At 37.2% G+C, this 72089-nt stretch overlaps 1 protein-coding gene and 1 pseudogene across 1 annotated transcript in view; both read right to left on the reverse strand.

Moving 5' to 3' along the window:
* Positions 1-10909: 10909 nt before the first annotated feature.
* On the reverse strand, positions 10910-21597 carry LOC122324353 (annotated as a pseudogene).
* A 36533-nt stretch (positions 21598-58130) lies between these two features.
* The window catches only part of tnk2b (tyrosine kinase, non-receptor, 2b), a 26981-nt gene continuing 13022 nt past the window's right edge, over positions 58131-72089 (reverse strand). Inside the window, 14 exon segments of the mRNA XM_043220529.1 lie at positions 58131-58731; positions 60983-61110; positions 61308-61403; positions 63064-64287; positions 64289-64455; positions 65232-65276; positions 65970-66061; positions 66882-66915; positions 66918-67075; positions 67819-68060; positions 68262-68388; positions 68699-68976; positions 69269-69421; positions 71687-71899. Coding sequence (XP_043076464.1) covers positions 58725-58731; positions 60983-61110; positions 61308-61403; positions 63064-64287; positions 64289-64455; positions 65232-65276; positions 65970-66061; positions 66882-66915; positions 66918-67075; positions 67819-68060; positions 68262-68388; positions 68699-68976; positions 69269-69421; positions 71687-71899 — 2964 coding nt within the window. The 3' untranslated portion in view covers positions 58131-58724.

The raw sequence follows: 72089 nt of genomic DNA on the forward strand, positions 1-72089 counted from the left end.
TAAAGGATCTCTCACAGGTGGATAATTTATCTTTGCCTCAGTGTGTCAGTCAAAGCAGCTCGCACAATATGGGAACACATGAGATTTTAATTAAATAAAATGACAGTGAATGAATAGGAAATATGCTTTCAAGAGAATAATTTCTTCGTAAGTGCTCAAAGATTGCATGGTGTTATTCCCCATGAACTTTAGTTATGATTAGTCCAGGTCTTATGATAATGAAATGCAAATTGCTGAGGTATTTGATAATGCCTGAAAGTAGCAAAAATGGGCTTTGGGTGTTATTACAGTCCTGCGTATCACTGCTCAAACACATATGCTTATATTGAACTTGAGCAAAGTTTTAATTGCAAGATAACTTTAATTCTCATGAATGCATTCACATTTTCAAATGTATCCAGACTACAACAACAAAACTTTTACAGTACTTTTTACCATACAAATAAACTTTTTCAACTGCAAAATGTATATTTTGTTTAAAAATCAACGAAAATTAAAAAGAAAACTAAAAATGTACTCAGAGCTGCACTCATAATATGACAATGAAATCGTAACATCAAAAAAGAAATATTTGTGCGTTCACTCATTAAGAAGTTATTGATCAGACAATACAAAATCAGCTGGTGTTGGTATTGATGCAGATAAGCCTGCACTTTTAGCTAAACTAGTGCAAAAGCTGGATGGTTCATGAGTGACAGATTTTTAGTGCACTAATGGTATCAGCTTTTAAACTTGTATCTGTATGTTGAAACGCATTATTATTATTATTATTCAGCATATGTAAGATGCGCGATATCACTGTCACCCACCATTACGTTATTCCAGAGACTTATACTGGACTTTTTCTGCACTTGCATTGATTTGTTTTTACTGTTGACATTGAAAATAATTTGACATGGAAATAGTTTGTTTGACATGGAAATAGAAAATTTTCACATTCTTTTGACAGTGAATTGGCGAGAAAACATGCCAGCTGTCTAAGCTTTCAGACACACCTTATAAACACTTCAAAACAAAAGACATGCCATAATTAACATGATTTGAAAACATGATTTTGAAATGTGAACAAATGCCTAACATGGCATGAGGGTTAAAAACCTTTGACAACCTTCTAAAAGTACTTTAATGATTAAGACGTAAACACAGAATTATTCAAGAGTAAGAAATGCTATTACTTTTTACTTGACAGCGTAGCATTTGAACCAATCAGACAGATTTTTCATTTTGCATTAGATTAAGTATCACAGACCCCTGACCTAATACACAAACTGCCAGTATGTCTGTGAATGACCCCAGGCCCCGATTACCATGGTAACCAGGACACCTCTGCCAGATCAGATAAACTTTATGACCTAAAAGTATGTAGAGAGAATCTCCTTCCCACTAATTCTCTCTAAAACAGACACAAACTGCAATGGGAAATTGCTCCTTTCATTATCTCCTAGACAACTTGTCCATGGATTTCCTATAATGCATATGCCCAGGTCATTGTGTATGTTGTTATTGTTCTTATGTAACTGTCTTTGGTATTGTGTTATCTTTTATGTTTGTTTCTGATAGAACACTAGTTAATATCACCTCATTTATGCCGTGTTTGGTCTTGAATGACTCGTTTTTACATGATCTAACTGAGAGTTTATAAGTGCTCTAAGAATCTTTACTACTTGACTATCAACGTCCAATCCAGTGCATATGCAAATTACTATGCTTAGAGACAAAGAGCCATAAAAATCTCCAAAAGTTGGCTTAACCCAAAAGAGGTCACAGATTTTAAAAGGCCTCACTCCAATGCCCCACCTCAGTTATCTTTTTTTTGGTCTCTTCCACATCTCACTACTTCTCACCTTCTGAAACGGCACCCCGGCTACTGCTGTTCTGTGGGACAAGGAAAAGATGTGAATTTGCGCCAGGTCTTGCAGCCTTGACTTTCCATTCAACCAAAGATCCTCGGATCTCAGCAGATCTCTCTTTTCAACTTCTTTTGTGCATACATTGTGCATACAGTTTATGGTTCTGCCTTGCAATTTACGAAATTGTAAATTGATAACATTAAGTGAAGAGTTCTCACTTTAAATCAGGTCACAGAAAATGGGAAGTGTTAGTAATTAGGTGCTTTAAACCAACCTTTATTGAACATTAATTTCATTCACATATAGTGTTAAATGTTAAAATGTTTACAAATACATTTTACAATATTTTATGATGATTTTATTATAGTGCATACCAAATTGCTGCGTGTTTATACATATCTACTATGCAGACTATTCAACAAGCTATGACATAATATACAGTGTAACACCTATGATAACATGCTTGTATGTGCTACAGTGCTATAGTCACAAGTTCTACTGAACGCTACATAACTTGTAACCCCAGTTGCATTTAGAAAACGCACTCCAGGACAGGAAAAAGGTGGGCCAGATATTCAAGGCTTACTAATGACTCCTGATTGCGCATTCTGCCTGGTACAATTAACAAGGAGAATATGTTCTTCAAGCATGAATAACACACACACATACTGCACTTCACTGCAAATAATTTTAGGCTCAATCTCACTCTACAATCCGAAAGGTGCTAAGTAATCATGAGAAGCAACGCATTGAGCTATGGAGGTGGCTAATTACATGTTTCTTTCACCAATCAGGGTTAACGTAAACTTATGCAGGGAAGCCTAAGAATGCCACTTACTGAGTTTACAAGCCTCTATTACACGGTCGTACTTAGAAATGCTGTAATATTAGCTGTAGTTCATACCTAATTAAATCCAATCAAAGCTACATAAAATCCACACAGAGTTTTGGTTCAGCACAGAGAATTACCAACAAGAGCACTTGTATCCTTTTCTCTTTATACACAGCTTTTTCTCTCCTGTAGGTTGGAGTGTTAGTCTTCAGGCTGTAAAAAGCATGTGTGGTTTTGTATCTGTGTGCAAGAAGTCTGCGCCCAAGGCAATGAGCTGCCCAGACTGTAACCTCCACACAGCTGCAGCAGGACTGATAATGTCCAAACTGGTCCATCCAATGTCTCTGTAGGCCCATGAACACATCCAGCACCTGAGGCCAAACTAAGAGTTCTGTCATGTCCTACACTGAGCTGTCTCTCAAAGTACTGCTGAATCACACCAATGCAGGCCCCGATGGCTGTGCTCACCAGACTGATGTGAAACATGCACCGGTACAATCGTTTTTTAATTAGAAATTATATCTACACATCCCCAGCCTCTTCTGACAAGCACGTTTCTCTAGACCCCCGTGTTCTGAAACATGCCTAGTCATTTTGGTAGCGTGACACAAGTGATATGAGATATTGGGTACACTGAGCATTTTTCTGCCACATTATGATAAGTAGAACGAACATTCTGTGGTTGCATTATAAATATCTTGCTATATAATACGGTGATTCATGTGAATCAACAATGATCAATGATCATTATGACAACTAGCAGACCATGACATTACTTCCATGTTAGTAGAAATCAAGTTACCTCATTTAAAATGTAATTGGTAGTGTCACTATTTCAATTACTTTAATGCAAATTAACGAGTTACATTTGATTACTTTTATAAATGTAAATTTCAGATTTTTAAATTTTTGAACATTTAATCATTAACACTGATTACTGTCAGACTTTTAAAATCCTTCATCATTTGAATTAAGATTATAATCATTTTATTGTAACGCACAGCAACCACAAAATCAGTGTCGCATTGTGGTTTAGGAAAGGAGCACTCAACGAGAAAATACCTTTAACAGTTTTAATCTTCCACTAATGAGCTAAACAAGAACACTGCAAGCAGGCACACTGACTATTACCACATGTAGTAAAGACAAGAACAGATGATTAAACAGAAGCAAACTAGAACTTATATACACACTGGAAATTGCTAAATAAACTAGACACACCTGAACACAATAAGACAATTAACAGCAAGTAAAAAAAATCCAAATATGTTACACCTCTATTTTAGTAATCATTCTAAAGTTAAACACAGATTTAAAAATAATATACCGAGATATAGCTTAGCATTTGATACTGTTTTGAAATCAAATCTTTGCATATAGCTATGGCAGGAAACGCTGTCATCTAATGCCTTTCACTAAAACAGTTAATTCAAGTAACTGTAATTAAATTACTTTTTTTGACTAACTGTAACAGATTACAGTTACCACATACTCTCCAACACGCTCTATCAAGAGCTTTTTGTTCATATTAAAAATGTTTTAGGTGATTTCAGCCATTTTTTCAGCTTTAAACACACTCTTTCTGCAAACCTCACTTTTCAAAAACAATCCACCGTCAGCAAATCCAAAGGCATTTCTATTTTTCTGTTTACAGGGCCATGTTAAAGAAAAAAAATATCACAGAAATTCACACCAATTTCAGCCAATATCACGAATATCTGCCAAGTGGTAGGGACATTTTTGTGCATTATTCAAAACAAAAATGCTTACAGCACCTTACAGCAGTTCCCATATTGTACAACTTTTTGGAGTTTTGTTTCAGAACTGACCATAGCCCTGGTTAAAATCTATAAAACGGGTGGACTGGACAGAATCGATCACCAAAAATGCTGGAGTTTGCTTTCTTCTTATCAGAAACAGTTCAATAAAGTATTGTCTTTTAATTAGTTTTTATTGTCTGTTGCTAAAGGTGCATCTAAAGTCTTATTTCTTCTCACGACTTATATACAATCATGTGTAACTGTGTATGCATTGCTGTGATTAATTGTATCTGAAATAATAACATAGCTGTAAAAAATAGCTGAAACTGAAATGTATAATACTAAATAATACATGACTAATAGGTAAGTTTGTCTTTAGTATACATGTTAGATTTGATTCACCTCATAGTAGCAATCATTACTATGATCGTAGTCAGATCGTCCATGCTAGGAGTGAGCGTGTAATGTTTCAGGTCAGTCAATCTAATTATGTGTGTAGTTAATTAAAGGTAACCTTTTCAACATGTGTCTGTGTTGTTGTTGCTCAGTAATGTCGTGGATGGAGGGTGGTGTTTGGGTGATAACTAAAAGCAAGTAGATCGGACGTCATACTTTTACAGCAGTCTCAGCAGCTCGTGAAAATCACAGCTACATTATGCAGGGTATGTGCAGTTTACTGTGGATTGAGCATTTTGAGACTTATATGGTAGTTACATAGCCCCTAGACCTCACTTATCATAAAAAAGGTAATTTCAGATTTGACAATATGGGACCTTTAAACAATTGCACATAATAAAGGAATTATCTTTATATTGTACTTTCTATTTGGAATGCAGCACATTAGGCATTAGACAGCTGTACTGCCCACACAAGCATTGAAGATTATTTTAAAAGCTGCTGAAAATGTCAAGTTGATGGTTTAGAAAGCATGCTTAAACAGCTACTAGATCTCTGTGGTTATAATCAAACTAAAATATTCATGTAAACAGTGATTGAGGTGATGTCAAAACAAGAGTCAACGCAGAGAACATAAATCAGAACTAAAATAAGATGTAAATATTATACAGTACAAGATGCAAAATTATATTAATCATAGACATCTCCAGGAAACACATTAATAAAAATATTTTTTCCTGATCCTGATGTTTACCATAAAAAAGATTTGTACATCTGATCTCAAAAATAACACTTCTGCCAAACTTAATGTATGGAGAACTTAATATCAGACATCAAGAACAATATTATGATGTAAAATACTAGCCACTTTATTTACCAGACCTTCCACTGGTACTACATAATAGGAAAATATGTCATTTCGAGGGGGATGTTTTGGATTAATTATTACATGAATTAAAATATATGTGTACATACACATACAATAAATATGCACACATACAATGTGTACATACGGTCCAAAAAAGAAACGCTGGGTTAAATACGGACAAGCAGTTTGTCCATATTTTTCCCAGCACTAAGTCGCATTTAACCCAACATTTTTGCATCACCAAAAACTGCTAAGAATCTGATGCACATGAATATTTTTAAATGTGAAAAGCTGGAGAATCAACTCCCATCACATGAGATGAAAGAAAAGAATGAAAGAGATCAAGAGACACAGAGTTTGTCCGCTTGCGTTTCTGAGCCAGCTGACCGTGCTAATTAAAGAACTTAATGTATTTTCACATATCTCTCACACATATAACACAATGTTCTGAGTGCATGTCAACACTTTGTGTGAACTTAACATCAACAGCCAACATGCAAACAAAACAAGTAGTGTGTAAACTTATATAACAGTCACCCAGCTTCTCCACGAAAGTTACTAATGACAAGATTTTCCAAGGGTTTGGAAAATGGTCTTGCTTTGCGGCTATAGAAAATTGTCATTTAGAGATATGCCTATATTCCATATTCGTAAAGGTCGCATTTACAGTATGTTATGCTGAAAAAGAGGCTCAGTAGCCCTGAACTCATCATAAGAACTTTTTTTTATAATTGATTACTTTTTTATGATAAGCCAGAGAATTAGTTGTCTAATTTAAAGCAGATTAATTGGTTTTGCTCTCTGCTGCAACATACAGGCAAAGCAAAAAACTTTATTAAACTGGGAATTTAACACCATCAGCTAGTCTGCTTTATTAGTGTGCTCTCTGCAACAAGGGAGGACACTGTTACATTTGTCTACAGAGTGCAGACGTATGTAAATTAATAAATAAAATATCTAGGAGCAGCATTTTGCCTGTAGCTGCAGGAATCTTGAAATGCTAGTTGATGGTAATGTGGCAGATGGTAATGTGGTAAAGTAATAGTTATACAGGTATAGCCATTTAATTATATATATATATATATATATATATATATATACCATATATATATATATACCATATATATATATACCATATATATATATACACACATATATGCACACACACACACACACACATACACACATATACTATATATAAAGCTAAGGCAGTTTTGCAGTAATATACCTGCAGCTCAACAAAGAATATCAACTTGCATGTACATTCATAGACATTTATAGATATTTTCCTGCTCTATATTCTACTCACCACACTCATTTAAAGTGATTTGTTTCCTAGTTACTGCAAGTATTATTGGAATAATGTTATACTCCCCTCCCACTTCTTCTAAGGGGCGGCCGTGGCCTAATAGTTAGAGAGTCAGACTTGGTTGGGGAAGTGAATTACCAGCATACTCTCCCCTTTCAATAACATGAATGAAATGAGACCCTTGAGAAAAGCACCGAACCCTCAAATGCTCCCAGGGTGCTGCAGCATCAGCTGCCCATTGCTCTGGGAGTGTGTGTGTGTGTGTGTGTGTGTGTGTGTGTGTGTGTCTGTTCACTACTCACTGCTGTTTGTGTGCACTTGGATGGCTTAAATTGAGAGCTCAAATTCTAAATATGGGCCACACGTCCTTTCGTTTCGTTTCCTTTTCCTTCTACTGTCTGTCTGCACATTATTCTCCTGATTTGCTAGTAGTCAATGTAAATAAAATGTAAAAAAAATTAAAAATAGAAACATTTGACAACCACAATTAAATTATCTTTAAACTAAATTTAAATACATCTTAATTTATGGATATTTACACAGAACTATAATAGGATTGTTTTCCTACATGCATAAAGTTTTCCATCTTTAATTGAAAACAGTATCATGCAGACAACCCCTTAGAAGACAAGCTGCTTGCAGAGTTCAGCTTCATCCGGTCCAAACACACCTGCCTGGATGTTTCTAGTAACCTGGAAGACATTGATTAGCTTGCTCTGATTTGTTTTATTGAGGGTAGTGCTTAACTCTGCAGGATATAGTTTTTCAATCTTACAGGATTCTGTTTTACACCACTAAGAGTAACTTCATTGCTAACATTTTACATCTAAGCTGTCAGTCAGTGATTGTAGAATATACGTTTTCATGCATGCTGAAAACAGTGACAGCAGTAAGTTAAAATAGGTTGTTACAATAAGCTAACCAGCAGTTAAACAACTGTTACATTATTATCCTATCCTCTGTGGGTCAGTGGTCAGCACACGCAATTTGCACTTCATTTCTCATCTTTTATCCAAGCACTCTCCATTCCAGCAAACTAAAATGCAACCAAATATGAAGTCATTACTGATATACAACACATCAAAAGACAAGCATTGCCATGTATTATTCAGAAATGTCTGATAAGCAGTATTCGAAATTGAAAGCTTTCACACACAGTGAACACAAATACACACAGTGTATTAATAAAGTGATTACCCTCTGAGATGGGCAAGCAATATTCCAAGTTGAAGAGTTTGGTTCAGTTAAAGGACATTTAACAAACAAAGTGATTTGCTGAATTGTTAAATTAAATTTTGAATTCGTAAGCACTGATGTAAAAAAGAATTTAAAGTTATCTAGCCACAATAAAAAAGAAAAGACATTGTTTTCACTATTAATTATTTGTAATATATGAAACGATTCATATTCACGGTTGATGTAATGAATTGGATTTAATGAATGAAACCTGTACCTTCCACAGAATAAATTGCACAGAAAAGGCGAGCAAAGAGCATGTACATTTTCAAAAAACAATTAAGCACTTGTACTCGTGTGTGAATGGTTATAATGTGCAACACGGAAAAAGAGTCACTTCCACATTTGTCCATGTGTGTTGCCATAGTATTCAAAGGCGGACACTTGTGTCATTAATAGGCAACGATGACCAGGGATGGTTCATTATTTAAATACTGAATTTCTATGAATTTACAAAACCTAGAGAACTTTTGAGACAAGGTAAGCACACAACTGCATGAAATATATAACACTGTGCAAGTGGTTTTTGGATATTTTATTACAAAAATCTTACATATTGTGCCTTTAAGTATTCGACTTGCACTAAATATAGGCTCAGAGAAGCACTTGAAGGAGAATTATTATTCCCCTTTATACAATAGGTCTCTGGAGTCTCCAGAATGTGTTAAATTTCAGCACGAAATGCACCACAGATCATTAATTATATCATTTTGAAAATGCCTATTTTGAATGGAAGCAGTAAAGGCAGAATATCTGTGCCTGTCTTTTTAAATGCAAATGAGCTGCTACTTCCCGCATCCTTTTCCAGCATAGACCTGCACCATTACAGCTCATACCCGCTAAAAACAACTGTTTTGTTAAAACTTCTGATATACCTTCTGATGCACACATCTGAAGGACATGGACAGAAAGTGGCTTTCAAAGGCATGTAGTAAACTAAGTTCTCATTCACACACAAGTTTACATTAAAATCACACAAATTAACAGCTAGTTAATTATGTCTGTGGCGGTTAAATAATCAATAAATCCACTGCTCTCTTGTCTCCCCAGAGGCTCTCTTATCACGTTCTGCTCATACTTTCTCCATGGCATTTGAACTGGTACAAAGTTGTCTATTACGTAACCAAAATGACGGCAACTTGGGTGGAAGCTCACAGATTAAGGGGTGGTTAATGAGATCCCTATGCAACATCACAAGGGAAGTGAGATCAGACACGTTTTCAGAGGCTTGCAGAAAAAGGCTTACTAAAACAAAATTACTGGGTTAATCTTTTTCACGTTTCCTTGTTCGGTAGATGCAATTTTTTCACTTAAAAACTGGAAAATTTAGATGTTCATGACATGTCACCTTTAAAAGCATTTAAATGAAAAACTAAAACAAACAATAAACCAAAAACCATCAAAGACCAGAATGACCAGCAAACAGGCAACCGTTATATTCAACAAGGAACTAAACAAATGCTAGGGGTACACAGGGGGCTAACAAGCTTAACAAAATAACAAAACACACTAATCAAGGAGAACCGAAGAACAAATGGACTACAAACTGACTGTAAACACAGAGAGATGGGAAGTGGCCTAAAAGTCTAAGACAATGCACAGAGAGCATGTGACAAAAACAAGTTGATTTGTCGAGTTGATTTGTGAAGCCAAAAAAACTCAAAATTGAAAAAAAAGCATTTCTCTTGAGCATAACAGATAAATATTGTCACCTTATAGATGAAGACTCCTGTAAAATATATATATATATATATAAATAGTATGCCAAATAAAAACGTAAAACTATGGTATTGCTACGCAAAAATTTACTTTGGCATGCATATGATATGCACATGTTTGGCGTTCATGTAATACATTTTTCGACTACATATGATACACATTTACCCGACAATCCTAAGCCTACCCACTGCATATCATATGCATGAGAGAGTCAATTTCTGCATATAAACTGTACACCAAATCAAACCATAAACATGTGCACTTTCATGAGATTGGATGGTGTATAAAACATGTGATTCACAGCTATCCACATTCTCGTAAAGTAGCCTTGTTGACAAATTTAGGTGAGTAAGAGCACAGTGATATAATTCTTTTAGTGCTCTGTAGTTGGCAGCATCACTTTAGACAAAATAAACTGCTGCAGAAAAAGCTAGGTTACACGCAAAATGTATTGTGTAATTGCAACCCTCGCTACTAATGTAGTGGAGTAAATAGTAAAGATGCTTATTCAAAAATGTAGTGAAAAGATCCTGTAATTAATTGCATTTATACCTCTGTGGCCATTTTATTGTGTTCAGGTATTTTTTGGTTATGGAGTGTAGATGTGAAAAGCCATGTAAAGACTCTTCAGTAATCTACTTTTATATTATACTAAATACGCATGTTCAAAACAACATGAAGGGTGAATGAAAGCAACTTTCATTTTGGGGTCAACGTTTCCTTTAGAGATGCTGGCTAAAGTTTTTGAGATCCCCTACCAGCACTGTGCCCTTGAACATGGAACATAACCCTTAGGATGCTCCCTGCAGCGAACGGACTATAAGCAGCTGCTAAATGTTGAACTACCAAGGGCGCATGCAAAATTTTTAGTTGAAAAACTAATTTCAGATAACCAATGAAATGAAAATTTCACTCACCTGTTTAATAGCATGCAGCAGCTTACCATAGCAGAAGACAATGACCAGGAAGGGGGCAATCAGGCAAAAAATAAAGAGGCAAATGATGTAAGAGATGTTATTGGCTGTCTTGGTTGTCCAGTCTACAGAGCAGGTGGTCCCAGGGCCTTCTGGGCCATAGCGGCTCAACCAAATAGAGGGGCAGAGTCCAGATTAAAGAGTAGACCCAGGACATTACCACCCCACCGGCAACCTTCCTATAGTTGGTGGCATCCGCCTCTGTGGAGCCCATCATTGTACAGTAGCGTTCGTATGATAGAACGGCCAGAGAGATAAGTGAAACAATGCCTGCAGAAAAGATAAAGACATTTTTCAATAATGTTACAATATGATTTAGGTTTAAATAGTTAAACGTGTCATTCCATTATAGTAAACCCTCTATCCTTCATTCAGAAGGGCAGAACTCATGTCCTACTATTACTTCAAGACTGGTACTGACTGGTAAAAAGCAGCTCAGATGTCCATGAGAACGTTTTGAAGTTCAGTTGAGTTTCCTGATAAGAAAGTCTTTGATTCTTTATTCATACTCTTTATTTGTTGTGCAGTTTTAGGTGCATGTGATCCACAAGCCAGCTCCTAAAGCTGAAGTGTATAATTTATGTACTATTCACCTTGTATCCTGTCTCCCATTTACTCTACTAACAGCAGAAGGTCTCGGTAGCACCACAGAGGCAAAATGTTTATGTGAAGGAAGTAAATTCAAATGTTTGAGATTCATTTTATTATTACTCTTACTGAATTTCTATTATCAGTGAAGTGGATAGAAGTAGTGTGTAATTTGAACCTTCAAGCCTGGGACTGACCTGTCAAAAGACTTGGGATTAGCTAAAATTCCATCTTGTGCCATTTTTTCCATTTTCCTTCATTAATCAGATTAATGGACAAGAATGTGTACATGACTAATGCATTGTACTTTGAAATCAGATTATGTAAATCTTAAATCTTTTTATTAGGTAAACTAAACCCTTTAGGTTTCTCTAGAGGTTAGGCTCTAGAGCGTTTATTTGATTTGGAGCAACACACAGTTACGTATACATTTTAATTAGCAAAGATCCTGCAATTGATGAAGTAATCAAGGTAAATCCCTGTGTGTACATCTGTTAGTGTTGAATACTTTAATTTCCAGGTCTGTCAACCCAGACCTGAGATACTTTGATGTCTTTATAACAATTAAATCTCCGTGGCTTGTTCATTATTTTTCAGCATCAAGTTCCCCACAATATCACCATTACTTCTTGTGAGTATTAGGGGAGGACAACATTCTAACCTGAGGACACTGAGTTCAGCTGACTTTGTGATGGTTTGATAAGGAGGCCATATGACATAAACTGAAGTACCCGGTTCAAGGGCATGACCGCAATGAAGCTCACTCGAAATATAATCCGTCTACAGCCCGATTGCTGATCCATTAACTAAGCCACTACACCATGCTGTATATACCAAATACCCCAGTTTTGAGATTCTAGTAAAAACATCTTGGTCTTGAGTCTCTAGATGCACTTATCAGATGGCCATTTGAGATGGCCATCTGATAAGTGCATAAAAAAAAATTCTAAGTTACGTTATAATCAATGAATTTTTCTATGCTGCACAATGAATCTCCTACATGATGGTGACACTTTGTTTGAGATGATTCGTGTTGAATACGACACATGAACAAAAGCTCTAGCAATTCTAGTATTGAATGGATTTTAACTTAAACGTCCTTGATCGGTTGTTTGCTCCAAAACATAACAGATACAGCTACATTGCTTAATGCTTAACAAAAAACACATTGAAATAAAACCAGATAATGAAATAATCTCCAAATCTCAAATGCAAAGGATAGTTTGCCAAATCTGCAATGAAATGCCATACAGTTTGAACTGACAGTGCTATAAGAACCTGGTCTGATACACTCAGCCTTTCAACTTGTTGCATTATTTGTTCTTCTTTGAAATATAAAAAAATGATATGAACAATATGCATACCATGAAAGACCAAAACAACATTGGTCCGCAATGAAAATGGGGATTAAAAATTTGAGAAGCGATTTCAGGCTAGAAGAGACGGACACCAGCGCCGTAAGTCTATTATACCTATTGCTGTGTGTTGTTCAAATTATTTCTTGCTGTGTGGAGAGAATATTTGCGTTTCCCTACTTATTTGTAGTGTGTAGTTTAGTTGTGCTGTACTTTAAGTGGTTGTAAATTGTTTGCCTCCGGGCTATTAAGAGCACTTAAGTGTGAAGGCGTTAGTTTCGTTTTTCCTGAGCGACCTCCTGATTGGCTACTGCCTGGGCAAATTAGAACTAGCTTTTCGCGACTGTAACTATTTAAACTGCGCGCTCTCTGTCAAAGCGAGAGAAGCGATTTCAGGCTAGAAGAGACGGACACCAGCGCGTAAGTCTATTATACCTATTGCTGTGTGTTGTTCAAATTATTTCTTGCTGTGTGGAGAGAATATTTGCGTTTCCCTACTTATTTGTAGTGTGTAGTTTAGTTGTGCTGTACTTTAAGTGGTTGTAAATTGTTTGCCTCCGGGCTATTAAGAGCACTTAAGTGTGAAGGCGTTAGTTTCGTTTTTCCTGAGCGACCTCCTGATTGGCTACTGCCTGGGCAAATTAGAACTAGCTTTTCGCTGTTTCCACTGCATACACTTTGTATTTATTTGTTGAGTGTGCGCTGGCGCGGCGTCCAGCGAAAGCGTCCAGTGCTCGCGTTCAGACTCCTCGTGTGAAGACTACGAGAGTAAAGACATACGACTTTTACTGAGCAACGCACTTAAGTACATTTTCCTTCATTCTCTTACACATCTTCACTTCCTCTTTCTACCTCTATCATGTGTCTCCAACTCATTCCGGTTGTCTCTCGTCCTCGCCCTAACAACACACGCAGAGCGACAATGCACTCCTACTAACCTACGCTCTGTCCCTACATCCTCTACTACACCCCTATCTTTCTCTGTTGGTCTCTGGAATTGCCAGTCAGCGGTCAACAAAGCTGACTTCATTTCTGCTTTTTCTTTACATTCTTCACTCCACATTCTGGGATTGACGGAGACCTGGATTCGTCCAGAAGACTCAGCAACCCCAGCAGCTCTAGCCAACAATCACTCTTTCTCACACACACCTCGTCAGGTTGGCCGGGTGGTGGCACTGGTCTGCTCATCCCAAACAATTGGAAATATTCAACCAACTCACTTGTATGTCATTACATCTCTTTTGAATTTCATGCTATCACAGTTACTACTCCGACAAAATTCCACATAGTGGTAATCTACCGCCCCTGGACATATTCTAGACACCTTCCTAGAGGAGCTGGATGGATTATTGTCATCTTTTTACAGACGAAGGCACTCCACTCCTACTCTTCGGGGACTTCAACATTCATCTTGACAAACCTTACGCTACGCACTTCCATTCCCTTCTAGCTTCATTTGACCTCAAACGCCTCATCACGACAAGCACCCACAAATCAGGCAACCAGCTTGATTTAATTTACACACGCAGTTGTACTGCAGACACCATTTCAGTACAACCGCTTCACGTCTCTGACCATTTCCTTCTTACATTTCAACTGCATTTTCCTATCTCTGTGCAACCAACCCCTATACCGGTTACTTTCCGACGTAACCTTCGTTCCCTTTCTCCCTCCCATCTCTCCTCTGCTGTGTCCTCCTCCCTTCCCTCACCTACCCATTTCTCTTCTTTGGATGTGAATACAGCTACAGATACCTTGTTCAGTGCTCTAACCTCCTGTCTAGACGACATCTGCCCTCTCTCCTCCAGGCCAGCACGGACTGCCACCTCTAGCCCCTGGTTGTCTGATGTTCTCCGTGAGCATCGGGTCAAACTCAGGGCAGCGGAGAGAAAGTGGCGCAAATCTAAAGATCTGACAGACCTGAGCAGGTATCAGACTTTGCTTTCTTCCTTCTCTGCCGAAATCCGCACTGCCAAATCATCATATTTCCAAAACAAGATCAACAACACTTCAGACACACGTAAGCTCTTCAGATCATTTAACTCCCTGCTCTATCCCCCACCACCACCTCCACCACCTCAATATCACCTGACGATTTTGCCACATTTTTTACAAACAAAACAAAAGCGATCAGCAGCCAGTTCTCAGCCCCCAACGCACAACCCTCAACCAACCGCATCGACTACCGATTCCTCCACTTTCTCCTTCTGCTCCCTCACTGAGACAGAAGTATCCAAACTTCTCCTCTCCAGCCATCCAACAACATGTCCGCTAGACCCCATACCCTCTCATCTCCTGCAAGCAATCTCCCCCACTGTCTTGCCGGCACTCACGCACATCATCAACACATCTCTCCTCACAGGTACCTTTCCCACAGCATTTAAGCAGGCTCAGGTAACCCCACTGCTCAAAAAAGCCCACTTTAAACACTTCTCTTATTGATAACTACAGGCCAGTCTCTCTTCTTCCATTCATAGCGAAAACACTTGAAAGAGTGGTTTTCAACCAGGTATCACTGTTTCTTTCGAAAAACAACAAACTGGACCATAACCAATCAGGTTTCAGGTGCGGCCATTCAACTGAGACTGCGCTGCTCTCAGTCACGGAAGCCCTGCGGACTGCAAGAGCTCAATCCAAATCATCAGTTCTCATTCTGCTGGATCTATCCGCTGCTTTTGACACTGTGAATCATCAGATCCTGCTGTCTACCCTCTCATCACTGGGCATCTCTGGGATCCCACTTCGTTGGTTCGAATCCTATCTCACTGGTAGGTTTTTTAGGGTGGCCTGGGGAGGAGATGTATCCACAGCACATCAACTGGTCACTGGGGTTCCTCAGGGATCGGTTCTTGGTCCCCTCCTCTTCTCCATTTACACTACATCACTAGGCCCCATCATACAGGCTCACGGCTTCTCCTACCACTGCTACGCCGATGACACACAGCTCTACCTCTCTTTTCATCCAGACGATCCAACGGTAGCTACTCGGATCTCGGGTTGCCTGGCGGACATCTCGACATGGATGCAAGAGTACCATCTACAGCTCAACCTGACAAAGACTGAGCTGCTTGTATTCCCTGCCACTCCAACTACACAGCATGACTTCACCATCCAGCTAGGTTCTTCGTCAATTACCCCATCATCCTCAGTCAGAAATCTTGGTGTAATCCTCGATGACCAACTTACCTTCAAAGATCACATTGCAAAGACTGCTCGATCCTGCAGGTTTGCACTACACAACATCAGAAAGATCAGGCCCTTTCTAACAGAGAAAGCTGCACAGCTACTTGTCCAGGCCCTTGTCATTTCTAGACTGGACTACTGCAATGCTCTTCTGGCTGGACTTCCATCGAACACAATAAAACCTCTACAAATGATTCAGAATGCAGCGGCACGGCTGGTATTCAATGAGCCCAAGAGAACCCATGTTACACCTCTCTTTATCTCCTTACATTGGCTACCGATTGCAGCTCGCATCAAGTTCAAGGCACTGATGCTTGCATATAGAACAACCACAGACTCGGCACCGGTCTACTTCCACTCACTATTACAAATCTACACACCCTCTAGAAGTCTGAGATCTGCTAGCGGCGGCGCCTCATGGTACCATCTCAAAGAGGCTCAAAATCACTCTCCAGAACTTTCTCGCTCTCTGTTCCTGGCTGGTGGAACGATCTTCCCGCATATCCGAATGCTGGATCTCTGTCAATCTTTAAGAAACTGCTGAAAACTCACATCTTTCAGCAATACCTGACCTCATCATAAAAAAAAAAAAAAAAAAAAAAAAAAAAAAAAAAAAACTCTCACTCTCACTGTCTCTGTCTCTGTCTCTCTTCTTATCCCCTTGTTTATTCCTTCCCTTCTGGCATGTACTAATTTGAACACTCCCTGTGACTGGGTGTTATAAGCACTTACACTGTCTGTTTGTCTCTCTAAAAAAATGAATCGCTGTTGTACTCTCAATTGTAAGTCGCTTTGGATAAAAGCGTCTGCAAAATGACTAAATGTAAATGTAAATGTAAATGATTGGTATACATGTATAATGTATTACTTTTTATATTAATCAAAATAAAATTTAATTTGTCACGTAATTATACATATTGTGCAATATGCAGTGAAATGTGCAGGTGTTAAAAAATGCTGTAAACAAAGAATGCTTTCAAAAATGGAAGTTTTAAACCTTTTTTTAAATAAATGAACTAAATGCAGTGAAAGAACTAATTAGAAATCTAAATCAAATCAATATTTGGTGTGACGACCCTTTGCCTTCATAATAGCAGCAGTTCTTCTACACTTGCACACAGTTTTTGAAGGAACTCAGCTGGTAGGTTGTTTTAAACATCTTGGAGAACTAACCACAGATCTTCTGTACTTCTTGTTCTTCTTTACGCTGAAGATAGTTATTAATAACTTCGGCTGTGGGTTTAGGGTCGTTTTCCTGGTGCAGAATAAATTTGGGGCCAATCATACACTTACCTAATCGTATTGCATGATGGATAAGTATCTGCCTGTATTTCTCAGCATTGAGAACACCATTAATCCTGACCAAATCTCCAACTCCATTTGTGGAAATGCAGCCCCAAACAGTCAAGGAACCTCCACCGTGCTTCACTGTTTCCTGCAGACATTGATTATTGTACCACTCTCCAGCCCTTCAACGAATAAACTACCTTTTACTACAGCCAAATATTTCAAATTTTGACTCATCAGTCCAGAGCACCTGCTGCCATTTTTGTGCACCCCAGTTCCTAAGTTTTCGTGCATATTTGTGTCACTTGGCCTTGTTCCCATGTCAGAGTTATGGCTTCTTGGCTGCAACTCTTCCATGAAGACCAGACTTCTCCGGACAGTAGATGGGTGTGCCTGGGTCCCACTGGTTTCTGCCAGTTCTTAGCTGATGGCACTGCTGAACATCTTCCGATTTCGAAGGGTAATAAGCTTGATGTGTCTTTCATCTGCTGCACTAAGGTTTCTTGACCGACCACTGCGTCTAATTTTCTCAACATTGCCAATTTTGTGCTTCTTCAAAAGAGCTTGAACAGCACATCGTAAAATCCAAGTCTGCTTTGAAACCTCTGTCTGGGAGACCTTGTCTGGGAGACCTTGTTGATGCAGTATAACTACCTTGTGTCTTGTTGTTGTGTGTTCATTCTTAACATGACATGAAACTGTCTTTCACAACCTCACCTTGGAAGCAGAGTTTGGCTGTTCCTCACCCAGTTTTAAGCCTCCTACATAGCTGTTTCTGTTTCAGTTCATGACTGGGTTTCAACCTACGTGTGACACTGATTATCATTAACACTTGTTTGGTATAACTGGTTGATCATACATCCAACTATAATCCTACAAAATCCTTTGTGCAAGTATACCTATAAGAATTGATGTTGGTTTAAAGGCAAAAGATTATTTAGATTTTTCTTTTGTTCGCTCACTTTGCATTTTGTAAACTGACAAAAATAAACAATCATTATTTATATTTCTGAAAGCATTCTTTGTTTACAGCATTTTTTTCATTTTTGCACAGTACTGTATATGTATATGTACATATAGGTGACATAGAGGCCATTGAATAAAGTGGCAATATGCATATGTACATCCTTTTGTTGATGTATAGATGTGCTTAATGTACATTACATAGTTTATGTAGTTTACCATTGTAATATTTATCATGCTCAGCAACCTCGGTATTATTAATCATATTAATAACACATTTGAAAGACATTAATTTAATTTCTTCTAAGTTAAGGAGAGATGTAACTTTAATTTCGATGCACTACATGGTCAGACTTTTTAAAGTGCTCCTCTGGGATCAATGCTCAAGAACACAGTGCTGCAGTATGAAATGACTTTTTGATTAGTTTCTTCAAATTGAATCCAGATGAAACCAACAATCATAAACATTTTATGAGACAAGAAGCCATTTTTTTTTTTTGTTTTTGCTTATTCTAATGATAAATTGTCCACATAACACATTAATAGGATATAGTAAGTATCTGAAAAATTGCATAAGATCTCAAGCCATACTGAGGTGGATTCAAAATCTAATATTCTGGCTATGTTAAGCTGCCAAGAGGTGATTTTCCCAAAAACAAAGCAATCAAATGTGATTTGTCTTGCTCTGCAGCATTCACTGGCAGCCTTGTGATGCCAAAAAAGAAAAACATTCTTTGCTCAGAAGAGACTTACCGGAGAATATAACTATACTGATCCTTCTCTAGACATACTGTAAAACAAAGAGGTTTCAAAACAATCTGAGGTTCGAGCATGGTTAGGGCATCTGATCTGATCAAATGCAAAAAATAAAAATAAATATATACACATATAAACACAGAACAAATACTACTTATACATCCAAGAGGTATTTTTTTCCCTGCAATGTGCAAATGTTTTACTTTAACACAAATTCTTCAACAAGAAACAGCTTGGGACATTTAAAAATGACTCCTTTGAGATACAATAACTTTATACATGGTGCACTTTTAAATGTAAAACGCAGGATGTTTTCATTTACAGATGTGTTACACACTGCATGAAAGGTCATTTTCAAAAATCCATAATAGGGGGACTTTAAGTCTGAAACATGACATGAGAAATCAAACACACACTTTTGGCAACATTTAACATCGCAAATACTAAATGGATTGATAGTAATGGATTTTATGTATGTGACTGCATGCTGATGACATTTTTATTACAGTTTACTAGTGTTCCTGACTGAACAACAGATCCTTTTTAGCAAATAAGGAGTTACATCTTCAACATCAATGTTATTATCTTCACTGTTCTATGCCCTTCTAATGTAACAAATGTTAATGAATGCTGAAAAACACAGTGGTGACTGTTGTGATTCAAAGTGATGAATGATTCTAAGATACTATGCCGTTCTAAAAAGAAAAGAAAAAACTGAAAATGCATTTATCTATAACAACCTCGCTTTCCAACCAAAAAGGTATTTTTGAATCACTAAGCTCACAGACGTGCTAATAGTTATCAAACCCAAAGGCTGAAGTGAGCCTGACATGCTATGTTCTGCTGAGAGGTCAGTGTGCTTGTCTCAGATTTGGTCACATAGACAAAGAAAGGATAAGAGAAGATTTTAACCAATGATCTTGATTTCTTTGTTTGGCATTGTGCTTTTTCTAGCATTTTCTTTTTCCTTACATTTCTGTCTTCATCAGACTCAAGTCCTTAATGGCATCTCCTCTGTCTCAGCTAATAGTCCATGTACACATTAATAACTGTCCAATATTTTATTTGTAATGATATCTACTAAAATATACAGTCACTGAAACAGTAATCAAAATTTGTGACAAAACTGCATTTTATTTCCTGTAAGTTTTGAAGTCGTGCATCAATAAAACAACAATATAAGTAATATAAGTCAATCTGCTAGACAAATGACATCAATCAAACATTGTGAGAGGAATGAAATCTTTGAATTATGAAAAACATCAAATGCTTCATGTCTCATTTCAGTTAATTTGTGATAAAGGTAGGCAAGCACAAAAAAAAACAGGAAAGCTGCTATCCAAGTGGTGTTTCATCACTGAGCTATTGACTGAGAATCACATCAGTTGAAGGTACTAAATTTACTTGGGCATAAGATTTGCTGCCTCCAGCAAGAACCTTCAGACTCATCTGCAGTTATAAGCTGCAATTCTGTCTGTGTACTGATGTGGACTCTGTCTGTTTGTAATGGATGTAAGAAGATATTCAAAACTGCATTTCTATGAAATTCTTTAAAACACTAAGAGCTTTTCACTTTTTGGACTATATTAAAGCTGTGACATTTAGATTCTTTAATTCGAAAAATGAAATGGCGGTATACACATTTATTGATTATCATTTTTTTGTTTACATATTACAAAAAATTTCGACTAATTCAACACCAATGAGTGTTACAAGTTTTGCAGAAAACAGTTTGTATTATATTTATGCACGTTTTCTAAAGTGTATGAAACTAGCATTTTTAAGAGTGACACTTGTCTTTTAAACTAGTTTGAAAGGCTTCTCGTCTGTGGTTAATCTAAACTTGCAACTGAATACTTTAGCTACTGATTAACAGTTTTTGAACGATTGATTCCAGTTGAGGTCTTTACTGAATGAAAAAAACGTAACATCTGACGAACTGAACAACATAGCTTACAGTAGATGCAGCAAGGCAGTTCATTCTCCAAAACACTCACCTAACAACGAGTTGGCAAAGCCGTACCACACACATCCAGTCTCGCCGATGAGCCATCGCCCTTGAGTGCTCGCCGCGAAGCTGAACGGCGTTCCCAGCACGCAAACCAGGAGATCACTCAAGCAGATATTCACCAGCAAAAAGTTGATGGGAGACCGCAGAATCTTGTAGCGGCAGAAGAGCACGAGGACCAGAAGGTTGTTGAGGAATCCGAAAGTGCCGATGAAGCCCAAGGTCACCGCTACGAGCAGGTGGCCGGTGGGACTGAGGTTGCGATAGGAGGAGGACGCCTCCAAATGTTCCTCCACTGCACTGAGGCACAGCGCGCTGTTCGCCCTCCTGCAACTGATCGCGCTCGAGTTGGACGCAATCATCGCAATCCGTTCTGAGCGCACATTGAGCAAAAGTCACTGCATTGTTTTCTGGGGGAGAGCAAAACATTTAATGTGCTGTGGCGTTTTGACAACAGACTGCGATCCATAAAGAGGATAGTTATTTGAAGAAGATTTTAAGTGTTGGATGAGACGCACGGCGATTTTTTTTTTTTTTTTTTTGCAATTGCTGAACTTTGTTGCTTCGGTTCATCGGTTCAAAAGTGGGAATAAAGTTTGGCGTCCCTTTGCTCCACCGTGTGGCGATTACAATCGTCATGTGCCGTGGAACTGTAGTCTACCGTTTTGATGTTAGTGTACCTCCTTCTCATCTGACGTCTAAGTCCGTCTGCTCTCCTGAGGATTAGTGGGCGCAACATCCAGGTTAAGAGGACAAAAACCTCCGCAGCGCAGACGCTCCTTCCCGGTTCTGTCGCACGACACATCGCACGATTAACGTGTCAGATCATTGATCACACGTTTTAGCGCTGTCCATGGTGCTCAGTATTTATGTAGCGTAAGCGTCGACCTGTTTAGAGAAGTTAAAAAAAGAGAGCTTAAAAACCATCGGTCCCTAATTGTCCACGACGATAATTAAATAATCCTGTGAATTTCTCATCTGATAAAATTGCTTTAAAAAAAAAAAAACATAAATCGTTTCAATCGAGCTCGTCAGCATGAATATATCAGCCTGTTGAACAGTCTATGCATTATAGGCTGTTAGGATTACTTTGTAGTCTAGAGAAGAGTTTGCACATAATCGTCACATTCCGTTTCAACCACTGTGATTTTCTGGGTTCCTTAAAATTATATTTATTTCTCACTCTGGATATCACAGAAATTTATGTAGGGCTGTCAGTTCGCATTGAATAAACGGATGCGCGTGCACAATACTTACTGGAGAAGGGGTGGGGTGCCCTCTGTATTGATCTGAAGAAAAGAGCCGGTTTAAATGCGTCCTAGGACAGTGCTGGGGGCTTTGTTTGATTTTAAAGTGATTTTAAATTTTTTTTTTAAATGTTAATTAAATAAACGTTAATCTAAGTGTTTCACAATGCAAAATTCAACAGTCGGTATACATGGACTATGAAGTGTAATTCATTATTTGTCTGTATCTCATTGATTGTGTTGTATATTTAATTCATTAATGCTCCTTCTCTGGTTCTTTGGCTAGTAAAACATTTATTTGGTAAAAGTAAGGTTTTTGTGAAGCTCAGAAATTGCCGAATCACTTAATCTTATCAAGGTCTAGAGGTGTCCTTCTTTTCCAATGAATTTGGAGTGTTTTTTTTTCTTTGTGAGATCTAATTAGTTTTACTGTCTGCAAGCCATGGCAAAGAGCCACTCACGACGCTCGTGCCCTCTGTTATCATCCCATATAGAACAAACATTTCTCAATGTACACCTCATAAAATAAGTTCACGCTTAGTTAAAGGGATTTTCAGTCAAATTGAAAATGCTGTACTTTTTTTTTTTTTTTTTGCAACTTTTTATATGCACAAGAGGGAAAAGTGCTCTATTGTTTGGCTTGTTAAACCCCATTTCATGCTATAATCTTCTAGTTCAATTGGATGGAAAATAAGAGCGGTTATACAAATCTGCAACTGCAGAAATCTGTTCTATACTGTGGTTAATTGGACCAATGTTCTATTTTACTCAGGGAGCAATTCAATTTAAAAATGTGGATATAGTGTCTGAATGAATAATGCTGTAGCCAACAGTGAACAAGGAAGTTTAGGATCATGTCTCTGACAACTGCAGGAGCTGCACCCGAGAGCATTAATCTAGTGAATAACCTGCAGAACAGCAGATGCAAATTGTGCAAAAGTACATTACATGCAAGTAGACTATAACAAATATACTTTTCACACACACACAAATAATTATTAAGTGAAAAATCCAATAGTGCACCGTCAACATTACTGAAGGGCACCTTCAACTTTGAATGACATCGACTATTCAAGTCCGCAATTAATAATATAAATAAAATTAGTCTGTTGCTAAACATCAAAATCCTGAATGCCTCAATTAATGCACCCATCTACTAAGCATACAGAACGAATGCACTGGTGTTAAAGTATCTACAGAATTACAAATTCTATGTATGTTGTTCTAAAATCATATTTGTGCTTTTTCGCTCATCGGAAGCAGCATGAGGGTCCTTACTGATCATCCTTAGAGGAAATGCTGTTATGCTTCAAATCTTACATTTTAGTCGTAAAGCCAGACTGTTTACCTTCAAGTCAACAACATCTCTCAGTTTGAAGGATACATGATGTCGAATGCTAGAGGCTGAGACAGATATAGAGTGGTTCACATTGTGTGGGCTGCATGGAATGTGAAGAGTAATAATTTATCCATTCAAAGAGGCCACTGCGGTGAGCATCTTGTCATGCAATAAAATCCTACATTACCTGATGCTAATAAAGACCCAACCCCTGTTGTGAGCAGGCTAGCATGCGGTGCATTCATAAATAGGGTGACCAAATAAATCGAATAAAAAATGAAATAAAAATTCTCTTATCTTGGTCATATATGGCTTTATTATATTAATCGTGAGATTAAGAGTTTTTCAAAGCATGAGATAAATACGATAAATAATTATTGTAACCTTAATTGAAATGGGATAGACTGAAAAGCAGCAGTCCAAACAAATTAAATTTTGAATGCACATTCTGTACAAAAGATTAAAAATAAAGTCTTATGGGTTTAGGAGAATATAGCGATAAATAAATGAATGATAATCTTTATACCTATTATGCAATGATAGCGATATAATAAGGGGGATGAACCGTAAAATGTAAGAGTTTGAGAGCCATTTATCTTATTGTTTCTGCGTTAGAGTACTGCAATGTGTGGAAATAGCTTGTGTAGTTCAACTAATTAAACAGTCACAGAACGTGCTCTGCGGAAATGGGCCACTTCAGTTCAACTGTGCTCTTTTGTTCCCTGATCTATGTCAGTCAATTTATTTTCAAATTGTATGTGATTGGTGTTTCCAAGTATGTGTATGTACTACGCAATGATATTGTGTGCAATGAGTATAATAACAAGACCTTTTTTTACTTTTATTAATGGCTCCACAGTAAAATCTTGACTAGCCTATAAGATCTGATCCTGTCACAGGACAGAAGAGAGAATCGGGCACATTGTCAAGACAAAACTGGCAGTGTATTTCATAAATGGAGGTGGAGCACACAACATTAACACCTTCATGCTGAGTCTCACCAACCTTCTCACCTCTCTCTCATAGGAGCCAGCATATCCTATACTCCTGACAACGACCTTGAGTTGCCCACCCTTGTGACTAAATTTAATGTGCTACTAGCAGGGTACACAAACCAACTGCTAATATTTCATGCTTCTCACACACCTGTGCATTAAAGGTTAAAAGTTGTCCGTTTTTATGTGTGTGTTTGTTTGTCTATTAAACAGATGGCCAGAACGTTCTCACGCTAATTTTAAATCACCATCAGAGATTCAGAAATAATTAAATCCAAAGGAGGTTTTCTTTGTTTGTTTGTTTGTTACAGGTTTTGCAGAAAGGTTTTGCAGCCATCACTAACTCTACTACATTTATACAAATATGCAAAATGAACATTTGCTGCATGCTTGATGTTACTGAGCCTGTCCTGTCCTGTCCTCTAAGCAAAAAGCACCTTGTTATGATCTATTTTTAAGTTTTAAATTTAAGCGCTCTCAAACAGGCGTAAAATAATGGATGTCATGAAATGATGCATGACTCTCATTACCGATCAAAATGTGTGTTTATTTAAATGCAATGTGTGGACTTTACACCGATCTCATGGTATTTGATCCATTTTTTTCTTAAAGAAATAGTTTTACCTTACAGAAATAGTGCAAAATCCTATAGTGCATATACATTTTATATAAAAAATGCTTTATCTGGGATCGAACCCATGATCATATGGCACATGATTACATATAATCATATATAACACAATCTGCTACCAACTGATTCACATGTAACCTGACACACAACGCAGATAAACGAGTACAAAGCATTAATATGAAAATGTTACATTGCCAATAGGTTTAAGACCTATACGAGAGTATTGGTTGAAGGACAGGTTGGAGCATTACTTATCATCAAAGAAACCATTGTCAAGATGACACATCATCAGAATCTTGATAACTACAGTACAGCGTGAAGAATTTATGGGTTGTCAATAATGATTGGTGTTGAGTCAGCCTGTCATTCTGAGGCCAAGATCTCATTTTGCAAACATGACAGACTTGATAATGGCTAGTGTACCAAGTGGTCTGCTGCACTTACTGAGCTCGCTATGATTCGTGAAGTACCACAACAGGCATCTAATTATTTCTCTGTTTTCAGTAAACTGCACATGGAACCAATACAGAGATATTGAAAAGAGATTGCACTGGTTGACAAAAACAAATTAGTGGGAGTCAGCACTTTGAAATATAACTCACACTGATTTTTAATGGAGGCTTGAGTTTTTAGAGCTATGTAGTCACAGTGTATGGGGTAAAACATTACAAAGTCATGAACTAAAATTTGTATGTCAGATGAAGGAAACAATATGTGCAGTGTTATGGGGACATTCAGTCCATGACTGAGAAAGAAACACTGATCTATCAAAAAGTCAACAAAAGTAAGCTATTTCCTGTGAATTTTCCTAAAAGTAAAAACCTGAGATCTTATTTAAAATACATTTTATATTGTGGCACGTGATGTCTGAGGAGTAACATTATGAATGAAGGGGTGTGGTTAGCTATGTATTAAGATCAATGGTAGGAATGAGAATGGTAGGTGTTTGTTTCTGGCCAGCAGAAATAGACTGATACTTGTTTGTTTGAGGGCGGTTCGCAGATGGATCTCTTCGGATCCAGGAGATGGGTCTGACTCGATTTGAGATTAAGTGTTTTAAAATGTGGTTTGTTTTAGCGAGAATAAAGGCATTTCTCAGTTCTACGAAACCTACGGCTCATAGGCGAGAGATTTGTAAATGCCGTTTTGGATTCCTTACAAGGTTAGGAGTTTGTTTGACGTTTTTTATGTTTTAATAGATGATGGTTGTCTAACTATAAATAATAAAGTTGTTGTATTATGTGTGTCAGCTCTACAGAGCCCATTTGTTGCTCTTGGTTTACTTTGAGTTTATTTTTTTGGTTTGTTTGGTTTTGGTTTTGTTAGTCCGCCCGGGTATTTAAACTGGTAATTGGGCCAAATTAATTTGGAACGGCCCTTTGGGCAGACTAGTTTTTCTTTTTTTGTATTTTGTTTGTTTCTCCCATTGCTTATTCCAAGGAGGACACTATATGTCTAATGCTGATGCAGAGTTGAGCTAGATTTGAAGTGGTATTTACGGTTGATGAATTGTGTAAATCACAAGGTCTTCTTTCCTATTATAAATTCATTTGTATGGGTTTTGTGTAATTTTTTGTGTTTGGCATGGTTTATGCTCAGCTCTTGCTGGATAAACTTATGTGTAAAGTCTCCCCTTGTGATTTTAAAACCATTGTGAAGATATCAATAAATCTTGGATTTATACACGAACCTGATTCAGTGCTGTTTATCTGAAGGTGACCTCTGTTACTATATTATGTTACTCTGCCATTACGTTTCAATTGCAATTGTAAATAAAACTGCAATCATACCTCTCCTCCTCTTCCTTTGCATGACCTGACATGAGAATGATCATCATGGTATGTATAAATATATGTTTATATACATAGTTTTAAGTCATTGTCATGAGATTTTGTTACTCTTCATATAAATAATGTTGTGCACAAAATTGTTATTATGATTATTGTGGTATGTCTAAATAGTTTAATTTTGTTCATCAAACAAATTTCATCAAACAAATTGCTGTGACCATTTAAAGGGAAATGTATATTTTCACTTTAACAAATGGGGCATCGTCTCTGCAGTTTTGCTGAGCTGGGTTGTGCCGTTTGACACAAGTGAGCATCTAAAGACTGTGATTGAATTTTAACTCCATCTTGCTTGTCATTATAGGTAAGCTTTACACTACATCCTCATCCCTCTTCCAAGGAAATGCGTGTCATGTTCATCAGAGAATAGTCAATAAAATGACATGCCTGAACACAGCAGTACTCAGATACTTGGTTACTAAGACTTTTGTTGGCAAAACACATACTGTGTCTGAGGGAACAGCAGAAGACCATGAGCATAATTACATTCAAAAGACCATTAAAAAATAATAAATAGTTGTTTCAACTCGAAATATTTGAAAATACTTGCAATTTTTAAGTTACTAAATGTTAATTTAAGTGACAACTGGAATATTCTAGATGACTAAACTAAGCATTTTTAGGCAGCAGGATAACAAGTTATTTCAATTGAAATACAGTGTTTTTACAGTGCAGTATGTGTTCTTTCTCTCACAGTGAGTATTAAGCTGTATCTTAAGCATTACCATTCTAACATGCCTCACAAAGTTGAATTAAATGTAAAACTGTGCATTGCTTTTTTACTCATGGGCGGCAGGTGTATCACATTCTTTTCTTATTTTCTCTGAATGGAGATGCAGGCATGTTTTTTTTTTTTTATAATTGGAAAGAATTCCAGGCACGAAGCTCAAGCCATAAATGTTTAACAGGTGGTTCCTCTCATGATATAAAAGGCATCTGTCGGATGACATCCCCCAGACCGACCAGAATGATCACAGGCCCACTAGAGCCACTGCATGAATTTTCATGGGAATATGAAGCCCCAGACAAGTATTGTGAGAATGTGTGCACATGTGTGTGTGCGCGGGTGTGTGTGGAATATAAATAGGTATGCATTGAAGCTCACAACTCTGGGCAGGTGTGGAGGAGATAGGAAGGATATGGTTAGCTTGTCTTTTGCTTGTCAGCCATGCTTAGGGTGATTTTACAGTATGGCTCCAGCATGTTAAGTACAGTTTGTCATCTAACCTTTTTTCACAATAACTTTCATGAACTGGAGGTAATGTCACTAGTCGAGCACCAGAAGTGTACACACACCATGTGACATTATGCAAATCTTGCGCAGCTTATCTAACAGCGAGAAAGATGATTCTTAGAAATGGAACATGAATGCAGCCCCTTATCCAGATAACCTGAATAATGTAACATAATGAAAAGGCGGAGCTGTGAAAAAATAAAAAATAAATAAATAATAGCTTGACAAAAAGAAAATAGGCCACTTTCTAAATGATCTAACTGGTTTAGGAGAAGTTTTGACTTTCGCTTATTTCCCAGCACTGTGGGTGCCTCATCTCCCAGGAGTGCAGATCTAGACATGTAGCACTCTCCCTTAAACATAATAGGGCTACATATTCGACTGGGTCATCAGGCCACCGCACAGTCATTTATCAAACCGCTGCTTATTTAAATGCAACAGCGCAGCGGCGGAACAGTATTCTATCTGTATTCTGAGGGCCAGTTTTTCATGCTAAAAACGTCTGATGCTCTACAAAAGCATTGACAAGAAATTATCTGCTCATTGTCATCCCGGCACACATCCTTATGATAAATTGAAGGTTACTCTGATAGTGTTTCTAGAGCGAGGAAGTATAAATCATAATCCATTAGCCTAGGCATACAGAGCTAATCGTTGTGTCTGCTAAATCAATACGCAAAGTTATGTTTTCAAAATGCAATTTCACAATCAATCGCCACTGGGCATTGACGGGACTTATTATGCTGCATGCAAAAGCAATCATCCAGGGAGTGTGGCATGATTACCCCTCTGGTTCTTATATATCTTGTTCACATGGACCTGGTTGTGGGTCTCCAGGGGGAATTGATTTTAAAAGAATTTACATCTAAAGCTTCTGGTGTAGCGCTGTCTTATGGGTCTCCATTCAGCTCCTCCTGTTCCTGAATCCTGCCCTTTCGCCTGCTCCATGCCCTCCTCCAGAACCCAATCCAATGGGATTTTTTTTCCCCAGTGTCCAGTCTACACCTTTCAATATGTTGTGTATATTCCATTTGTTGTGTTCTGGTTTAGTTTCCTGTACTGTTTGCCTACGTTCCTGCAACTTGTTTGGCTAGCCATTAGTTCCCACACTTGAGGAACTTTTGAAATCTGTTTTACTTTGAATATGGTTCTCTGTTAATTAAGCCCTGATTCTACCATGGTTTCTGATGCAGCATTGTTTTTTTCAGTTGTTGTGTTGAATTTTCTCCTGTATCCTTGTTGGCTTCATTATTAAATGTGGTGACAATATTTGGAAATATTATGGACTTTGCTGCGCAGACACTTTTGGTTCTTTTAAAAAGAGCTACAAACACTTCCAAGAGCAACTACTGCCTGCATGTTAGCTGCAGCACTCCAAACATTTTCAAGCGCACTTCACTGACGAAAGAGCGGAAATCTATCGATCATCTAAACATGTGCCTCTGCCCTGAGTGCCAGAAAGCGAGAGAGAGAGGCTCATCAAAGTCACTGAGTGATAATAATTCAGACTGGCACTGGGCTGTGCTTCCAAAAAGAGATGAAGTATGTGAGGACAGATGGATGGCTTTTTTGCAGACACAACCAAGGCTGTTAATCAAAAGACAAGAGGTCCCTGTGGAACACAAGGCATTAAAGAACTCCTCCCTGAGTTCAGCCAGTCAAAGATATAGCAGCTGATGGCTAAACTGAGAAATACAGATTGTCAAACTGTCTGAGTGCCAGAAAGTCTGGTTTGGAGTACTATGGATTTGACTCAAATAGTAGAGAGAAAAACAATCATGTTCACTTTGTTTCAGCGAGTCCTCATTCCCTGTGGTCCAATACAGTTTCCTTTTTTTAATTCACAAAAGCAGATAAAAGAAATTAGTAAATACAAGAATGCGCGAAAAAAAATATGAGTAAAGACATAGTAGCTGTGTAACTGCATTTCTCAGTATGGGGGCGGTGCCAGAATGTAGCTCTTTCATAGTGAAATTATTTTGAACTAACCTAACAAAGACAAAAAAAACTCAAAAAATGCAAAAATGACCACTAGTGAGAGTAAACACTAACTACTGTTTATTTGTTTTTATTTGCAAATGTCTTTAATTTTGCAGGAAGAATTATGCTTATGTAATTATGTATTATTATATACAGGACTGGCAGACCACTAAATTGCTTTATCCCTGCGCAAAGCTGCTGACAACACAGGCTTGATTATTCAGATGTGTTCCACTCACACTTTGAGACAGCTATCCTGTAAATACAAAATGCGATCCATATAATCTCCCTAGGAGGCCATTTTCTTCACTGCACAGGTCATTGTTGTATGCTCTCTACCTCTGTGGTAAGCAAAAATTTATATGACTGAGGGCTAAGGGCAGGGGAAGCAAATAATTACCTGAAATTTCTATTTCATCCTTCCTCGTATAATCTCACAGAGTTTAAATGCCTTTTGCTTAGAGTGCATTATGTCATTAAGAGCTTCTGAGCAAGCTTATTTTTGTAAACCGAAACTAAAACTAAGAGCAAACGACTAATGAAAAACAATGTCATAAACTGAAATAAAATAAAAATGACAAAATAATTGAACTAAAACAAAATTAAACTAACAACAGTTATTGAAAAATAAATAATTATTATTTTTTTAAATAATTAAACAATAAATATTAAAAATAAATAATTATTTTTGTTCTCACCCCTTGGCGGAAAAATATACTGCTTTGTGGCGCTTTAGGGAAATAAATGGCACATCACGCACATGGGGTTATGTGGTGGAGAGATGTAAAGCAATAAAGCCTGCACGGGTCCTGTTTGATCAACCTGCACCTGCAATACTTAACAGAACTCTCAACTCATTTTCTGACAGCATCACTAATTTGATTCTGTACCAGACCAGAACCATTTGGCATTAAGGCCGCAAGTCGGTCATAAATATAAGCCTACTGTTAAATGAGCACTCCACATTTTTTGGAAATAGGCTCATTCTACAACTCCCCCAAAGTTAATAAATTGAGTTTTACTGTTTTGTAATCTATTCAGCCAATCTCTGTGTCTGGCGATAACATTTTTAGCATAGCTTAGCATAGATCATTTAATCCAAATAGACCAGTAGCATCGCATTCAAAAATGACCATAGAGATTCAATATTTTTCCTATTTATGACTTGAATCTTCTATAGTTCTATTGTGTACTAAAATGGGTGAAAAGTTAAAGGTTGGGATTATACTCCTATTCCGGCGTAATAATCAAGGACGCTTCCTTTATCATTACGCTGGAATGTTCCTTTGTTTGCAATTGCCATTATTTTTGAATTTCTGCCATTATGATTTATGCACAAATGTTCACAAAAAAAGTGAGCAATCTCAACACACATAATTAGATAGAAAAACAATTTCTATAGATTTATTTAATAAAAAGGCCTGACTGTTTCATTTTGGCACACACCTATACTTAACTAATTTCCATTTATATACTGATCTGTTAATTCTGCTAAACTTTAATTAAAACTAAAACTGAAACTAAACTATATAAAAACGTGAAATGAAAATGTGTTCACAAAATCTAAATTAACAAACTAACAAATGCCCTTTTTGTTTTTGGGATTCGAACAGTTATTATTTTATTATAGTTAAAACATTAAATTATTGACAATTTACATATAAAAAGTATATCACAAGTTTTAGTGTTTTGTTAAGATGCGTTTTAAAGGCAAACAAATCCTTGTGACGAACACTTCTGTGATGTTTTCTTTTGCTATTGGGTCAAATGAGAAAACATATATATCTTTTTAGATTCTGTTTGCCACTGTAGAAGTCAAACCATTATGATAACCCCAGAAATGTGAAAATGATACATTTGGCAAAAGAGTAAAAGCATCTTAATGTCAGCGCATAATTCACACACTGATATTGCCTCGATACAATGAACAGAAGGGAAATAGAATGACCTAGAATAGGTGATTGTGCATACCTTGGCACAGTCTTTTTTATGGTGTTCAGAATGTTTAAACGCCAGGAATTCCAAAAAGAGCGGACACTGTAACAAAAGGGGGATTGTAATATTTATAGATGACCTTCCTCCCTCAAATGCATGGTGGCATTTATGTAAGAGAGTGACATATTCCTGAGAGGGGTGAAGACGGTCACTATCTTCTTGGAGAACAGCTCTTCCTATGCAAACTGATTGCCCTCATCACCTTGAACAATCACAGTTTACACGTGACAACATTTTTTAACCCATTAGGCTTTTCTTCTTCTTCCTCCTCTTCTTCTTCTTCTAAGTATCATAATTTGATAAATCAGATGAGAGTTTTTATGTTTCAAAGGCAACAGGCTAAAACGAATGAAATTAGTTACTTTCAATTCATATACTACTGATCCTGGAATATATATGATTGCCTGAAAAAGCAGGCCAGGTGACCACGCTTTTGACTACAATTTAATGAATAATCGCCATTCTAAGTTCTTTAATTGTCCATTCTCATTTGCCTTCATTTCTCCTTAAAGGAAAGGTCAAAAGGTGCTATGTATAGAGCGTAGTATAGAAACTTAGTACAGAATGGCAAGTCACCATTTTTGTATAGTGCTTTTTACAGTGCAGCCTGTGTTAAAAGTAGCTTCACAGTACTAAACATGGAAATAGTATGTTGTTCTCCTCTGGTCAGATGAAACCAAGGCATCTTTAGGTGCTGATCCCACCATCTGGTCTGGATCCGGCTGGCTGGAGTGACCATTTGATCTGGATCAAGTCTAGATCTGGGTGGCTACGGTGATCTAGCATAGATGCCATTCTTCTGGTAACAAGTACAAGGGATGTTATGGGAAGTGTACCTGGTTCTTGTTGACCTAATTAATGCAGTCTAAGAATCCTTTAAAGTGTCTTTAATTATGGGTTATGAAAGGTTCATATTTTGGTTTTGTAAGACACAAACAGCCAGTAAACATGCATGCTTAGTCAAAAACACTTTCATTTTCTTGTAATATATGCTTATTTTACCTTATTTATTCGACACAACTCCTAAAGATTCGTAGTGGCAAAATTAAGTTTCCCCAGGCCTGCTCGTGCAAGGGATCAGGTAATATGCTAATACACTCCTGAACAAAATCTTAAGACCAGGGGATACATTAGAAGTACTGCTTCAAAATACCAAAAGAAGAAGCAGAACCAAGAGACAAAAAATAGAAAATAGGCAATTTATGGAAAACTGCATTTAAACTCAAACATGCCGTTTATCAGCAGATCAAATGTTTATGACCTTAGCCTTAAAAAGTTAAAATCTGCACAAAAATATGACTTTCATGTCATTGTTCTTCAGGCAGCAAACACTTTCACGCTTTCCTGATGGCAAAGACAAAAATGGACTTTAAAGACGTTTTCTGTTCTTGAAATCTTTCTCTCACAGGTGACGTCTTATGGTTATTGGTCTGCAGTCAGCATCAAAAAGGGCTTTCACTTGGGTCAGAGATCAGCCTGTGTCTTCACAGACAGCCTGCCATATCCTCCAGCGCAGAGCAGGTAATTTTTGGGGGTTCTGTCACTTGACTTTTGAACTCTTTTTCGTCTTGCTGAGTTTAAACTCGGCAGTGATGGCATGTTGCAGTGGGGCTCTACAATCCTGCCACACTCAAACATGTTTTTGTGCAGATTGTTTTACATTTTTAAATTTATTCTTAACATTTTGATCAGCTGATGAACTGTCTGTTTAAATGCAGGTTTTAATCAATTGCCTATTTTTGTCCCTTGGTCCTGTTTCTTCTTTTGGCATTTTGAAGCAGTACTTACAACCTGGTTATGATCCAACAGATGAAATATGAACACCTGTAATGTTTCCCCTGGTCTTAATATTTTGTTCAGGAGTGTATGTCATCTTGACACCAACATGAAATGGCTTGGGACTCATTTTAAAAACAAGTTGTTTCAATAATTTAGAGTCGACAATTGAATGACATTTACTTTATACACGGTGCAATTTCAGATTTAAAACATTGCAGGATGTTTTTATTCTCTTAGAGTGAACACTTAGCGTTATGCACTGTATGAAAGTTAATTTTCAAAAATCCATAATAAGGCCACTTTAACGGATTTGAATTATAAAAATGTGTTAGGTGTTATGTGTAAGCCAGGTTAAAGAGATGGATCTTTGATAAAGTCTTAAAGGAGTTTGGGTGCTAAATATGAAAATGATTTGCCACCTGCAGTTGATTTTGGTATTCTAGGTATTATCAAAAAGAGTATCGAGATCATAGCAGTTCTTTTGATGCAATATGAGCCCACTCAAATATTGTGGTGTTGAACCATTCAGGGCTTTATAAGTAAGGTAGCCAGTGCAGTGTTGACAGAACCAAGATAATGTGGTCAGACGTCTTGGTTCTAGCTGCTTCATTTTGAACCAGCTGGAGAGCATTATAGTAATCTAACCATTATACATTTACATTTATGCATTTAGCAGACACTTTTATTCAAAGCAACTTACATGGCATTAAAGTTACAGTTTTTACATTTTATCAGCCCTTACTTTCAGCACCATGCTCTAGTACTTGAGCTACAGGAAAGCATGATAAATGATATTAATAGTAAATTGTAACATTTTAAAGGAGAACCCAGCATCGTGTTTTTTTAAATCAATGACTATGACAATGCATTTACCATTATGCTATTAATTGATAATTATCAAATAATTAACATTTTAAGTCAAATACCCTTTAGACACATTTTTAACCAGCTTGCATCTCACGGTGTATTTCTATGCAGATTTTGCTCAGCTCAAACAAGCCTAATGTTACTTTAGTGTCACTGCCTCCACACACTTGTGCTGTGAGCTTTCATCAGATTTAAGACTGATTCAACATACGTCAAACATTGAAATGTAAATCTCAACCAAAATTATGGTTTGAAAACTCAACATTGTATCAATGTTACCTTCGCTCCTCTACGCTCTTAAATTGTTCTTCTATACCTCAAATTCTGCATAGACAGTTCAAATTCAGTTCACTAAAACACTATTACTTATATTCTCACATACGAGTGAGAGTCTACAGAAATGTAGACAACCCATCAGTTCAGGCATGAAGACACACGTGGACATGCTGTGTGGTGATCCACAGTGGTACAGACTGCATGTAAATGAACAACAAGCCCACATAAGAGATGCAACTCGCTGACACAGACAAAATGACAGCCGCATCCTGATAAAATTCACTGAGGTACATTTTTCCCTTGCCTGCTCAGCGACGCAGAAGCTGACTCGAATTGCTAAAAATGAATTCATAATTCCCTGTATTTCAAGGATGAGATGTACTTGTGCTTCCATCATTTCAATTTTTGGTGTTTGAATTATGTTGTGCCATGCCGAACCTTTCATGGAGGCAAAAAAAAGAAAAAAGACTTTATAATAACGTTCAGTTGCATAGAACTAATTGTGTACAAGTCATTGTTTATTTTAAATTATTAATTAATGATATTTTTCAATGCTTTGTGGCTGTTTAAAATATCAATGTTTTGTATATATAAATAATGTACAAGTGATTAGATGATGATTTCATTTACGAAACTATACATTCATAAATGATTATTAAGTAATATGCTAATGATTTACAAATCTTTCATAAGTTATCTTAAATAGCATTATGAAATAATCCTTAGTAAAATGTTAATACACTGAAAAAACGAATTGATTTAAATGTAGTTAAAATATTATTTACCAAGAATGTGTTTGATTATTTCATGATATGCTATTTTTAAAACAATGAACACATAGTTATTCTTTGTAAATTATTCGTTCATCATCATCAACTAATCTCTAATAAATGCCTTACAACTTATATTATAAAGCATTAATAACACATTTCATTGGGATAGATATACATTTGGTTGTTTTCTTTCTCTTTTACGTTGAAGTCGACTTTAAATTCTGCCAGCAGTGTCATTGGTAAGACTCTGTTTTTCAAGTGAAGGAGAAAGGTAATATAGGTTCATGGATGCATAGAGCTTGTGATTTTAAACCAAGTCCCATTAATAATACAAAACCCTCCAAAGACACCTGTGCGCATTACCCAAGAGACAGTGCAATGAGATTTAAATTGAAGGAGATAGAAGACATATTCATTGAGTTGTTGTTTTTGTTGTTGTTTATCTTGGTCGTCCTTGACTTAATTTGTCTATCAGTATTCACAAGACATTTTTCTCCCACGCGATATCAAGTGATGATCTGTGAAGTCGAACAAATGCAATGGTTACGAGGCCAACCTGCAGTATAGTCATAAACCTACAGACTTACACACATATCGAGAAGATCCTTGCTATCAAGGAGCAATGTAAAAAGAAAACCTTTGCACAGCAACAACCAACCGTTTAGGATATGTCAGCAAAAAGCTGTGTGTTTGTGATCAGTGTTTTGTACTTGACTTATGTGACCTGTCTCTATAGTTTCTCATATAGCTTAGACTCTAAGTTTATCTCAAAGTAAACATTCTACTAAAAAGACATATGGGGGATATAGTTCATGTTGATTATGAATGTGTATGGAGAAACACAAAAATATTTCACCTATTTTTTTTTGGCAATTTAGTCAATTCAGTAGGATCTATATGTTCCTGGGTAAAAATAAATGTAACTTAAATGCATTAAAAATAATAATAAAAATCAGTAAAACTTTATTTTAAGGTGTTTAAGGCGTTACTCACTTTTTACTTACTATTACAAAAAACAATAAATTATGCACAATTACATGCAATAGAAATGTATTACTTAAGTAAAAACCTATTCATTCATATGTATTTAGACTTGTACTAAAATTCCCAGTTTAAGAGTATGCATACTTTTAGCATAAAGAAATTAAAGTGATATATTTGTAATGTGGCAAAAAGTGCTACTAATAATATAGAAATGTGTACTTGATTATAATATTTCAAGACCATGTAGTTAAGCATTATAAAAATGGAATGCATAATTTTATTTCATTTAATCTATAAAAATGTGCATTATAAATACATTTTGTATATATATATTCATTATATGTTAATCTCACTTATTAATTAAATAAAGTATGTTATAACACATTTTAGATCATATTCATGGTGTGTTTTATTACACTTTTCTTTTTTTTTTTCCTTAAGCTCCAAAAGGCAGAGTATTGCACCCTACTGACTAAAACATTCTTCAAATATCTTATTTTTTGTTTAGACAGAAATAAGAGCTTAGAATGGCATTAGGGTGTGTAAAGTATGCATTTGCATTTTGGGGCAAACTAAAACTTTAATTGTGGTTGGCATGCCAGTGTAAAAGATGCTGAAATAACCCAAAGTTCCAAGACTAAGAAGAAGGCAAAAATCACCATAACTCATCACAGACTAGTTTATCAGTTATTTCTAGCTATATGTTACTAAGGCCACACACTATATGTACACATATCCACTGGCAGTCAAACATTTGGATGCATTTAGCAGCAATTAGGTTTGTCATTCACGTAATGTTTCATTTATGGCAGAACTGGTGAATATTTTATTCCTTCTATGAATTCCAATTTAACATATTGTTTGCATAATTTCTAGTAATCAAGCGCACAAATGCTTAATTAGGATGCATAGTGCTCAGGTACTCATGTAAAGAGAACCTTTCCAATCAAAAAGTTTCAAACATCAGTCGAAGGCAGCACATTAAATGAACTAGATGGCATACAGTAACACTCAGGAATCACTTTGCAATCTTTTGCAATCACTCCACAGAGTATTGTAAACACACTGTTTTCGGGATGCTTTGTGTGATGTATAAGAATTATATATCCAGTGTTTCTGAGCCAAACTAATTGCGATGGGGAATGAAGTTTTGTATACCAGCATCACCTTCGTGATCATTTTTATTATCAAAAACATTCATACATAGAAATATGCAAGCAATATGACTAAGACAGCACATTCAAAAACAGAAGCCTTTTAAAGACCCTTAATCAAAATTGTAGTTTCAACTTGAATGGGAACTCACACTGTACCTTTTGATGCTATAGGAAATGCCATCTGTGTGACCCATGCCTGAAGTATGTGCCTTACACATGACAATCTTGCTGACCAATGACAGTCCATTATGTTACTACTCATGTATCATCAGTATAAGAGGGTGTCTGTAGTAATGTCTATTATGGAATTGCAGTTAACATAACTCTGTATGCTTAATTCTTGTTTAGACCAGTGCTGCATGTTTTAGTGGTGCATATAACTTCCTCATGCATTGTTAAACTTGTTATATTAATCATAGAGGCACAAAACTGCCGGCCCACTCTGATCATGTAAATGAGCCAGCTTCCAAACAAAGAAACATTATCCCACTTGAAATGACACATTTTACAAAGTACGCAAGCTGGGTAGGGCCCACAAAACACCAGAGGGCCCCTTTGCTCTTAAAGATGATTTCATTTTAATTTAGTTTTTTAATTAGGTCAGCGGTTATGAAAACATTTAATGTTCATTCATTTTAATATGGCGTTAAGCATTAAACAAGTTAAAGTGTAACAAGCTGCGAGATATTGTTTCTCAAAGCGCTTTCTGTGGGCTGGGTTCGAGAGGACAGTCTTCTGCACCTCATGGCTCAAACCTGTAATAGTCAAAGCAGAGCAGAAATTTAGTTTGCAGGCTGGAAATAAAAAAGCGTCCCCTTTGCATTCTTCAGCCCCTAATTCAAGAAATCTGTCCTGGAAGCACATAAGATGGAAGTTTACTTGTAGGCTCGATGAGCCATAACTGTTCTGCACCCTGAGTCTCCGTTGCTCCCTGATCTCCAGCTTGCAATTATCCTCTTTAGTTGATGATGTCTTTTGCAGGTGCCTGTTTATGCTGGGCTACCAGTGACTACCATAGTCAATTGCATTGATGTATTTGTACAAATTTGTCTTTGTATTCAGACACAGACCACAGGGTGGAGATAATCCTACAGCATCAGCAGTTCACATATCATCTCATTAGGAAAGTGGGATACATAACTGGGACATTTTATGGCTTTAGTCCAGCTAATTTAGGAGTTAATTTATCTGCTAGTTTAATCACAAAAGTTCACTAAATCATTTTCACTAGGTATATGCCTTTAATATTTATTTACAGCTAGGTTCATATATATTTGGAAAATAACACCTTTTTCATAATCTTGGCTCTGTATACCACCAGATTAAAATTTCAATTAAAAAAAAGAAAAAGAAGTGCAGACTTTAAACAATAATTCAAGAGGATGAACAAAAATATAACATTTTTACACAGCCCCCCTTTTTCCTGGATTCAAATGTAATTGGACAAATAAATATAAACATAAATATAATGTTCATTTTAAACAATTTGTTGAGAATCCTTTTGCAGGCAATGACCGCCTTACGTCTGGAACTCATGGACATACACATAGACTGGGTTTCCTTCTTTTTGATGCGTAGCCAGGCTTTACTGCAGTTGACTTTAGTTGTTGTTTGTTTGTGCATTTAGTTTTGTCTTCAGCAAGTGAAATGCATGCTCATTTGGGATGAGATTAAGAGAATGAACTTTTTACCTTCAAAAACTCCTTACTTTTGTTGTATGTTTGGTTGTTTGTTTGCACTATAAAGCATTGTCCAATTATCTTTAACGCATTTGGCAGACAGTATATACTATGCACTATGCATGATTCATCACAGTATTTAACTTTCAGCATTGTAGGCTCAGTTATTCTCATTTACTATCAGTTATATCAGTTATTATCATTAATCAGAATACTGTTGCTAAAGGACATCAATATTGATTGCATACATTAAAGTTGAATATAATTATTGACAATTGTTGAAATATACAAATTAAACAAAGACTAATTCAGAAGTTAAAAGGATGCCCACTGCATTGCAAAACATTTCTTAAAAATGACAATAAAAATAATTTAATGTATCATCTTTGAATACATGGATATATTATAACTAACACGTAGTACTTGAAGAAAAGAAAAACACTAGAGTATTAAAACAAATATTAACAGATTGTGAAAAGCCCTTTTTATTTTATCTTTTCTACACTGTCCAATAATAATAGACAGAATTAGATTTATGTGTCTCATCTCATCTTGTACAGTTCACCACCGTCAGTAAGCACATTAGTGACCAGTAGGGAAGCATTGATCTGTTTCTCTGAATAGAGAAGACCTGGAGTATAGAAAAGGGTAAAAGGTTACAAGTGAGAGAGAAAGAGATTTAGTACACCGTAAGTGCCTTGTTTTACAGGCATAATACTTTAAAAGCACACATACCTAAGTGTATGGGTGGGGAAGGACAACTAAACAATGTGGCTTTAGTTGAAGTAGCTAACACTATTGACTTTAACAGCTCATTGAAGTGACTTCAACAATGAAAAGTCCCAGGAGACTTTATTGGTAGAATTGATTCATTCAGTAGTGGTTTATTCCTGGTTTACCCAGACCACCTCATCTTCTTGGCTGCTGTGTGATCCAATAATCAAATTTACGTCCCCATGCTGGAGAATCGATTTCCAATGTGAAAGAGGAGTTAAAGGAACTGTGTTATACCATCCCAGCATGTGACATTCAACACTTTTGTACTGTAAATATTCTACCAATAGTCAATGATGAGTGACCTCACTGCTTTCAAAATTGTATTTCTATTTAAAATACTTTCAACTGCTTCATATTCTCTTGATGTACAGAAAAATCTTTTCAACTTATATCAAAGGAAATTCAAAGGAAGCAGTTTCATTGCTATATAACTACAAATGCTTAAATTTAGCATTATTATAATTATTGCAATTTTGAATTCTTATTATCAGTGTTTGGGGTAAATCACATTTCAGAGTAGAATTACTGAATTCAGAGAAACAACTATGTTATTCCTAAATATCTAAAAAAATGTTATGTTAATTTTGCCTTTAGAACAATCAAAAACATACATTCATCACCTTCATTACTTTTTTTACACATTACTTTTTTAAATAGGAAGGAATTATCCAAGTTACTTTTTTCAAATAAATAATATCAGTTCCACCAATGTGTAGATGGAGGCAGGAGCGAAGCCTACCATTAAGTCTTCCTAGTAGAACTTGCTCTATAGCAATGTCAACTTAACTGAAATTAAGGGAGTCCTTACCTCTGAAAACAGACATGATCACTGTCTTACATGTCTGGATAGTAAGCATGCTGAGATGGCACTCATGGCTATGGCTATGCTGAGGCCACGGCTCTCATGCATTATAAAGCTGCCCTTGGGCTCTACCCAGGCCAGGCCGCCTCTGTCCTGCTTGCCATACAGCGACAAGCAACTAGAGTCACCACGCTGTTTCTCTTTGTTGGGTGATGTCAAAGAATATGTACTGCTATTGTAGAGTGTGCTTGTACTCCTAGAGGCAAAGTCAAACCTCGCTCCTCATAGGCCAGGGAGAAAGCTTCTATTATTTAATGTGATATTCGCTGTTTGGCGACAGCCGACCCTCTATTCCTACCTCCAAAACACACAAGAGTTGGTCAGATCCACACATCTGAGCTATCACGGTTGACATAGAAAATCTATGTCTCCACGGGACACAGACTCAGACTATGTAAACCTGCAGAAGCAGGGGAGAAAGCCTCTAAGACCATTTATTTTTAAAAAATGAAATAAAGCGACCTTAGGGATACAGTCAGGCTGCTCTAAGACTTTAACCAGCCCTTCAACATGCACAAAGGACTGATGGACAGAGCCTGCAGGTCTCCTACATTAGTGTCACATATCAGCCTCATATGCAAGGGTTTTTCTCACGACACATCTAGGCTAGTCAGGTCTTATTCAGCGGCTACCCTGTGATCGCTTACCTTAATGCAGCCATTTCCTCATTAGACTCAAAAGAGTAATTTTTATGCGATTTCAAAGTATTACCATGCTAAGCCAGTTTGGTGGCCAGACATCAAGATCTCAAAACATGCCCCCAGCACGCGAACAATGCAGAAAACCACACTAACCTACAAGAATAATGATTTAAGAGCAATATTACAAGTTAACCAAGATTAATGTTTATTTTGCCAGGCAAGAATAGTTTCCAAATTGGTTTAATTCATAAACATAAATCAACAAGGAGAAAGGATGTTGTTTGCTCTCTTTTTGAAGTCCTTTTGTTCCTTTGGATATCCCTTTTCAGATTAGTTTTATTGCATGGCAGGTTTTTGGTTTCAAGAAATGAATCCGCTCCTTACATTACATAAGAGACTGCTTTAGCACTGATTGCACGGCCAGAACCCAAGATGGTCATGGTACTCTTTTGGTCATGGAGTCAAGATGGTCATGGAGTCTTTTAGCCCTTAGTAAGACCCGTATTTCTATGGGCAGGTGTGCCTTTACAATAGGCGTCAAGGCATGCTGTTGTTACCACAGATGCATCCAAGACTAGCTGGGGCACTGTAAGCAATTAGTTTGCAGCTTCAGCCTACTGGAAAGAACCTCAACTGCAGCGGCACATCAATTGGCTCAAGTTTCTAGCAGTACAGCTTGCTCTTTGCCGGTTTCGTCTACTGCTTCAAGGCAAGCATGTACTGCTCCAAATACAGTGATGGTAGCACACATCAACTATCATGAGGGAGTGTATTCCTGTCGCATGGTGCTCACCATATCTTCCTTTGGAGTCAGATGCAGCTCAAAACACTGTGTGCCATTTCTGGTTCAGAAGAGCTCAATCATGCAGCCGATACACTTTCATGACAGCTCATGCTCCTAGAAGAATAGAGAATTCATCCTGAGGTGGTTGAGCTTATTTGGAGTCGATTGTTCGTTTTTCCAAGAGTCTTCCCACTGCTGTCTATTTTATTTCTTGACCAGGCCTCCCATTGGCACAGATGTGCTGGCACACAGCTAGCCCCTGAGTTTACTCAAGTACACATTTCCCCCAATAAACCTCCTTGAACAGACCTTGTGCAAGATCAGAGAAGACGAGAAGCAGGTTTTTTTGGTTGTGCCGTTTTGGCCTATCTGGACCTGGTTGGCCAACCTCATGTTTCCTTCAACAGCCCCTCCCTGCAGAATTCCCCTGAGGAAGGACCTACTTTCTCAGGGGATGGGCACATTTTGCAAACCACATCTTGAAATATGGAACCTACACATCTGGTTTCTGGACAGGACATAGTAGACATCTCAGGCAGTGATAAATGTTATCAAGCTACAGCCTCATCTACAAGGCAGGCCTGTACTCTCCTAATTTATACTGTTAAGTGCTTTGATATGATCTGTGTTGTTAAAAGCGCTATATAAATATTTTAAGTGGTGGTCCTCTCATAAAGAGGACTTGCAGAAATGCTCGGTTGGTGTGGTGCTTTACTACCTGCAGGAAACGTTGGAGGAGGGTCTGTTCCCCTCCACTTTAAAGGTGTATGTTGCTGCTGTTGCAACATACCATGATGCAGTGGATGGTACATCTCTTGGGAAGTATCATCTGATCATCAGGCTCCTGAGAGGTGCAAGGAGACTAAATCCTTCTAGATCACACCTCACCCACTTCCTGGTATTTCGTTGTGGTCCTGTCAGGATTGCGGACTGCCCCCTTTGAGCCGCTTCATTTGGTTGAGCTGAAACATCTGTCTCTCAAGACTTCGTTCCTGATCACATTCACTTCAGTTGGGCTTGCAGTGCAGCTTGCTGAACCATTCCTTATGTTAGGATATGTGTGCTTGATTCAAGTTGTTCCCTGTCAGTAAGTTCTGGGTCCTTCATTGGCTCGCAGTTCCAGATTTGGCAGTGTCCAGTAAAGAAAATTCCATTCCCTTCCCTCCGGACCCAGCATTAATGTTTCTATTTGCCAAGGGTGGTCTTCCACCTTGTAGTCCTGAAAATTTATATATTACTGTTTTCACATGACCTTACTTCTGTAATTTTTTCTCTGCCCCTGATGGTTGCCTGTCAGCATTTGCATCTTCAATTTAAGAAACACTTTCTTAATTTTTGCATTTTCAATTGGGACCTATTAACGCCATTTAAGTTGATGTGAATGCAAGCTGACATCTTATATACCCGTTTCTTATATAGCCTTTTCCACTAGTGCTCAGAGGTGACTGGGGGCTCCCAATTGAGAACCCCTTAATTTCAGTTAAGTAAATGTAATGTCTCTGTTCCTTCCTTTAGGGAATGACGGTTACATATGTAACTGAGACATTACTTTCCTATGTGTTGAATGACAACACTCCTGTCCACATGTTGAGTGAAATCGGGAGTAAGAGCAGTGGTGTTGTGTGCACTGTGTGAGAACTCATGTTACTGTAGTTCTAGGCTACATGTCACAATGCATTTACGTATCTGCATAAAATAGATTCAGTATTCCTCAAAATCAATTAAAATAGTCAAAGGCAAACTCTGAATATTATACAAACCAACAATAATTTAATATTTTAAATGAGATAAATATAATTTATGCATTTAATCCCATTATATTAAATATTGTCTTTGCTACTGACCTTCTGTTATCCAATTCAACCACACTAAGCAAATATTTCAATTTTATTGTGCAATAGTGTTGAACTCTGTTATCCTGAATTATATTCTTCATGCAATTTGTTTGAGCTGTTCTCTCCACTGTACAGACATAAATTTACATTTTCTTCAGCCTCAGCCTCATTAATTTCCCTTCTGTTGTAAAAGAACTTTTACATTTGTAAAATAAGAATTTTATATATTAAAAACAAACAAGCAAGCCCTGCTTTTTTACTAGGAATGTAACAATACTCATAATATATCATACGGTTTATGGTAACAGTCCATATGTTCACTAAAATGATTACCTGCTGCAACATCTTTGCAATTTCTTTCCAGAGTGTCCCCTTCCAGACTGAGGATGATGACTAGGCTATCAAGGTAATACTGCAAGTAATGATCATCTCCATTACAGGAGGTCCTGTGAAGCTCCAAGCAATTTTCAAAGGATCTAGAGGAAGATGGGCTTGTCGATAAGGTGCCATAACCAGAAGTCTCAACCATCTCTGTTATATATAGAGGGGACTTTAAAGATAAGTGGCATCCCAGATGATCTCTCTCATATAGGCCACCATGATTACTTCAGCCTCTCAATGGACATGTTGACACCTAATCCCAACTTCATGGCCGTGGATTAGATGTGTCAGACCTGTATGAAAAATGAGGCTCCAAAAACAGAGCCCAGAGCCTGTTCACTCTCTATGGAGAAAGTTGAGCATTTATACAACACGTGAGATTAGAGAGGAACTTTGGGCTGGAATGTGTAGACGTGTACATTCCCTAAAGAGTTTCTACTCTAATGCTGATCAGCACTGTGAAACAAATACATTCATATAGACTCACAGGAATCCATTTAAGAACTCAGTCTGCATGGCAAAACTTTAGAGGGCAGATCAATATTAGCAGTCCAGTGAAATCACCTTAGAATGCTTGTCAATGGCGTTAACCCACTTAAAATACACAGCAGGGGAAGCAAGAGCTCTGGTCACACTCAATTTCTGCATTAACAGTCGATAAGTTTCCAAAAGGCTGAGAGGCCTATGGTGAGGCTCTTTATTGAACATCTGCTGACAAGATATCTAAATCACCCTTTGATGCTGGGTAATTATTTGTAATCGATAGCAAAATAGCAACAACAAAATAAAATGAAAAAAACCACTGTATTATGATGTGTTGCCAAGCTCCTAATGAATAACATGCATTTATGTATTTATTTCTAATCCTATCCTTCACAATTCAATATTTAAATAAAGAGGACACTAAGTCCTGGTCACATAAACAGGAACGAGCTTAAATAGGTTAGATCTCCCTCTGACTTCATTATGAATTGTTAGGAGTCAACATACTTGCCTCATTTTCAGACAAGGACAATTCAGTGTTTGTTAACATGAGATTGCTCCGTGGATCACTAAATTAGTTTTGAAGGTGGTCTAGTAAAGTCTAAAAGTTTAAATACATTTATTTTGATAAATGTATTAAACATAGTGTCTGAAATGCATGAGGTGCACAAATACAGTACCTCAGCACACAATTCGCAACTTCATGGTAATCAGCACATTTTAAAATGTAAACATTTCAGTAAAAATATGAACCCATATGAACAGCTGTGGCAACAGCAGTATGCATTAAACCAGTAAAATTTTAAACAATGATAATAATAATTAACATTAAATGTTTTTAAGCTGCAATGCAATTAATGCAATATTGTTCAGTTAAAAACGTTCTAGAATATTTTGATATGTTGAACAAATACTACAACAAATACTAGTGACCTGTTAATAATATGTAATATGTAATTACAGTAATTACAATTATTAGGTAATAGCTATATACTAACCCTGAGCCTACATCTAAACCTAACCCTACGCCATGTAGTTACCTTATATTACCAGTACTTTCTATGCTAGGTACACTGTAAGTATATCTAAGATCATTTTCTGTACAATAAATTGCAACCAAAATTTTTTTGTTCATGCTATTTTTTTACATTAGTTAGTAGAACTAACTAACTTTTCGAAAGTTTAATTTTTGACAGTGTATTATGTATTATCATTAATTGCATAAATTTAAATATAAAACATACAAATACTGCATTAACAAACCAACACAGGTGTACCAGTACAAACCACCTGATCCCAAGGAAAACCTCAGATGCTCCAATTTCAGTCCCTCTTCTCGTGTTGACGGACAGAATTCTCATTACACAGTCAAGGGTTTTGCCCCCAGACTGTCTGCTCCAGATATGACAGTACCATTAAAGCCACCCGGTCTCATGCAACACAATGAAACAAAGGATAAAAAAACTTTTTAAACTGTAACAGCTTTCTAAGGAGCATCAATCATGTTTGATTATAGCACTGAGGGGTGAGACATATCAGGATAAACACTTCACAAAAATATTCACTATAATATATATATATATATATATATATATATATATATATATATATATATATATATATATATATATATATATATATATATATATATATACATTTATAACTTATAACCCATAAGACATAAGGTTAATCTACAAAACACAAAGATTCTGTCCTTCTACTAAAAGTACAGATAAGCAAAAATAGGAGATCCAAAGGGTCATAAAGGTGTCTTAAATCCACATTGGCTGCACTTTTAGAGAGACACAAAATAAGTATATACAACTATAAGAACATATTACTGCAGTTTCCAAAGGAATTAACATTAAAGGCAGTAAATTACTGACACCTTTTAGACAGAGTTTTGATTAATAAAGCATAATTTTCGCACAATTACTTATTACTCATGTGACTTTAAAACAATATTACTATGCTGGGAGATTTGAGAACTGGTGCTTTTAAATGTTAAATGGCGAGAAGCTCTGATTTGAATCCTGTGTAAACAGGGCTTGACATTACCTTTTTGCTTACCAGCCACTGTAGCTAGTGTTTTTTTTTTCCCCTTATCGTGTTAAATCCATGCATAATCTTTCAAAACAAATTCTTACATTTATTAATAATTTCATAATAAGATAGTATAGGATGTTACCAATCATACCAATCAACCATTTGGTTGGATGGTTAATAACACTTTTTATAAACTCACATTTAAAAAGGTTGACTGTTTTCATGTTGCAGTCACACAAATGTGTTTAAATACTTTATATTTGGCACAATAGATCCTTTTTAGGTGCCTTTAGGACTTTAGTTTTACTATAAGTTTTGGTTATTTTGCCATTGCCTCCTTTTTGGCATGCTTACTAAAGGGCACTTTATTTTTGCTAATATTGCCAATGTGATTGCACAGGCACTATTTGAAAAGAATTGAACTGAGTTGACGATGACATCACTGAATCAATGATAAACTGACTTTAACTGGAAAACCGACTGTTTAATATTGCCCTCTTTTTACAGCTGCTTTACAACAGAAATAAAAGATGCTTTCATTACTGAAACACTATTTCTTATTTAACATTATAAAGCTTTAGGCGCAATCTGTATTGTATAAGACTCTTATATAAATAAATGTGACTTGACTTAATTATCTGGACTTTGGGTAGAAGGACAGAAACATATCTTCATCTTAATTTGTTTCTCATGATGATTTTTTGTATTTGGGTGAACTTTGATTGAAAGCTAGGTGTAGGTTTGGGTTGGTTAGCACCTACTTATTACACAGGAATTATAATATTATTTTTGTTAGTCCATTGTATGTGCAAAGAATTTTTAGACTCCAAATATTCAAAGAAACTCCACATACTTTTTGTTACAAGAAGGCTTACGGAAGTGTTTCCACTTTACAGCGCATGCAAATCACAGAAGATTGTCTTGAAAAGACCAAATGATTATTTCCAAGCCTGGATTCAATTACAAAGCTTAGGAAAGGTGAAGGGGTGGCAATGATAATGTGCTTAAAAATGCAATCCATGTGCGTCGACTGAATTTCTTATCGTGCTTATATGCCACATTGAGGTTTTGTGTGACATTTCAGAATGATGAGATTTTTGTAAATGCAAAGGCCATGATTCAGAAAACAGGCTGATTGAAGCACATAACCTGTAGGTTAGGAGAAGATCTCTGGTAATCCACTCTGGCAACACTGGGTGGGTCTGACACACAGACGTACAAACAGCTTGAATGTGTGAACAGGTGATAAACCTGGCAAACTGAATTATGGTTTATATGCTTTCTGCATTTATCCTGCCAAGCAATAAAATGGCCTTAAACATGTATGCATTTTAATCTGATTTATTCTGTGATCAATAAATTTGATTTCATACTTCCAGCCAGAAGCACAGGTTTTTGAATAAACTGTGATTGCAAAACATCCTCTTTGGTAGATAATATTCATACAGAAAAGCTATGCTAAAGGGCTGACATTGCTGTAAGTGTGTGAGATATGTGCATCTCCAGTAGAAAAAAGAGCCAATACTGAACCCAGTTCACTTGGGAGCTTTCAAGAGGAGAGGTTGTTTGGGTGGGCATCAACGCTTCCTCTCTTTAATATTTGATAATAAGATTCAGGATAGCATTACTTTTGCATCAAAGTGACCCATTTCTGTTCTGCAATGTAAAACACGTTTATCTTTTTAAATTTAGTGTTAAAAGGCTGACCAAAAACAGAAAAAGGCAGTTGGTGGTATTTGAATTAAGTCGCAATCCATCAGCTTGTATATGTGACACAAAACCCATCTGCTGCATGAGGAAACATGCTCAGAATTTCTTTCTGACTATTATGCATGCTGGCTGTTGGTCTCACATCTATCAGGATCAGCATGTACTTTCAGCATAGGAAACGTGGTTGTGGTGTTCTTGCAAAAGCAGTGTTGCCTGTTCTCTATGAGACTACACTGATATGCATTCTATCTCAGGGAACGCACTTATGAAAGTTCAATATGTACTTAAGTACAGGCTTATTGCAGATATAAGTAATCCATACAATACACAAGTTTTGTCATACCATGAATGAACATTCATGATTTTCTGTATTGCTTTTCGACATTTAAGAGCGAACTAGATTGTTAATAAATTGTTTTAAAAAGGTTTATGATTCAGGGTAAAACATCTTGAGGGATAACTCACCCAAAAAATAATTCATATTAAAAAAAAATGTGTCTAATTTGCTTATTCTCAGGCCATCCTGTCAGCATAGACTAGAATTAGGAGAGTAAACCATAGTAAATGGAGACAAGGAAACAGGTGACAAAGAGTCCAGGATCTGACAGGAAAAGGGAAGAACACACAGCTCGTCTGGTGAGTATCCAGGTGAGTAATGATTGATGAGCAGATAGTAAGAGAATCACCAGGAGACAGCTGGAGAGGTTCAAAAAAAAGACAGATGCAGATGTGGTACAGAAAATTTGTAGGCCCCGCATATGTGATTTTATACACAAGAGTAAACATTTAAAGCTATATATAAAATGCTCCACACACTGCTTTAAACAAAGCCCTGTGAATTTTCCACCCCTCGTTAGCAAGCTTGTACACATGGCCTAGACTCTCAAAATGACGATAAAGGACCACTTGTACCTTTTGAGTTTTTAATGAACTGAACAAGAGAATAGCATTTAAACAGTTAAAAAAAGAGAAAAGGGAAGAAAAAAAAGAGAAGAATAAAATCAAATGCAAACCACACTTTCTCTGCTGCAGCTCATTTACGATGATCACCTTTGGGATGCAAGCTTGTAGTTACTGGCAGAAAGTACATATAGTACTTTTGCACTTGAATTGGGTTTTAAAGTAGGAATCTTACCACTTTGTGAATATTTTTAACGTTGTTTGGGAGAAGGGTGAAAGTAAAACAGCATGCGATTAAAAGTAATATATTGTTGAAATGTAATTAAATTAATTAAGAATGTATTAATTTCACAATGTGGTTTTAAAACATGCACAGTTCACAGTGCATTCTGCACTGCACAGTATGTGTAGTAGTAGTATAAAATGTAAAATATGTATTGGAATTTAATGATGTAAAAGTTTGTCCAAATAATGAATGAATGAACTGATGAACTTAAAGCACATTTAAGCCTGATGGTTTGTTACCCACTACTGACAAATCATGTGCCTTTACTGAAAGGGTTAAATTGCATTAACAAAAAAAGTTACATACTGAACAGGACGGATGAGCTGATGCAGAATTCAAAACATTGTTCCATAAGACAGTAAACACAGTAAGCGCTGCACCTGAGCCCTCAGGAATGCTGCAATACTGACACCAACAATTGATGAGCTTCAAGTATAGCACAACAGGAACAGTAAAAACTAACAGGCGAAAGTACAGAATTATTCATGAACGAGACTCTGGGCTTACATCTTCAAGGCAACAAGGATCATTTTCTTGAATATTAAACCACATCTTAAACACCTGAGGTCACCTTCTCATTCTCATACTGAGAAGATAACAAAAGCTAAACAACACATTCTCACTCCCTACTCATCACATATTGCCCCCTTGGTCAAGGACCCTTTAAGGCGTCACTTTTTGATGCACAGGGTACCTTTTTAGCATAATTTTTCAACAGTCCTCCATTGCATTAAATAAGAAACCCCTTTTGTCATGTCTTTGGACTCTTTTGTTGTCGTTTTGTCTTGTACCATGTGCTCTGTGCCCTACCTTCCGTTCCTGTTAATTGCGTCATTGTCTTCACCTGTTTCTTGTTAATTTAGTCAATTTCCTTGTGTATTTAAGTCCTGCGGGTTTTGTATTCAGTTTGTCCGATCGTCGAGGTCCATACGTGGTTTATGTTCTGCTTGCCTGCCTGTTTGTATATTATTATTTTGCCCGCTTTAAGAGAATTAAATCTGTTTATTTTACTTGTCGAAGTGCTCTTTTTACTCTAAACCACACGTGACACCCTTGGAGTATTAAATTATATATTGATAATGATGATAATGGTAATGATATTGCCATTACTTCATACGTGTTGGGGTGGGATTTTTCATTGTAAAAATATTAGCATGTAACCCAACCCCTGACCCTAAACCTACCATTTGTCAACAAAACACACAATATAACATGCAGATAATACTATCATCACTATTTATTCAAAAAATAATACATTTTCTAAGTCTTCCAAAGCAACACAGATCCTTGTCCAGGCACTAGTCCTGAGTAGACTTGACTACTGCAACGCCCTCCTTGTTGGCCTCCGAGCCTCTACAACCAGACCTCTTCAGATGGTCCAGAATGCAGCGGCAAGGGTGGTCTTCAACGAACCAAGGAGGGCCCACGTCACACCCCTCTTCATTAGTTTACACTGGCTTCCTATAGATGCCCGATCAAATTCAAATCCCTGATGCTGGCCTACAGGTCAATCACAGGCTCTGCTCCCTCATACTTACACTCATTAATTAAATCATATGTTCCCTCCAGGTGCCTACGCTCTGCAAACGAAAAGGCGTCTTGCAGTGCCTTCTACAAAAAGGTGAAAAATCACTCTTGCGCACCTTCACCTGGTCTGTTCCTCGCTGGTGGAACGATCTGCCCGCTTCCACTAGGGCAGCAGAGTCACTAGCAATCTTTAAAACCAACTCAAAACTCATCTTTTTCGTCTACACTTGACCCAACATCGATAGCACTTTCTTCTTCTCCTGCTCCTTCCTATCCTTTTCTTGTTAAAAAAAAAAAAAAAAAAAGCCTCGTGTCTGCGTTAGGTAAGACCCCCACTCAGAGCACTTATGCACTACTGCCCTTTTGCTGATATTAATTTGCTTCTATATGCCTACCTCATTTGTACGTCGCTTTGGATAAAGGCGTCTGCTAAATGACTAAATGTAAATGTAAATGTAAAATGAGTGATTTGTTAGAAGAATAGGTGCTCTCACCGTCTCCGTCCACAGCTCTTGCTTTTTTCTACAATCTCTGTCAATCAATCAATCAATCATTTTTATTTATATAGCGCTTTTAAAAACACAGGTTGCATCAAAGCACTGAATAGTATAAAACAGAAGAATCCAATGATAGGGATGTATAATGACAAGATTGCACAATTTGTTATTAAATGCAGAGACGGTCTCTGTAATCATTTCTACGATAATCGCTAGAAGTTATACACTTCGAAGTGTCCCCAACAAAACAAGCCAGAGGCGACAGCGGCAAGGAACCAAAACCCCATCCATACAGAATGGAGAAAAAAAACCTTGGGAGAAACCAGACTCAGTTGGGGTCAGTTTTCCTCTGACCGGACGCCCAGCACTTAACTTCCAGTTCAATTTTAAACACAGCTGTGTCAGATAGTGTAAGTGACTTAGTGTGTGTGTGTGTGTGTGTGTGTGTGTGTGTTTGTGTGTGTGCATCAGGATCTGGTGATCTCTCCACGGTGCGCATCTAGGTGTTCTGGTCTCTGATGAACATAATCTCTGGGTGCTGATTGCCATCTTTTCGACGTCACAAGTACATTTGTGTTTTATGAGTAGTGTTGCCGGTTCCAGCGGATCTAATTAATGCAGCCTAAAAATCCTTTAACGGATTTGAATAAAGTGTGTTGGTGTGTTATGTGTAGGCTAGGTTAAAAAGATGTGTCTTTAATCTAGATTTAAACTGACTGAGTGTGTCTGCTTCCTGAACAGAGTTACAATACAAATTTGTGTTGTGCCCGATCGCGTCATGCTAGTGTGGAATGCTATTGGCTCTTGTATGTCTTGTGATCGATTGCGCCAGGGTACGGGTCAGAGTATCTTTTTTAGTTTTCAGTGATTGAAACCGTGTTTTACTCTCTTCTTCGCATAAAGACATCGTGCATGACTTCTTAAGGACTGAACTGAATTAAGGAAGAAAAATAGTGTGATAAACAGGATTGATATAGATTGTGTTCATGGAAATAAAGAAAAATAAATCAAGAATTGACCTTTCTGTGAACTCGCTTTGGCAGCATCTGCTAATCTGCCAGTCTTTCAGTCTCTATGTGAATGTAGTTGTTTTTAAACAATCTCTCCAACCTAACTGATACTGTCCTCACCATCTACCTTCAAATCAGTGAACCCGAACAACTATAAAGGGCTAGGCTTACCAGCATTTGTTAGAATGAGAAAAGATATTGGCAGACGCATTTGTAGCGCTGTAGCGCTCAGTTGCTTGCTCCACAGCCAGTGGTGCAGCGCCGGGGGGAGCTTTGGCATTGTCATAAATATCATACACTCACATTCATTCACATTTTTTATGTTACAGAATGTGGATGTGAGCAACATTGTAGATTTTATGACCAAAAAACAGATTTTCAGGAAAGAAAGTAATTTTTCATTAAGATTATTTTTGCCTAGCAATCACTGTGTTGTAGATACAGTTGTTTGACTTAAAGTAGCTGTATCTCTACTTTAATTTTATACCTTGCATTTATGCTAAATTTAAACCCACATGCTAAAACAGTTAGCTGTGTTATGACTGTTTGGGGTAGGGATAGTTATAACAGTTCATTAAAATTGTTACAGCCAACTCCTTCCTTATGATGATTCCCATGAGTCCAATTATCATCCTCTATTAAAGGGTTAGTTCACCCCAAAATATAAATTCTGTCATTAATTACTCACCCTCATGTCGTTCCAAAACCAGTAAGACCTTTTGTTCATCTTCAGAACACAAATCTATCTGACCCTCCAAAGACAGCAACACAGCGGATGATTACGCACACCTGTAAGGAAATGCGGTTGTCAAAAGCTGACAGTGTGAACATAGCCCATGTAGGTCTGCTTGCTCGGTCTGTTTGTCTGCCGTTACAGCTCACTGGAGATGGACATGTGCTTGATTCAAACTGCCTCACTGTGCTTCATCCAGTTAATAACGGATGGGATATCTAAAGATTTTCCAGATCAAAGAAATAGTCCAAATTGGAACACCAGCACACATTGGAATGGAGTGAGACCAGTAGAATAAAATCAAGTATTATTCCATAAAAACAATGTCAGTCCCATACTTTTGGCATTTCCAACAGTCAGAGCCATGGAACTAATTGCAGGAGTTTTAATTTATTTGTTGTTGTTTTTACAGAACTTTGCAGTGAATATTATAATACTCAGAATCTTTCATCATAACCCCCATAATAACATATTTCTCATGATGTGTGCACAAGACTGTATGAGGCTGTATGAGTTTAATCTATCCATACCAGCAACCTGTCTCACAAATATTTTCAAATAAAAATTAAGGTTGTTTATTAAGGTTGTTTATTCTAACATGGGAAGCATATTGGTTTAGAGATTATACAAATAAGTCTGTTACCATTTTCAAAAATGCAGCACAGCAAAAATGATTTCTCAGGGTTCAGTGGGGCATTCTGCAAATAAGATGGTGTGTGCATGCTGTAATAATCAGTGTGACAGGTATTAATAATTTGCTCTGGTGTTGGGACATTGAACAATGGCCCAACAGAAAGATGAATGGTCTCTGACATCCAGATCAACGAGCAGAAGCAGAGACCTCAGAACAGACTCCTCTACAGATGCATTTTAAGGCTTGTTTGATACTTTATGTGGGTCCCTGTGTTATGTACAGTAACAGAATTATACAAGTATTGACTCTTAAATCAATGCACAATATTCTTCATAAATATCAGTTTTTCCCGAGGATATAAAAAGGAATTTAAGATAAATGTCACAAAATCATGAGCTTCAGTATGTTCTTTATTACAGTGATCATTTGTCCATTTGTCTTACTGAGAAAGGGATAGTTCATCTAAATTAAAATTATTAAAAACATAAAAGGTAAAAATTTTGAGAATGTCACAAAATGTAAACGGTGTTATCGCACAAGTCTGTATACGGTCGGATATATAGCCAACTTTACCCCAGTATACTCGCATAAAGTGATACATGCTATACAACAAACCAGATTTTTTTGTAATACCCAAAATAATGCAAATATTATTCATTGCTCATGGATCTGTAATTTTATTTTGGATATTGGTTATAAATGTTCCACTATAACAGGGCTTATTACTCAACGGCACCACAGAAGTCACCACAGAATTAACTCCACATTTCCCGATCACCTAGAAAACAAATCTGTTAAACTGGAATTATATGAATACAGATCTTCTGCTTGTCGTACCGATTCACATGCGTCGTCTCCTACCGTGGAGTCAGGGCTTGCCACGTGTCCATACCAGAGTTAGAGCCAGTTGTCACTTTTATCCAGAGGCCAGAGGCTATCACCAGCCCAGCCCTCTTGATCTCTGATTCCACATTAGCTCTGTGTTCCCTCAGCTCCACAATGGTCTATCATCACTAAAGCTCCACCTAAATCCCGTCCTTCGGGCTACACCTTGTCTCTCATTACCCTGGTTTCATCACGTATTTCTAGCTTCACCTTAGCCCTTTATCCCTTTGGCTTCACCAGGATCCTCCTTCCCTCCGGTTCCTCACTCCCTCTGGCAATCGCCTATTCTGCCAGTCCCCCTTCAGCCTGGGTTGTTCTCTGCAGTTTATTAGAGAATTCTGACCACTTAGTTCTTTGTCAGTTGTCACTTTGTCAATGTTGGCGTGACATGTTATTTGTCATACGTTTTCTTTTCTTTTGCTATAAGAACAAATACACCAAAATTACAAACAGTATGAGAGATTCACCTTCAATTTTTCTCACCATAGGACGCATCAACTACCCATATTCTATTATTATGCCGATTACAGCTGATTATTAATATTAGATCCGCAAATAAAAATCTATAAAACTTACCTATAAATGCTCCAATTTGCATACACACATATTCTAGGTCAAGGTTTTTAGGAGTGCTATATTGTTTGTTAAAATGTACATTTAAGGTTTGTCAAATACTTTTAATGGACTTTTTAATCATACTCATATATATATATATATATATATATATATATATATATATATATATATATATATATATATATATATATATATATATATATATAGCATGAGATTATGAGTAAGCAGCTGTAATACTTATTAATATATATATGTTGCATATATATATATAGTAATGTGAGCTAGCTAATACTTTTAACTGAAATAAAAGCTATATTTATTACACAAACCTAAGAGTATTAGTAATATTAGGTATACCTAGAATGTTCACATACTTGCAAATTATCCTATACTCCATGTATCTTTGTTGAGAAACCATCTAAATAAAGTTGTATTTAGTAGACACACAACCAATACTCTAATAATGAAGGCTAGTTGACGTAGTTGCAGTTACTTATCAACAAAAGTTGTATTGTTATGAATTCATTATGTCTTAAGAATACCCTTATAATACAGGCTTCATAAAAAGTGTTACCAGAAAAGCTGCTACAATGTTAGCTGAAACTACTTGGTTTTTGGCATTTCACCAATGTAGCGTCTTTCAAACAGCTTCAGCAGGGTGGAGAACCTCCATGTTTAAGTTGAAGAAAGAAAATATTAAGACACTTACATAGAAAAAGATAAAAATAATCATTTTAATAAAAAATACATTTATATATTTATATTATATACTATAAATTGTGCATCATTATGCTTCTTACACATTTAGGATATCAAGGTTCTAATTGTAAAGCTATTCAGAGCAAACCTTTTGAGCACACAGGTAGACTAGATGGGATATGAAAAAAAAAAAAAACAACAACAACAACAACAACAACTAATGAACAGGAAGACATTGTTACTGGGCAACTCACTTCAGTTTTCCTAAAACTATAACAGCATAATGGTAAGACTAGGACTAGATTCCACTCTGGACTAAATCCTCAGATGGTTAGCATTGCAGTATGGTGTTTGCAATTATAAAAAATAAAAAAGTCCCATTCTCAGATTGCCAGGATGCAGTAGAGGATGGTAGACAGCGTTCCGTCATGAACACAGAAGCAGCATCTATGTGAAATCTACACATACGACACTGAGCATTCTCAAAGCAAGGTCGCCAACAGTCAACACACACCACTGTTACACTTCTATTCAGTTATGCAGAGAAAAAGGGTGCCTTACTTTTCACTGTGGGTTCATTTGCCTAAATCAGTCAGAATTGTGTTAATCATTGGTCACTTTTCAAGCAGATCTATGTATATAGACAGTCAGGTTCAAAAATTAGTATTGTGATGCCAACGATGCCACATCATCACTGTACTACTTTATAGAAGCTACTCTTTGAGACTAGCGCTGTTCCAAAAGAAACGAAAGTAACATAAGCTGTTATTTGTGGAAAAAATAGCTGAGCGCAAAAAAGGTTCACTTTCATTTGTGCTTTGGTGGTCTTTCTGATGCGTTTTCAAGATTGTGTCTTTACTTTTAGATTGGAAGCAGCATTGTGCAAATCAACATAAAAACAGTTTTGTGACTTTTACTGATGACACCAGCAAAGTCAGTTGGCTTACAAGGTGTGATTCATGAGCAAAGTACAAAAATAATAATACCAAACATGGCAGAGAGAGGTCTTAAGTATATGTCAACATGGGTGACAAAAGATAATAGTTCAACACAAAAGGTCTTTAACATACACATTAATTCAACAACATTTCAACTAGGTCAGAATTCACGAATTCTTACTGTTACAGGTGACCCACACAAAATAGATTAAATTAAAAAGGCAAATGTAAAACTGACAAATAATCTAATAAAGACTAACTCAAATCAGATGTATATGTATAACCAAAACATCTGAAAATATATACATACTTAGAGGCTTTTAAAAGCCTGTTTATTCACCTCTGGTTTGTAAAATTAAAATGAAAAATCACAAGCAGCACCTTGTTTTCCATCTTTTGCTAATCAACTGGAAAATAAAAAGCAGGTTCTTAAGATTTTGACCTGTGACATCTCTATTGCACCCTAGAGAAAGATTTCAGGAGGAGCACAGTCACTGCCTCATATACGCACACGCTCTCTCACACACACACACACACACACACACACATATAAGATCTGGAGGTAAAATGTGCTAGGATAGAGTCCTTGTTGGCCCTCAGTGTCCCCTCTGTGCTCTCAACATTCTTTTAGGGCATGGGGCTTTTCCAATGCATCATCGTCTGTAAAAAAAAAGGAGGAAAAAAGATTTGATACATAAAATTCACAAAGCACTTAACAATAGGTATCTAAACTAATACATACAATATAAATAAAAAAAAGAGAAAACATTGAAAAGTTTGCATTATAATTAAAAGCTACACAAGCTATACAAAAATGCCAGGCAAGCATACTGAGATGCAGTCCTGCACAAGCAAATAGTAAAAGTGTATAACATTTTTTTTTCATTATATATACTGGCAGCAATAAAAAAAAAAAAAAAAACACTGACTTCAGAATAACACACAATTTTTTTTTTCTTGTAGACTCAGCCCCCTGCCTGGAAGTTTTCTTTGAGATTGCAAATGAGCACAGGAACTAAACTGGATTAAAACTATGGACGAGCATGCCTTGAGGCATAATCACTATGTTTATTGACTGAAATTAATTTAGAGTTAATACGTCGCTGTACAGGTATTTATTCAGGACAAAAATTCTCCCAGGAGGCGGAATTCCTCTGCTTTACTGGTTAAAGGTGTCGCTTTTAGCCAACACTACAAAGTGTTTGAATCGCATGAGCAGTTAGGTGAGGTGAATTAAAAAGAGTAGGCCTGGCTCACCTAGAAAACAGAATAGCTAGGCAAATACATTTTGGCCATTTGTTCAATGCAAATAGAAGAGTTGGGAAATGAGTATTAAGAACTCAAGCTTTCTGGATATATATATATATATGCATAATTCTACAATAAAATATCGAACAAATCTGAGGTTAACATTTTTTTAACAACAGTAAAGAGCATAAACCATGTGGAGTTTGACTTTTCAATCAGATTTGGACCACTTTTATACGCTTACAATACAAAAAATCCAAATGCAGTTTGTTTAGTCAGCAGATTGATGGGTTTTGTAACAAAACATTTTAAGGTTTTAAAATTATACATGTAAATCACTGACTTTTTTCTGACTTCTGACATATGACATAATGACATATGTCATATGTCGAGTCAAAGGTCAGAACCTGGCGAGGCAGTCAGTCAGTCAGTTAATCAAACAATCAATCATTTTTATTTATATAGCGCTTTTAACAACACAGGTTGCATCAAAGCACTGTAAAGCACAGTTATTTATGTTAGAATTTAAAACCAATCGATCTGCTTCAGAGGACATGTGATAACCCCAAAAGCCTATAGGTTGATTTTACATCATAATACTTGCGAATAGATACAATTTATGGGGCTTAAAAATAATGGCTGCGATCCACCAGCATTACCAAGCTAGGAAGAGCCACAATGAAAAGAAAAAAACAACAACTCATCATCGTTCGTCTGAAAGAAAAAAGTCATATACACCTAAGATGGCTTCAGGCGAGTAAAATATGGGGTTATTTTTATTTTTGGGTAAACTATTTCTTTAACTAACATAATACAGTTCTTATTAATCTTTGTTAACCTTGATTCATAAAATGAAAAATAAAATTTTTAAGTTCATGTTAGCTCACAATGCATTAACTAATGTTAACAAACACTTATGATTTTAATAATACATTAGTAAATGTAGAAATTACCATCAACTAGATTAATACATGCTGTAGAAGTATTGTTCATTCTTAGTTCATGTTAACTAATGTTGTTTACTGTTCACTAATGAATGACTAATTAGTTAACAACAACGAGCATTTGCAATTCATTCGATCTTCACGTCTGCACTGAGAAAGTGGTTAAAGGGTCAGAGATACTCAAAAAAAACAAAAAAAACACCAGATGGCAGCCAATCATTTTGAGAGGCAGGTAGTGATATTTGTAACCAGTGTTTAAAGTTTGCTGATTATACTCACTTACTGCTAAATTAAGTTTTTAAATGATATCGTTAACACATTGGATGTAGTTCTCTGGATGTAGATATATATATTATAGTTAAATATTAGACATGTATTTCATTGCGAGTCGCCAAGCTTTGCATATTAAAATGACACTACATTTTTACTTTGGGTATTCAGAAAAGGTTTGCATTTTTCCAACTGCATTTGCATTTATGTATGATGACTATATTGGTCCTATGACCAATTTACAAAAAAAACATAGCTTGAGTAGGGGGGAAATCAAATTGAAATTTGAAAAATAATGAAAGAAAGAAAGAAAAATGTAATTTTTCTATTTATCTTTTCGTAAAAAAGTTTCTCTCTCTCTTCAGGTGAATGACCATTATAAAATGCTGTTTTTAGTGGCCTCCATGTTTTGAGGCCTGCAACGTGAACATAGTTAAAGACCACCCTACCTCAGCTTCGCTGAGCCATAGGAATCTAACAGTTGTGTGCTGGCTAACTCCAGATTCCAGTCACACAACTCAAGAACCTTATGACACTCCACCCTTGTTTTCAGGCCAAGACAGAAGAGCTGCTCCACCTGGGCACCAAAAGAAAAGTTTGATAAAAGAAGAATGTATGAATATACTTCCAGTCTCAGTACAAATAATGTCCCAAAAACAGAGTAATAAGTAAAAAGATTTACGATGTATTTTTGTGTTTTGATTACTTATTACTTATTACAATTAGATTACCCCTAACCAGCCAGTGAATCATGATTACTGTGATGGCTGTTACCTTCAAGTAGTGTACAGCCTTCTGTACATTCCAGCTGTGATTCTGTAAAGCCGTCTGACATTCTTCAATCGTTACTCCGTGGACAGCCTCCTGCACCTAAACATGGCAAATCCAATAACTGTAAATCTATAAACAGTCCTTAAAGTGGTAGTTTTGGAATAGTTAGAGATAGTAAAGGGAGTTCTGCAGTGCATTTAGCTTTTGACATGACTGAATCAAGTTTAAATCTGTACATGTTTGCAAGTGCAGTAACTTACTATTTGCACTTAGTGCAAGTAACCTCTGTTTTCAAATTAACTGCCATTTATCTTCTGTCACCTTGGATACATATTCTCATGAGTTTCTCATCTTCGCCCCAAAATGGTTGTTTAGTTTTTGCCTTAATGGAGTTATCCATGTAGTAAAGGTAGGATCAGAATCAGAATGTGCATATTACGTGCCACTGCTTCCATCCACCATCTTGCTCAACATCTACACCTGATTTGAACTTTTTCAATGTAAGTAAATATAAATTTGTGTGGAGGGTCAAGCTGGGCTGTTCCTGGCTGCCACAATGTTCACACTTAGCGTATTTTTTGAAGCTGTCAGCGTCTCTTTTACATTAGAATCCTATGGAGTAAACAGTGTTTTTAAAAAAGCCCTCAGCACTTTTTAAAACACCACAGCCAGCGTCTTTTTCTGCAGTTCAGAGTGTCTTTTCAATTTGAAAAAAAAGTCAACCACGTCAAGTGCCCTTTTGACAGTTGACCAATGACCAAGTGAGTAGCGAGATCTGTCTTTTCTATAAACAACAATAAAAAAAAATGGAGAAGCTGCTGACAGATAAACTGATCATGCTAGTCTCGGAGCACAAGAAACGTCATTGTGAATTGACATTTTCATCCCTGTTAACTTCAAAAGCCAACACAAGAGCCAACTTTTGACGCTTTCTTGACATTTCTGCAACACACCGCGCTAGGCTACTGTTGCAGCTGTTGTTATAGAAACAAAAGACGCTCTCTGCTGCTTTTTTGTAACAGACACTATCAGTGTTTTATTTTACTTGTCAGAAAAGACGGCAAGTGTGAACACGGCATAACGGAATAAGCTATGGACTTTCTTTAAAGTACTTGTTTTGCATACCAGAAAACCCTTCATGTCCAGCACTGTATGCATGGATTTCAGTGCTGAAGTCCATGCTCCAGTGTTAAATTATAAGCAAATCTTTTAAAACGTATGCTCTTATGATTCCGTGGACAAAATCCTGTGAAATCATCTGTTTTCAATGTAGCTAACCTCGCATTACTTCATGTCTCTTCCCACTCAAACTATGACCAGGTCCTTTACTGCAAAAAGATGGTTTTGACACTTTTGACACTCTGAAGTAATGAAACTGTGACACCAAGTATTTTTATTTATATATAAATAAAGGCACAATTTAAAAGGGAGAGCCCTGAGACCTTGTTTAAACATATCCAAAGTAACCTGATCTGTTCTCTCTGTCAATGTTGTAAGTTTCCTCTTTGCTCTGTGATGTATTTTTCACTGCGTGAGAATGTGTGTAGTGTGACAGCTGTATTGTTTGTCAGTCATGGCAACAGTAACTAGGGAGGGAGGGTCATTGCGAACAATCAATTAAGACACCACACAGTCAGCCCAAGCCACTCATGAATAATTCATAAAAAGCACATGACAGCTCATATAGGATGCATATACAAGTTTCAAAACAACTACTAATAACATGAATCGGTTTAAAATAAATCTTCGAATCTCTCACCAGTTTGACTTTGTCATGGTTGCTGGTGCTGTCAGTCCTGTTAAATGAGCCATCAGAGCTTACTCGGCACAGGCTGAGTGAGTTCTTCAGCCCCCCTCTAAATCCAGAGCCTGTCAGACTGCTGTTGTTATTGGAGGAGAAATTGGACTTGAGCTCCCCTTGTTGATGAACCATGGGCTTGACGGTGGCTGTGTTTACCTGCTTCTTTTCCTCACCACTCTCTGCCTCTTTGAAAAACTTATCATAGCGATCCAAATAAGGAGGCCTCTCAGGCAGGAGGTAGTAGTGCGTGTTGCTGACCTTCTTCCCATCACGTACGATAGGCAGAATGCACGGCCCTTTGGCTGGCTCCTTATCTTTGCCCTGTGCCTGGATGACCTTGGGAGCAGCATATTTGGGATCGGAGGCGAAGCTCTGAGTGGTCGGCATTAGTTTAGCAGGTGAAGTGGAGAGGTAGGATGTGCCGTAGATGGAAGAAGCTGAGCAGAGGCTGCTGCGAGTCTGAGGGGAGCCCACGTGTGGACTTGGTGTGCGAGAGCCTGGCTGAGAGAGGGGATCTCGAGGGGGAATCTGAGGAGGACGTTCCTTATCATCCTCATTTCCAGAGATTGGAGACAGCTCACCTGACCAGCGAGCATAATCGCCACCTGCACGTTTGACTGGACGGGGTGGTATGGGGATACGTGGTGGTATTTGTGGTTTGTCCTCAGAAAAAGTTAGTACTATCTGCCGGTGTGGCTCCAGACCAGGGCTAGTAGAGGTCACAGGTACATTAAGATGCCTCATACACTCTTGCTGTAGCTCCTGGAAGATCTCAGTGGACTGCGAGAAGGTGCTGGCATTGCTCTGCCTGCAGGGCAAAAATAAATTGTCTTCTATATGAGGCTTACATTCTCCAGTAGGAGTGCAGGACATACGTGGAGAACATAGTTCATCAGCTCCTCGTTCTGCACTGTTGATGGAGCTCACTTCAAAGTCATCCTCATCTTGTGCTACATCATCATAGGCTGGGGTGGAGGAGGGGCGGGCATCCCAGTCCACCACTGGGGTAGGGTGAAGGGGCGGTAGAGAGCGTGAGGGGCTCTGTGGAGGAGTTCTATCTAAAATGTTCTCTGCATCAAGCGCCAGTTTAGCCAGGGTTGGAATCTGAAGCTCCACCACAGGAGATGGTGAAGGTGTGGCCCATGGAAACTCTTCTCCAAAGTCTATGAGTGACACTTCTGTGGGAGTGCTGCTCCTGAGTCCGCACACTGTATGTGGAACGATCACCTAATTTTGTAGCACAGACCCATGCAGCTGGTTTGAGCTTAAGGCCCTTCTTCTTCAGAGAGAGCCGCCGAAGGCCTGATGAAGTTTGGTCCTCGTCCTCAGCAACAGCATCGTAGGAGGGTTCTAGTCACATGACAAAAACAAAATTGTAAACAAATATTTGCTGAAATGTCTGTTGAGCTTGACATGTAATGTAACGACAGGAACTGTAAAGAGAAGAAATGTTTTTGTGGTTAAATCTTGACACTGGACCACAAAAACACAAAACGTCACAAAAACACAACTCAACTCTTCGTAGCTTCAACTTCAAGGGTTTGTGAAACTACTGCCAGTATAAATTACTGTCTGATCTCAAAACTAAATGCTTTTGTGAGAGAAAAATAAATAAATGATAAAGGAAAAACATGTTTAATGAATTTACAAAATTAACCTAATCATAAAGTTAACAAGTAAAATACTAAAAAACAATAAAAAATGAAAATGAATGAAAAATCTATCATCTTTTAAAAATAATGAAAATGTAACTAAGACTGTTATTATAGGCCATAATGTTATCTCTCAGCATTTCAGTTCCAAGTCAGTCAAATGCAGTTCTTAAAAGAGATTTGCGATGCCTTGTCAAATAAGAGCTCTGTAAACAGCATCATTTTGGTTTTTAAAAAAAAGGACATTATGGAATCAGATGTTTACCAAATGTCATGTCAGTGCATGAAACCACAGCAAACACATGACAAACAAATAACTAAAAACTGGAGCAATTTAGAGAAAAACAAAGGGAATGAAAGAGCAAAGCACAAATGCATACAATACAGATGAGCTGTACCTTTGAAGCAAGGGTGCTAAAAGAGAACAGAGGGGGCATAAGCAGTGCTTAAACTGAACTGAGGGTCCACACTTACTCTTAACCAGCAAAGAAGGCTGAGGGGGCCGAGGGGGAGGCTCCTCTGCAGAGCAAGCAAGCAAGTTAAAGATAGCATATGCAACAAAAAAGCAGGTCAGAAAGGGAAAAAAACATAAGAACAATAAGTACACAACAGAGAAAGAAGAAAAATGCACAAAGCATGAGGATCTGCATTAAAGAAGTTGTGAACTGAAAATGGCTAAATATTTTAGATTCTGAGAGCCTCTCCCCATTAGTCATTCATTTGGATTACAGGGTCCCCACACTTTTTAATCAATAAGCTAACTTCCAGGCATGTATGATTTCTAGAAAAGCATTTGAATGATTTAAATGTTTTTTTTTCTCCAGTAAATCATTTAAAGTACTCTCAGATGTGTAGTTTACTTGATTTGTTCTAAACTGGGAAAAATCATTCAAATGTTTCTTATATTTGGCTAGACTCATTTGAGGACTACCTTCTCATTGGCTGCAATGTCTATTAACCATTCCTGTTCTTGGTTTTAGCTCATAGCGGCATTTACCAATTTTGAGTGAGAAGAAACACTGCTTTTCAATAAAACAGTTGTGCTGCCTAATATTTTTGCTGAATCTGTAATACATTTTTTTTTTTACATTACATGATTTCTTCTGGACTAAAAACACAATTAAAAATAACTTAACATTTCTTGTTTTCTATGACCATTGGAAGCATGTTTAATAATGTTCACACTTTACTAATTGAAACGCATTGGCTTACTCTTAGCACGTCCAGGGAGTTGAGTTGGTCTGGCAGAGTTAAGATCCAGTCCCAGCACATCTGGAGGATCCATGGGATTCCCAAGATAAAGACTGCAAAAGTAACAGAATGACAAAAGCATTTAGCAGCCCATCAGTCTACAGAGGAGACCACTTCTTTGACCTAAGTTTCGAGAAAAACAGGCTCTGGAACTCTGCCAAACGATGATTTAATGACACTGTATAAGCAAAGTAATAAAAAGACAATTCAGATTTTAACAGCAGCCCTTACATTTCACTGGATGTTTTATAGAGGTATTTACAGCTGTGATATCAGTTGATGCAGCCAAGTTCATGGCAGAGCTAGAGTGCACTGTGTTCTACTGCCACCTTGTGCTGATGAAGTAAAGTGCTTAGATGCTGTCATGTACAAAGACTTGGGATGTGGCTCCATGTAAAGTGAATGTAGCAATCTACTTATTGGCCGTGACAGAAGTCACTGTCCATCCAGCGGACAGGCCCTCTAATCTACACACACTTTTCATGCTAGTCCTATATATAAAAAGATATAAAAGAGAAGTGTGGTTCTGTGGGAGGTTAGTAGATCACAAACATGTTTTGCAAGAACAATTGTTACATAACACACTAAAACAACACATACGTGCATTTAAACCAGCTATAGAGTCAGCCAATAGAACGATTAATCAGCCAGTTTAATGTAAAGTTAAACTGATAATTTACTGTGTGGCCAATTAATACTTAAGGTCTCAAAAAGTAAAATTTTAGGAGTAGAGCCACTCTACTCCTTAAAAAAATTGGCACTAGCATTTGAAAAATTAGTTAAAATCTAACTAAAAACAGTTAACATTTTTTATTTCAGAGAATACGATAAAAACTGCAGAAATATACGTGACATTACGTTTAAGTGACTCACTCATCGATCCTGTCAGGAAAACCCCAGCAGCGTGAGGGTTAGTGTCTCCATGGCCTGTGTGAATGAAGCTGTTCTTCAGTGGACGGCTTATGTCATGGGCAGAAAGACCTGCCACTGACGTGACTGTGTTCCTGGGAAACTGACCAACCTTCAGGGTACGCTTGTTCTGACCTCTCCACCAGTAGTTCTCTGCCCTGCAGGACACAGAGACAGTCAAAAGACAAAAACATAGCATCTCTCTCTTATTTGGCTACTTTATTATAGAGGGCTGGGAACTGAGAAATTATTCTTACATACAGTTTTTGCAATCAGTATTGAATAGTTTCTCAATGAGTGAATCATATGAGCAGATTCTTGTTAGTAAAACAATAGCAGTGAACCATTCTTGAGAAATTATCGATAATTCTCATCTCTATATCTAGACCAAATTTTAAAGAAGGCCTCAAAGTGACTTCAGTTCATTTAAAATTTGACAAAATGTGAAGTAAATAAACTGAAGACTTTTTTTTTTTTTCCTTCAAAGGACCCCTTATGTTCTCAACCTAAATTTCTTTCTTTTGTTGAGCACTAATAAATTTTATTTCTGTTGTTGTGCACAAAAATTAATTAAATAATGTGCACCTTTTAATTATTATTTATGGATTGACTATCCTTCTATATTGCATGGCGATTTTTAAAACGAACAAACGGAATATATTTTTTCAAAATAATGATTGAGAAAATTTTAAAATCTATATTCTAAATCATTGTAGCAAGACATAAATGAGTGGCAAAATCATGTAAATTCACTGGTTAAAAGTATTAAATGTAAAAAATGTCTGGATTGGACTGTTTTTTTTTCTTCATCTTGTCTGTCCTAAGATCACTCACTATAAAATGAAAGTGTCAAATCAATCATGAATCCATAAGCCCCATTACATTTTATATAAAAGCTCACCTGCCCTCTATGATGGTAATGACATCATTCATCTGGATTTGAAGCTTGTCAGGTTCATCAAAGTCTTGCAGGGCCCTCATGTCTGTAGGCATGGTCTCTACTAGAAATTCCCTTAGAGCCACAAAGGTGGGCCTGTCATCTGGTTTCTGAGCCCAGCACTGCATCATGACATTATAGATGTCCTGAGGACAGTCCTCAGGCTTAGGCAGCCGTTCACCCTCTTTATCTATTTTGTGAAGAATCTGTCACAAACACATTTCATTTTTTTCTTACCCAGTAAGTAAATACAATAATAGCATGATCACTACTCAGAAGCAAATGTAATATTAAGCTCTAAATGTCTTAATTTTTTGAGATAACTGTCAAATATCAAAGCTGGTCTTTTATTTAGCAGATGTTTACTAAATGGAAATTCACTAAATGGAGTACATGAGGAGGGGTACCTGACTACCATTTAGACCCAGCCATGGCTCCTGACCATAGGTAAACATTTCCCACAGGGTCACACCAAACATCCATGTGTCTGTTGCGTGAGAAAATGTGCGCGTCTTCAAACTCTCTGGGGCACACCTATTTAAAAGAAAAAAAAACACCATTCCAAAATTAGGTCAGTAGAATAAAATACCCGTAAATAAACAACCCACCAAGGGGAAAATTACACGAGGATCATGAACAGTTCATTTAATCAAATCGAGTGCCACAAACAATGACCTCATTCAAATTCAATTTAAATCCTGAGCTCTGGCCTGTGGCTGCATACAAACAAAACCAACCAAATTATTTAAAGCTCTCCGTATCCCTTCTCGACAGATTCAAACCACATGCAAACAAACTCTTCAATTGTAAATATATATCCAGTCTCTCCAACCCTCTCCCTCACCAGGCAAATGGGACTTTGCGATGCTCTTGCATGACGTAATGGTCATCATTCTTAGGCAGCGCCCTCATTAGCCCAAAGTCACCGATTTTGACCTGCTCATTAGAAGCTAGGAGGATGTTTCTGGCAGCCAAGTCTCGATGGATGAAACGCTTGGACTCTAGGTAGCCCATACCATTGGATATCTGGATGGTGTACTGACACAAAGTGGAAATGAGGAAATGACCCAGGGTCTTTCGCAAGCGATCCAGCATGGAGCCGAGAGGTGCAAGCTCAGTCACCTTAATAAATAATAAATAAGTAATAAAGACAGTCATTAGGGAAGGGAAGCAGAGGGAGAAGAGGGGCACAATATTAAGTTTCATTTCATTTCACAACTGAAAAATTGGAGACAATGAACACTGCCAATCAGGAATAACTCGAGAAGTCAGTGTCAGCAAATAATGAGTCTAAGAGAGCACACAAATGTCAAGCCTTATTTTAGCTCACCCCTCCCTTCTCAAGACCTTGATACTTTAACACCCTGTCTTTGCCACCAATTTGATGTAGACGTTAACTGGCACACTCACTCACCATCTTCATGGGGTGTGTGAGGACAACTCCGTAGAGACGGATGAGGTTCTGGTGGTCAAGAGAATGCATGGCATTGACCTCACGGATGAAGTCATCCAGAGCATCTGGTTGGTTGAGCACATCTGTCTTCAGACACTTCACTGCCACATTGAGCTGAGGAGTACATGTTGAAAGAACAACTCAGTCAGGAAATCAGCACAGATTCATCACAAGTCCCTGCATGAGAACACATCTGGCCTTTGCTGGGGAGAGCTATCAGCAGCTGGACTAACCTGTACACATCACAATCCCACACACGCTAATGACCCCCTCTGAGACCTTTGTCTACCCTGTTGCTGGTCAATACTGAAGTTCAGAGCATAATCGCAGAGCAAATTTATTCCCTGTGCTCAGCTTGGACTCTGGGTGAAGCTCCACCTTTTGGAAAGAAATCATTTAACATCTGCCATTAATCTGCCTAAATTTTGTCCAGAGCCATCTGCATTACTTCATGAGCTTAAATGGATTTTGAATGATTAAAAATATTTTTACATTTTCAAAGAGAACTGTAAATAAAATCACATCTTTCAGTATGTCACGCTTCTTTAAGTTTAAAGGAGGTGTAAATCAATAACAGTTTTGGATACATGAGTTTGGCGCTTTATGTTTTGCACCTGTTGCTTCTGTTGTGTAGTTGTCTGCTTAATTGCCTTGCATGTGAAAAGCACTTTAATCAGATTTCTGAGGAGTTAAGCATGTACAGCGTAGAATACAAACACAAGTATCACATTGAGTGCCAGTGGTTTGTTCAAATCATAATTTCTATGTTTGAAAACCAGCAATAGTGATGCTTGCCATAAAGGCTATAATCATTAAGCTGGATGAGGGTGTTTGAATGTTACAGATATGAAAAGAAGAGTTGACATAAATCTCAGCTTGGTCCTGACATTGTTCTGTACAGTGTAATGAAGCAGTGTTTGATCTGCACAGATGGCCACGGGAAAGATGTTCCCACTCAAGTCCCATGTGCAAAGAACCCTTTGGTGTGCAATACACACTATCACTACAGCCTCCGGCTCAGTTCACACGACATCTGACCCCTCATCAGGTCATTAGAGGCCCGTCTCTCCCACAAACCTCCTCTGGAGAACACAGCTGCTACAATGACACATAGAGATCAGCCCTGAAACAGGATGTTCACATGGAGCCCTGGAACACTTTAAGGGAAAGGTGGAACCACAGATACAAAGTGTCTGAAAGCTATTCTTTTGTTGATCTCAGTCTCTGAATGTCATAAACAATGTTCCTGCCAAAATGTGTAATAGTCATTAATGCTCACACTTTAAAAGGTCCAATTCTCAACCCTTAAACTATTAACTACAGCTTTTGCCTCAATACACTGCTGATTTCACTGCTAATAGTTAGCAAAGTAGTTATTAAGTTCAGGTATCGGGAAGAATTAGGGATACAGAAAATTTCCAACAAGAATGTGTGCTTTATAAGCACTAATAAACTGCCACTTTGTTAATAATAGGCATGCAAATAAACAACTAGTTAATAGCGAGAACTGTTCTCTTTATTAAAGTGTTAGCTCAATTTCTGATTTCACATGTTTGAGATTTTAAAAAAAGAATAATAAACATATCCCTAAATTCTCAATAGTACAATATGAATCCTAATCTTGAGTACATCCTGGTGTATGACAGAGATGGTGGCATCCGCAAATCTTTTTATTTTATTTTAACAAAGCTCCCTCTCTTTGCAAACAAATGCAAACAGCATTTGTCTCCTCCCCACTCTCCATTAGAATAAATTCAGAATTGTGATTTTTTTTTTGGTGCAATTCTCCTATAATTCTGGTTCATGAATAAAAAAAATGTTTTCAAAAATTTAATGAAGGAGTCAATGAATTTTACAGTGCAAGCATCAGTGCAGCACGAGCGTCACAAAAAAAAAATGGCACTATTGCAGAGCTTGTGGTTTATTTTTTTTTTCTCCATGCAAGTTAAAGAGAGATTCAGTCATAGTTCCCCTAGGTATATGTGACTTTTTTTCTTTCAGATAAATGCGATTCTGAGTTATTAATTGTCCTTGCACTTCTAAGCTCTGTCATTGAAGTGGGTGGGTGTTTCCCTTTTTACAGTCCAAAACACGTTATATAAAGTGCTCACATGGTACCGGTGGTCAATTAGGGCCTGTGGCGAATCAACGTTCTTGTAGGCGCAAAGGAAACTACATTTCCTTACTTTAGCAAAGGAAAACCAGTGTTATATTGGCTTATATCGAAATCCTCCAAAAAAATTCTTTAATAACCCTCGGTTCTAATTCGTGATATTCAGTATTTTGTTCTTTTCGCATTTGTCACTAACCATATACACCTAGGATGGGTGAACTAACCTTTTAAGCCTCTCACTCAGAACAGGCTTTAGGTCTACTCACCACTTTTCCATTTGGTGTGAACCACTCTCCACGCTTGACAACACCGAAGGAACCATCACCCAGTTTCTCAAAGAGAGCCAAGTCTTTCTCACTAATGAGACAGGTGAGGGTCTGCTGCTGGCCATCCACTGGAGGAGGTGTAGCGGTGAGTTTTCGGAACGTACTGGCCGGCTGGGGATTGAAGTCTCCTTCTGGTCTCTTGCCACTAAACACCTTGGAAATAAACAACAATGAAGTCAAATGAGAGAAAGAGAGAGAGAGAGAGAAAGAAAGAGAGAGAGAGAGAGAGAGAGAGAGAGAGAGAGAGAGAGAGAGAAATTCCATAAAGAACTGCTCTTTCTAATTGGTTATCAGCTCTTGAGGCACTTTGTATGAGGAGGCTGTGAGTTGGCCAAGGAGAGCT

Source organism: Puntigrus tetrazona, chromosome 2 (assembly GCF_018831695.1).
Source record: "Puntigrus tetrazona isolate hp1 chromosome 2, ASM1883169v1, whole genome shotgun sequence".
Classification (NCBI taxonomy): domain Eukaryota; kingdom Metazoa; phylum Chordata; class Actinopteri; order Cypriniformes; family Cyprinidae; genus Puntigrus; species Puntigrus tetrazona.